Source organism: Adiantum capillus-veneris, chromosome 4 (assembly GCF_014529385.1).
Source record: "Adiantum capillus-veneris isolate H3 chromosome 4, ASM1452938v2, whole genome shotgun sequence".
NCBI lineage: Eukaryota > Viridiplantae > Streptophyta > Polypodiopsida > Polypodiales > Pteridaceae > Adiantum > Adiantum capillus-veneris.
This window is the reverse complement of record NC_140934.1, coordinates 164,868,042-164,940,130: the sequence shown is the minus strand read 5'-3', so window position 1 is coordinate 164,940,130 and position 72,089 is coordinate 164,868,042.

Below are 72,089 nucleotides of genomic sequence, written 5' to 3'. Positions count from 1 at the left end.
CTTTAAACTATTATTTTTCATTTGTTTATATATTTATTGTAGCATTTCACGATCAACAGTGAAACCAAATCTTGGGCATGAGATATACATGTTCCAAAAATTTTGTATCGCCAATAAAGAGAGCATTCTTGCACGTCTCACTCAAGAGGACAGAAAGTGGGCTGAGATAGAGATAGCAGTTGAGAGTAGATTATATCAAGGAGTTCCTCCTTGGTATAATTCTCCTTGTGTGTTGATTTCTCAACTAGTTTGGAAGGTGAATTGTTGAATTGAGTATTAAAAATATATATTTTTCAAGATTGTTTATGATTCATTCAATGAATGTAGTTGTGGTTATGTAGGATGATTTTAATGCATTTATTTCAAAGGAAACTGCAAAATTGAAAGCTCTTGGATTAGATAAGGTGGAGTTTGAAAGGCGATTGCAGAAGGCAACTAAACAAGAAGAAGCTTCATTGAAGGATAGAGGTTATAAGTTTTTGACAATTGCCAACCCAGTTCATGGAGAGGAATTTTTTGAGTTGCTCTTTGATGTGAAGTGGGATGATCCATCCATGGTAAAAATCACACGAGACAAGTTAAATGCTTTGTGCTCCTCAAAACTACCTTCTGAAAGGTATCACACTTTTTCAATACTTTTTTACTAGTTGTTTGTTTATGTTTTTCAATTCTACATGAATGGTATATGAATATACTTATATAAGATGGTGTTTAAGTTTTTGATATATTTTTGGTCTATAATGAAGGAAAAAATTTATATTGGAGATGATGAGTCTTACAAAGGCCAAAGATCCAGTCTTTTCCCACTTTGGTGATGTGAAGCACTTTAGGGCTTACATTAGAAAAGAAGTTTATTGGGCTCACATGCATGATGAAGCTTTGTTGATAATAAGAAGGTTGGAGGTTGAAGAGTTCAAATTGCCAGATGGATTTGAAGCTTTTTTCAAGGTTGTTTTCTAAACCGGTCACTTTTTCTTAATAAATGTGGATTTTATTGCATTGTTTTATAATTTGAATGACTACCATAGGTGCAATTAAGAAATCATGGCTTGCAAGCTTTTCCTCAACTTTTAGGAGATATTAAAAGTGCCGGGGACTCTTCCAAAATGCCTGAGCTACAAGAGTCTTGTAAAAGGATTTTATACAGGTGAAATTACATGAACCAACAAAGTCTTTGGCTCTTATTGAAGTTATTTTTCTCAAGAGATTAAATGTTGTTATGGTGTAGATGGATGTGTGAATGTGTTTTAATTGGTACACTTGCTACTATGCCTATGGTTACTGAAGATTGGTCAAAGCTAGAGGATGAAAATACCATGTATCCCGGTTCTATGGTAGAGAAGGGTATTTCTATGTGGGAGTGCAGAATTTGCCCATGGTGGTTGGACTACCCTTTGGGGGTGATCCCAAAGCAAGAACTAGACTTACATCCAAGTAAGTATAACACTTTTTCTTTTTACATCAAGTTAATTCTCATATTCAATTTCTTTATTCTCATATTCAATTTCTTTATTCTCATATTATTATTATTATATTCTTCTATTATGATATTCAATTTTTCTATTATCATTCAAGTCCACCAGCCTTGAACTCGTTAGAATTTGATATCTCTCTCTCTCTCTCTCTCTCTCTCTCTCTCTCTCATGCATGAAAAAATGCATAAGAAAGTATGTTCTAGTTTTTTATAAATGACTTGAGTTTGTAAATGCTAAATTAATTTTCATTTTATATCATTCAAATTTTCTCGTGGTAGAGTTTTTGGAAGAGAATAAAGACAAAGATAAAAACCAATCTGCTTCTTTAGAGCACTTAGAAGACATGGATCACAATCATGACTTGACCATGGATGGGGGCTCACAAAGAACACAAGAAAGAAATCACTCACTACCTCTTCAAAGAGAGCACCAAAATCATGCGAGTGGGTCAAACATGGGTGACCACAACAAAACAACCTATCCATTAGGAGGGCTTGTAGGAAAGGTAGGGAGGGAAGGTGTGTGTGTTGAGAAGAAGGATTTTGTTTTGCTATTGTGTATTTCTTTGTTAATGATGTTTTGAAAGGTACTGTGTTTTCTGTGTTATAAGGTGTTAGTACCAAAATCATGCGAGTGGGTCAAACATGGGTGACCACAACAAAACAACCTATCCATTAGGAGGGCTTGTAGGAAAGCTAGGGAGGGAAGGTGTGTGTGTTGAGAAGAAGGATTTTGTTTTGCTATTGTGTATTTCTTTGTTAATGACGTTTTGAAAGGTACTGTGTTTTCTGTGTTATAAGGTGTTAGTATTAAGGTTGTTAGTTCTGTGCAATGTAAAGTACAGTAAGTAGGAAGTAGATCTGTTAGAGCTAATGAAGTGTGTTAGTGTGTAACAATAGGTGTATTAGTCGTAAGTAGGTAGGTAGAGTGTGTGTGTGCTCGCGCGCAGACCGCGACGACCTTATCCAAAAAAATAAAAAATAAAAAAAATTAAAGGTAGGACCGGGGTCGCGAATATCTCCGAGATCCAAGCCCAAGCTCACGCTCAGGCTCAGGCCTCAGTCGCCTTTTAAAATTACGTATTTTAGCCTCACACGTAGCTAAAAATTGACTTTTTTGAGGACCAACGAAGCTTTAGGCGATTGAACTTTGTGTTGTAAAGCACACCACCGCCCCTTGAGCGATACGCTCGTTTTGAGCTATCGTACACTCTAATCCAAAAACCGACCGTTAAAAAACATTAAAAAAACGTGTGAAAACGAACGCCTAAAAGAGTAAGCGGTTAACCTTCGCAGTTATTTGCCGACGCTTGTAGGGTGCCAAAGGTACATGCATCTGCGCTTAGGTCGTGTGCTAGAGATGGAGCAACTAGAGAGAATTTCAACTTACACGAGTTCTCAATATCCACCTACCTTAGGTTCCAAGCCCCTCGGCGGGGACCCAAGGAACATAGCGGTTAGTGACTCTTTCTCTCACTACAACATCATGGAGGGTTTCCCAATGCCTAATCGTGATAGCTCAAGCCAAGACATGCATCCATGGGCCTGCGGTATGGGCCGAGTGTGCTTAGCCGCTTGAAGGAAACCTTTAGTAGAGCCACTCACTCCGAACATGGAGCTAATGATGTAAATTAGGGGGGTGGGGAAGTAAATTCTCCATTCATGACCAACGTAGACCCTATGCCCTTAGAGAATGTGCACGTGAATACTCCATTCACTGCACCCCCTGACTCTTCAGAACTATTACCCTCTAAGGTTCTATTAGTTGATGGTAGAAGCCTTGCCGAAGTGCAAGAGGTTGAGCGGTATATCCTTGCAGCAAGGGAAAAGGAAATCGACAGCTTACGCAAGGCGAGCAACGAAGAGAGTTAAAAGCGAAAGCCCCTATGTCAATATCCTTGCTAGAAGAGCAATCGAGTGCTCCTGACTTAGCAACCACTAAGGGCCAACCCCTTGAAAGCAACATTGCATCTAGTTCAAAGGAAACCCCTAGCACCTCAAGCTTAGATGGAGCGTTCCTAAATGAGAATTGGGAGTACGAACTACAAAGGGAAAATCTAACCGACCTGTAAACAGGCCACACATATCACGTGGGTTGGTTAGATGACCTACAATCCACAATGGGTGCTACTAGTTTGGAGGATCAACAACAAAGAGTTTGTGAGGTCATCCATAGGGTCATTGAGTTAGAGAGACACAACAAGGGGATCAACATGCCTTCAACGGGTCTCATGAGATTCTTGGATACAGGAAAGGCTAAACAACCGACCTTATTGCAAATGGAGACTCCCTCGGTAAGTCTTATGGATCCCCCATATGTTGTTTCTCTAGGGGTCTTGGTGCAATTTGAGCCCACAAGTGATAGCTTTACCTTTTTAAGTGTAGCTCATCTTTCCCTTGATGACACCACAGCTACCATGCCTACCACAATGATGGGCATGCTGAGAAACACGCTATGGATCTCATTTGTTAGTAAAGCACCACTACATGGTAGCTCAATGCCTGCAATAGTACCTACAAGCGTGTACCAATCGTATGCACCTATGGGTCATGGCACTCATGTAGCCCCTACCCCTGCCATTGTTTCAACTACCTATGCTCCACAACCACAACACCCAAGGTCTTATTTCCATGGGACCATACCGGCTAGCATTAGCATGTCACATTCTACTTCTCCTATGCCTAGGGCCACACATATGAAGTTTGGACCGCCACATGGAACAACACCGTACCAAACATGGAACCCAAGGGCTTCCTATGCACCAATCTCAATGCCAATACCTACTCCACATGTAGTCTCTGGAGCACCTCCACCCACGGTTCCTGCTAACTTAGGTGACTTGGCAACATTTGCTGAAGCTATCGGTCGATCTATTGCTGAGAATATGCCTAACACTCCTGATAGAGAACCGAGAAGTAAAGCAGTACAAGTAGCCAATATCACACAAAAATTTAGTGGAGACGGGGATGTGAGAAAGCATATCGAAGTGTTTGAACACATATACAATTCTCTAGGAGAACACAATGACCTGCATAAGAGTAATGCTTTAAGCCTAACCTTAAGTGGGAAGGCAAGGGATTGGTAAAGAACCCTAAGGGCGGAAGAAAAAACGATTTACCTACTCTTAGGAGACTATTCTTGAAAGAATACATACGAGTGGGAGTGCTTTGGGATGTAGCCTCTCAGCTCCTGAAATCCCAACAAGAGGAAGTAGAGTCAGTGAGAGACTTTATTAGTCGCTCGAAGCATTTGACTTCTCATTGTAATCCAAATGAGCGCTTCAATAATAATCAATTGCTTGATATATTCATTATGGGATTACGACATGAGGATATCTACAATGGTCTAGTCATTAGAGGTATCACCACTTGGGAAGCAGCCACCACCAATGCAATCCAATTGGAGGATGATTTAATGGTGTAAGGAGAAAGAGTGTCTGTTGAGTCTAAATCTACTAGCTCGCAAGCATCGGGGCATCAGCCAATGACCCTACAGCCTATTGCTAAGGAGCCAAAGATATCTGAGATGACTTTAGCAGATCTCAGCAAGGCCATTCAAGAGAGTCTTAGAGACAACCGTTCTCCGCAAAAAAATCATATGTATCCAAGAAGGGAGCAACAATGGTGCTCAGTATGCGATGGACCACATAGTACCAGTGAATGCCCTTGTTTTAGAGTAAAATTCAATGGGAACTGCAATGCATGTGGGAGGTATGGTCATCAAGCTAAGGATTGCATAGTATTTAAGCACGCAATGGCCAATAGACCAACCTTAGCATGGACAGACACACCTCGAGTGCTTGCATTGATGCCGGCCCCACCTCTTGAACAAACATCACAACACATGGTCCCTAGGGCCCAAAATGTTGTTCAAACAACACCCTTACCACCTCCAGTGCTAGGACTACAACCACCACATCCGAGAATCACTTTTGTGAATCAAGTGGATTTTGCGTCATCTATTGCGTGTTTGGAAGGCTATGAGGAGGATATAGACCCTAATATTGCCTATGGATGGATGCGCTTGAAGAAATTCCACAATACAACATGGAGGACTGTTGGGGATAAGTCAAACCTGTCTATCAAGTAGCTTCTCCTGCTGCAAGAGGCCAAAATATCAATTACACTTCTAAGAGACCACCTCTTCAATGCTATGAGTGTGGAGGTCCACATCGTGTGGCCGAGTGTCCTATTAGGCTACAAAAGAATGCCACACTAATGCAAACCAATCAAGCGAGCACATCTACAATGCCGATACTCATGTGTAATCGATGTGGTATAGATTATTTGATTGCCCAATGTCCAAATAATCCAAATGCACCCAAGATCACGCCATTAAACTTGATTGAGGTTACGGAGGAGCCATCACAAAGTACACCTGTGGTACCGGTAAACGTACTCACACGATCGATGCTCCAAAAACAAAATTATATTCTTGAGGAAAGAGACACGGCATCAATATCCCAATCTCAAAAAAAGAAGAAACACGAAGGAATAGATCGCAAAAAGCAGCGAAGTCAGACCCTAGTTCAAAGACCAACATAGGGACTGGTGACGACCCCGTATATATGAACGACGCTGAAGAGGATTCCGATTCAGGTGAAACCATGAGACTAAAAGGACCACTAAGATAGAAACCAACAAGGAAGATCTTCATGAGCCACAATGGCCAGGATCCAAGAAGAAGATAGGAACTTATCCAAACCCTACAGAGGAGATCGAGCGAGTTAAGCAATTAAGGAGTTTGGTAGAAGATACCCAAAGGGATCTAGAACCAGCACCTAGGCAAATCCAGATTACTGACACCGTGTTCCCTACGCAACAACAACCTCACCAAGTCCATAGAACCCTTAGCCATACCTAGTGTCATCCAAGAAGAAAGTGACTTAAAGTCATGGGAAAGTGGGCGTACTCACTTCTTAATGGAAAGAATGTTTAGAGAGGGACTACCTATCCTATCAAAGAAATGTAGATCCCATCTTCCCCACGTCAACGGACTGAAGCCCAAAAGGTGCCGTTAAACATTGCCAAATTGATGGATTTCATGTCTTCAGAAGTTAGAACCACCATCATGTCCAAACTATATAAAGACCCTGAGCTAGTCTCAGCTCTTCGACCTTTCCTCAATGGAGAACTAAAGTTTGGGCTACCACAATTTGCACAGATGGATGGAGCTGGGGAGATGCCAATAGAGGAGGAACACTTAGATCCACAACCCAACCTAGATGAGAACCTTGTGGTAGAAATACCTGTTAGCAAGTTGGGACAATACTTTGAGGGTGATGAATCCAATGCAACCATACCAGTCACTACTAAGGGATTAACTGTGAAGGGAATCCTTGATGGTGGCGCTGGGGTTAGCATTGTGACTAGAAATTGCTGGGAAACTATGGGAAGACCTCACCTTGCGACCACAACCATAGTGGTGAAGATGGCCAATGGGTCTATTGTTAAACCTATTGGGATGTTAAAAGATCTCAAGATCAAGGTCTTTGGACATAAAATAAGAATTACCTTCATTGTTGGGGATTTATCCAAGCACACTATGGCATCGGAGATGATCTTAGGACGTCCTTTTATGAGGGAAGCAAAAATGGTGCATGACTGGTCCCCGGGGCGGTCACTTTTTAGAATGTGTAAAAGACCAAAACTATAAAAATGTATACATACAGAGGGGGGTGGGGTTTTTTTTAAAAGGCTCATAGTGTAAGTATAGTATGTATATTGGGGTTGTTTTAGGGCAAAACTACTCCCCTGTTCATACTCACGAGCACGCCACAGACAACATACTTATCATCCGATGACACGACTAACCCGTAGGTGCACGTAGGCAATCTCGTTAGCTTGTCAGGCTGAGACCAATCTACACATACACACTTTTATGATGCATCAATCACTAACCCTGGTAGAATGCAACCCACTCTATCCCTAAACGCTCACAACATCGTTTACACGTCCAATGAACTCGGAATCGCATCAAACTTACTAGGCATCATCCTCTCACTAGGACATACTTACCTATAAGTCTAATCTCACCAGATTTGAACCCTAGCTATCTCGAATACTGTCGTGATAGACCAATAGGTCATAATCCAAAAGTGGGCGAAACTTAAGTTTATCAGTATCTGTGTGTAGCTAATCTCTTTCTCATTCCATGAAGCACTTGATTATTGAAAACAGACACCGTTTGTGCTACTTACAAGCAAAACAAGCTCAAGGAAGAATCGATCGCGATCAACTCGAAACGGTGAATGCCTGGCGTGGGTGCGTAGCTTTCGGAGAGACTACCGCGATGGTGTGGTCGCGTCGTGAATCCGGTGAGGGAGAAGCGCGTAGCGAAGAGGATAAGACACACTCACTCTCTCTCTCTCTCCCTCTCAGACTCGTACGACACAGGATTAATATTCAAAAAAATATTGTCCAAAAAATGGTTCTAAGGTGACTTTTATACTTTAGTCACCTTAGCTCAAAAATGTACATGGGGTTCTCTTGCTCATGATTACAAAGTGGGAATAAATTTGAGTCCTGACTAACTGACTAATATTTACATAATCGAGACTAATGGATCAAAATGATAAGACGTCTTTGACATAAAAAATGGAATTTGATATGCTTTACAAGATGGGCTCATTACAACAGTTGGACCAATGGGGATCCAACACTCCCCCCCTCCTAATTCATGTCTACCACGACATGATCGTCTTTGTCTTCATTGTCGTTGTTGCCTTTATTGGGTGATATGATGTAGAAACGCATCATAGCGCATAGACTCACTTGCCATTAATGGGCCAAAAGTTTTTGACTTGTACATGAAGAAGCCCGTGTAAAATGCTTCTTCAAAGGTTTGGAGATGGTAGCTTGGCAGAAACATCAGCCGTTTGAAATAGGCATGCAATACTTGCTCTGTCGGTGGCCCACTTAGATCATATGACAACTCTGAGATGCTTCTTTCAGTATTCATATACTCTGATGTCCAGCTTTCTGAGAAGACTGTGAGACAGGACAAAAATGTTCGAGCTATCTTACATAGCATCTTGCAGGATAGGTCAGGAGAGCCTCCAAATTCTGCTATGGCGTCCTGCAGGGTTTTCACCATGTAAGAACCGGATATTCTCTCTCCCTCTGCTGGCCCTGGCATTACTCGATAATTCAGCCATGTCGGATTTCTGCTCTGTAGTGCTTTATGTTGGCTGTAGGTGTATGTTCGGGGAGTGGGGCAAAATGTTCTGTCATTCCTCAGCTCAGGCGGTGTGTTGACTAAGTGGATCAGGTTATTATGGTGATCCAATAGCCATTGACGCCTCCACTTTGGCTGGATGTCCACTATTCTGTTTTGTTGTTCCCTATCCTGTACTTCTCCTTCAAACACTAGCACTTGTTCTTCTTTTTCGAGCTGCCGTTGATGTGTTAGAGTTTCGTACTTCAGCAGAGCATAGGGTAACATAGGTGCATTCCATTCCTTCTGTAGCTCTGCTGCTGTTTTGCCCGATCTGGAAAGCCCTTGTAGCAACTCCTTTTCGAGTTGCATAGCCTTGTACCATATCATTTCTATTTGTTTTTCCATCTACTCGGCTAGCCTCTGCTCTTCCAATTTCGTGACTGAATCTTCTTCTGTCTCTTGGTCTTTGGAGCCGGTTTGATCCGTCTGCGTATCTAGTGCCTCCTGTTCATCTGAATCATCCTCTTACTCATCTTGACCCCCATATACTTCGGCGAGTCCAGCCAAATTCGTTGTTGCTGGCTCCATGTGCACTCGTACCTGTCCTTGGTGCTGCCCTGCACTTTGTAGACTTGCGATTTGTGCGGCCATTATTCTACTATTAATTTGTAGAGCTTGAAATTCCATTTCTTTTTTAGCGGAAGATTCCTCTAACTGTTTTAACCTGATGTGCAAGTTTTCATTTTCTTCTCTGAGTGATTTGGAAACAATGCTTTCCATTTCACTGTCAGGAGCTGGTCCTTGTTGTTGTTCACTTTGCAAGTCTAAAATTTGTCTTTGTAGTTGATCTTCTGCCCTAAGCGCACTTTCAGCAATCATTAAACGCAGCTTTCTTTCCAACTCCAGCTCCCTCTTTAGCGCAGCCACTTCTTCTTCTGGGTGGACTACTGGTGTTGTTGGTAGCGACGTTTTTTGCTTCTTAGCGCGTTCGATTTCTCTTGCTTGGATATCTGTTACTGCTCTCAAATCTTTGACTTCAATTTGTAAGTCATCGATGACGACTTGCAAACTTATGATGGTCTCTAGCGCATCTTGCTTTTCCTTTTCCAGCTTTTGGATGTGTTCGTCTCTGTCACTGACATCTTCAAGGAATACGTTTATTGTATCTTCACATATGGCATTGAAGTCTTCCGACTCCTGTAAATTGTCTTTGAGAAGATTTACTGTGCCTTTGCCCCCAATATTTCAGCATCTTTGATGCTGATTAGCTTTAGAGTGTCCTCCCTTTGCTCTTGCAGTCTCAGAACTTCCTCATCAATTTTTTGTAGCTTCATTTTGTTGGACCGGTTCTGATCAGCTAACCATTGACTGTGCAGTCTTGTTTGGTCTAGTATTGTCGCCATTGACTGCAAATCTTCATCTATAGTAGCTTCCAGCTCAATTTCTTGAGAGGAAGAAGCTTTATCTTTAGTCTGATCCACCTCCTTTTTCTTGCCTTTATCACTTTGTGATATGGCTCCAGTGTTTGGGTGTCTATCTGTTCCTTCTTCTTCTTCTTCCTCTTCTTCCTGTTCACTGGGCGGTGTGTGAACTCTGTCATCATGATGTGAGTTTTTTGAATGCGAAGTAGATTCAGCAAATGAGCTAGATTGCCTTTCACTTGTATCTAGCCTTGGAGATGGCGGCGGTGTTTCTTGATCACACGAAGTTGGCCTTAGCTGATCTTTCAAAGTTTGGAGATCCTCCACTTCTAGTAGCAATTATGGTTCATCCCTAACATTTCTTTCTTGGATGTACCTCTCGAACCAGTCCAGCTCAAAAGTTGGGCTGTTTCTATTCTTCGTTCTCAGTGTGAAAGTGCTACTAGAAGGTTTCCAAGTGGCGCCTACATCGCCTCGTAGATATCTTTCTAGAGAAAACCCTTCTAGAATCCTTTCCATTTTTGCTATCTTTTGCAACCTGGTGTTGTTTTCCATTTCCGCTTTCCGCTTCTTTAGTCGGGCATCTTCCTCTTCAGTTCTTTTTTCTTCTTCCATATTTTCTTGTGTACTTCTTGTCACTCTTTCCAGCTTGTGTCCTCCAATGGTGTTAATAGATGCCGGTACTTTCCTTTGTGATCTGTCTTCGCTATTTTCCCTTAATACCAGCTAGTCATTCTGATGAGGGGCAGGTGGCAAATGATCTGCCGCGCCTATGGCATGGTATATTACTCTGGTTTGGACTTCTCCTCCTGCAATGTAATTGGGTCTGTCCTGCCTTAGCTTTGTCATTTCTTCAAACAGATATGACGCGTGATCTATATAGAACTCACGGGTCATTCCCATAGCCCATGTCAGTGTGATTGAGATGCTCCCGTGCGGTGTAGTGTATCTTGGCGGCCTTTTGCTATAGCTCAACAAACACTGAATGTAGATCTGTGTCAGTTCTCTTACTTCCAGGTTTGCTATGAGTTCGAAAGAAGGTAGTTTGGACTTTTGCAAGTAAACTGTGAGGTTTTTCCTTCTTTCTCTCATGTTTTCTCCTTGATCTGACAATTTCAATGCCTCTTTGATGATCTCTTTGGTGATCTGGATCTCCATCACTTCATTATCCATGCCTGCCACTCTGCAAGTTCCATCTTCTTGGATAGTCTCTATTAGATGCTGTACCCTCTTGAAATCTATCCCTACTGGTGGTAGTGATACGAAGTTCCACAAGCCGACTTTTTTGAGCCATGACCTTTGCAGTGATCTTTTCAAGTAATTCTCCGCCTCCTTGGGAATCATCACTGTATCCACTAAGTTTCTTTTGTCATCCACATATGAACCTTGATATATCTGAAAGGCTGCTGCCTGTTGCACATCTGCAGGTATCCAGGTGGCTGCTGGCTTTAAAGAATTGGGTAGAAGTGCATAGGGTACTGCCCCTTCCGTTGCCAGGTTTCTGCCTTTTCTTTTTCCCGGAGAAGCCTCCATTGATCCTGTCATCACAATTATCAGTTAATGCACAAACATAGTACTAATCTCCTAAATTGATTACCACTTAATCATGCATCTAGATGAGCCTTCTTAATCCCAAGATTAGTTAAGATAAAATGTTAGCAGATAGACAAGCTCTTCCATTGTGCGACTTTGGCGGCTTCAAATTGATGTTGTTGGTGAAGGAGAACAAGTCCAAATGCCTTGAAATTTTGTGTGGTGTATGCTCTCATGGCATGTAAGGTCACTCCATAAGCCAAAGCTCAAAATCTGTCCATTTGCTACTTTTTCTCAGTCTATCGCGATAGACTAGCATTTTTTTGATCTGGGTCCTTTTTTGCAGTTGTGACTCCACCAATTGGTTTCCCATACCTTGCACATGATCTGACCCCATTTCTACCTCAAATGAATGTCAAGTGACCCCTTTTTGGATCAACTCCCATTTTTCCAGATTCCCTTCAAGGAGATGTTGGTCTATCTCCTTCATTTTGTGTTGTTTTGGGCTCAAACTTAGTGGGTGGTCATCCTGCATCATGTTGAAGACAACTGCTAATTCAAATTTTTGATAAGATGGTCCAGTATCCCTCTGCTTGGTCTATCGCGATAGACTGGGACTTAGTGCCAGTTTGTCATTTTTTGGCTTTGTGACCATCTGTCTGCTTTCTCCCAGTTGATGCAAGGTTTCTTGACCCCTCACATGTAAATTTTACCTGTCTGCCCTTGAGATGTCCTGTTCTGACTCTAAGTTGTCTGCATGTCTTTCTCACCTTGCCATATGAGTCCATCTTGGCACCAAATTTGGTGTACTGCCTTCATTTGCTTCCCCAAGTCTAGCTTGTAAAAATTTTAAAAGTCTTTCCCCCCAATAATTGTTGTAGCAAGTCTATCGCAATAGACTGAGTTTTTGGCCAAAAAAGATTTTTCTTGCACTTTGACTTGATATTGGTGGTTAACATTCCTTGTTAGCACCCCTCATGAAGCCAAAGTCAAAGTTTCCCTTGTCTAAGTGTAAGTTCAAGTTTATCGCGATAGACTGGGCACTTTGTCATTTTTACCAGTTTTTTGATGTTAGCTGACAATCATGGTTTTAATAGGCCCTCCTAGACGCACACATCAAGTTTTAATCAATTTAACAGAATGTACTCCCTGTTTGTAGCACTTAGCTGGTCCTGAAGTCGAAGTAGACCACTTAGGTGATGGTCGCGGTTCCTTTTGGTCTTTGTATGATTCCGGCTATCTTTTACTTCCTTTTGACCTTCCATCCAAGCAGTCAGTTGTTGTTTTGGTGTTTGAAACACCAAGAACGACCATTTGGATGTCTTTCTGGCCTATTGCCGGCATTTGCCCTAGTGGAAGAACTTTTTTACTGAGTGGACACATTCCATCTCGTAGTTGACCTCCTTTGGATGTTCCTTGTTGAATTTGGTGTAATTTTGTCACTTGGTCGGCCCGTTAGAGTATCGTGACGCTTTGTGCGGTTTTTGTCAGATAGGGACTTTAGGCTCCGTTTTGACGAACTTTTTCATAGTCTAACCCTTCAGTCGGTTTGTCGAGGTTATTGGCTTGCTGTCTATGAATTTTGGCTCATTTCCGATCACCTTGGTTTTGTCGCCCTTTTGCAGGTCCTGCTAGATTAGGGTTTTCTGAACGGCGTCCTTCACGCTTTCCGAGGTCATAGGCTTGATCCCTAAGCTATAAGCATTGTGCCTTTCACTTTTGGTCCCATTTGGTGGCCTCTGGGTCTCCCTAACAACCATTCTACTGTATGTGTGCACAGGTTGTGATTGTGATGCCGGCGAGGTTTTGCGACTAACTGAAGTAAACAACACTTAGAATCAGTGTTGACGAGCATACCTCTCATATCTGATGTCGATCTGGTGACCGTGCGCGATGGATGAGCTCCTGGAAGTCTCAACTGCTGTAGGGAGCTCTCTCTCTCTCACTATGGAAAATGACTCAAATGAGGGATTTCTAGCCTAGCCTCTCTATATGTAATCGAGACTCCGACACCAAATTTTCCCATCTTTTACTTGTGGCCATAACTTTTTGCGAGATGCGGTTTAGGCTCAAAAATTTCCTGATTTGGATTTCGGTTGCTTCAGTTTTACCACTTTTTCAGATTTCTCGAGTTGGAGGTCTCTTCATGACGGTGGTCATTTTGCCCTGTCACCTTTGCAGTCCTTATTTTTTCTGTGTCTTCTTTACCTTGCTCTGATTAGGCATCTCTTCTTTTGTGTTTCCATCTGGATTACGGATTTTTTCTATAATTTTTGCTAGAAAATGGTTAAAATAAAGCAAATAAATCCCAAAACAACCCGAAAATAGCAATTCTAACCTAGAAAAATACCAAAGAAAAGAAAAACACTTTGTAGCTCACTTTTCTCTCGTCTATGTACAAACTCGCTCATTATCGTCAACCTTGGCCTATTTTTTGTTGTTTTTAGACAGTTTTTGGCCAGATTTGACTCTCTTTATAGTCTATACACATCCCTAGGGGCTCATGAATGATGATTTGGTCCCCAATTCTGATTAATTACGAGGGCATATTCTTTTTCCCAAAATCACACAATAAAACGCAAAAATGGTTGAAAAATTGCTCACAAACATTGCCCTCTAATATATGACATGAGTCCGCATTGGAATGCCTCCCCCCCTCCTAATTGGAGTCCTCCCGGACGACAGGGTATCGTCAAGGGTATGTGTTGTGCATGGGTTTGAACTCGTGCTAATGCAGGCCTTGTAATATAGCCCTATATGCATGTGTAGTCAATGCATGTAGAAAGAATTTATGCGGTGCAGGAGGAAGGTATAAGCGATGCGCTTATTGGCATTTGTCGTTGAGGTTTCCTGTGGTATCTTGAATTGGCTGGCAGATTTTCTTTGCAAGTAGTAGTTGTAACTGTGCTGCTCATTGTTTGATTGTTTTCCACTGGTTTTGAATTGGCGTATGTGGTTCCTTTGAAGTTGATATTGTCGTATCTGGTGGAACATTCTTTCTTTCTACCTTGATGACTTGTGTCTGATACATCCTTGTAGTTTTTGTTGTGGATTATGTTTGTTTCCTTGTGCTGTTTGCATGATGTTGCTTCACCTTGACAGTTGTAGATAGCTGCACGATTGTCATCTTTGTCCGCCCTTCTTGTGTTGTTGTTGGCTCGTTTTGAATTGGCAATTTTGGCTGCCATACCAATATAGTCCGTTGCGTATTTGACAGCTTGACTATGTTTCTTTGAAGTTGGGCTTGTTTTCGGTGTTTTGTATGTTCTTCTGACTCTTTTTTTATAGGAATTAGGCTGTCGTGCCTTATCCAAACTTTGTATTTCCTCTTTTGATTTAATTGTGCCTCGGTCAGCTCTGTACGCCGTACCCAAACTTGCTTGGTTCCCTGTATGGTTGTTGATTTTTGATAAGACGTTGCTGGACTTGTAAACTTTGTTTGTTGTTGGGCAAATTTTTGCGGTTGTATTAACTTTTGTTTCCTCCTTGACATGAATTGGTTATATGATAAGAAGGGTTCTAAAAGGTTTTCCTTTCTGAACAGTGCCTCATTTGTATCCAAATCAATGAATACCCTGTTAGCTTTCATCCATGACACTGCTAAGATACACGGAGTTGCTGACCTACTTGGTGGCAGTACAGGGAATTTTGTAGTGTACGGGTGTGCCTGCACTGTGATTGGTATTATAATAGACCACAACGTGGTCACCTCATCACCCGATGCTGCTTTCAATCTGTGTGTCTCTGGGATCGTCTTCATTGGTCCAAGGTTCTGAAAGAGCTCAAAGCTGATGACACTCATTTTTGCCCCAGTGTCAAGTAATTCATAGATTTCAACTTGTTTTGTGCCTGCATAAGCTTTTATGTAAGGACTACACCATGTATCTTCCAGGTCGTTGATGATGCTATCGTCCTGAGAAATAAGGTCTGTCATGGTCTTTTCTAATTCGTCGCTTTGTATATCCGCTTCGATTGTTTGGGATGTTGAAAGAGGATATTCGTCAATCATCACTGGGGCGACCATGTTTATTGTCCTGAGAAAACTACTTTCGTTTAGCAATCCGTTCCTTTACTTCTTGTTGTGCCTGGTCCTGAATTCTTTGTTGTTCCTGTCTATAGGTTTTTCCATAATGCAGTTGAAACAACATTTCCGGTGTTAAAGGTAGATGATATTTTTTTAAACGACACCCACTAATCCAGTTCGGCATTTCTTTTCCATCTAGTGTCGACAGTTTTACTGCTCCGCTGGACGATATTTCTTGGATCAAATAAGTCCCCATGCCCCTTTTCTTTAGCTTTTTGGCATGCTGTTTAAGGGTGTATACTAAGACATAGTCGCCTGTTTTAAAGTTCTTGTTCTTGACATGTTTGTCAAAAAACTCTTTCTGTTGTCTTTTTTTTGCATAGATGGCCGCTACAGCATTGAGTCGTAACTCATCTAATTTTTCAAGGTCCTCTAACCGTTCTGAAAGTTCATGCCCCGTCCAGTCCAATTGTTTTGCTACCCTTAGTGTGGGGATTAAAAAGTCAATAGGCAATATTGCATTTAACCCATATACCATATTAAATGGTGTAGCATTGAGTGTTGTTTTATATGCAACTCTATAGGACCACAATGCCGAATAGAGCATCTGATCCCAATCTGTTCTTGTTTCACTAACCAGTTTCGTAAGAACCGTGCACAATATTTTGTTGGTCGCTTCCGCTTGGCCATTGGCTTGTGGATGATAGGGTGCAGATTTGCAATGAATTACCATAAACTCATTTAAGAGATTTTGGATAACTTCATTTATAAAGTGTGTCCCTCTATCACTCACCAGCTCGATTGGAAGGCCATAACGTGTAAACACATATTCATATAAGAATTGTGCCATGGTTCTAGCGTCTTCTTTCGTTGTGGCTTTTGCTTCCACCCATTTGGTCATGTAGTCCGTGGCCACTATGATATATTGTTCTTGTGAACGATACGCTGGTGGAGTGATAGAACCAACAAAGTCCAATCCTCATTTTGCAAATGCTCGAGCACTCATCATTGGTCTTAAAGGCATTTCGTCTCTTTTAACTGGTACCTTAGTGCGTTGACATTCATCACACCTTTTCACGAATTCTGCTGCATCTTGAATCATGGTTAGCCACCATATACCTGCAACCATAATGATTTTTACGGTTCTCTCTGCCGAAAAATGAGTACCTGCTATGCCTGCATGAGCCTATTCCAATAATGGAAAGTAGTCATTTTCATGAGGAACTAACCTCAACTGGTCATCAGTTCCTCTTTTGTACAATTGGTCACTAATGAGGGTATACCTATTCGCTTCGATTTGTAAAGCCTTTTGTCTGGCTTTAGACCAATCTCCTGGCAGCTCCTTATTAGTCAAATAATCCACAATAGCATGACTCCATGCGGGTGCTACTGTTACTTGGTATAATGTGGCATAATCTGCAGTGGTATTGGATGTGCAAAAGTCGCATTTCTTGATGTAATTTACTACATCGTCTGCCATTCCTGGCCAATACACTCCAAGTCTTCTTAATTGTTCATACATCATTTGATTTCCGATATGGAATCCCCCTGTTTGTGTGTGTGTGGGTCTCCTCTAGATACGCTTCGTACTCCTCTGGGCCTATACACAACCTTAGACTCCCATCGTTTCCACGATGGTACATTCTTCCCGCAAGCATTGTGTAATTTCGTGCTTGTCTAATGTCTTCTACCGTGTGTTTGTCGTCAAGATTCATTCCATATGTCAGCAACGGAATAATTTTCTCTAACCATTTCGGTACCATCTCTATATTAAACAGGTATGCGTCTGGGAGATCATCATCTACTCCGGTAGCTTTTTCACCATGTAGTAATCGAGAAAGGTGGTATGCTCTTTGATGAGTTTTTCCTTTCTTAACTACTACCGTAAAATCAAACTCCAGCAACACAATGAACCATCTTACAATTCGTCCTGTGTTGCAAGTTTTGTTTACTAAGTACAAGAGTGCCTGATGATCCACAAAGAATGTGAATTTGTTCCCGAGTAAGTAAGGCCGAAATTTCTTTACAGCATATATCATACCCAATCCTTCTCTTTCAGTGGTAGTATAATTCTTTTCTGCACTGTTGAGTTGTCTACTAGCATAACTGATTGGAAAATCCGTCTTTCCCTCATCTGGTTGTGCTAATATACAGCCTATTGCAAATGCCAAAGCATCTACATGTACATGGAAGATCTTTGACCAATCTGGTGCTTTTAGAATTGGTGTAGATACCAGTGTATCTTTTAGTTTCTGGAATGACTCCTCACATTCATTTGTCCAAATGAAAAGCGTGATTAGACTATACAAGGGTTTTGCGATTATCGCGTACATGTAGATAAAACGTCAGTAGTATCCACAATGTCCCATAAATGATTGTACCTCTCGTACAGTGTTTGGTCTTGGCAATTCTATGATCACCTTTACCTTGTCTTCATCAGTGGGAATTCCATTAGCCGACACTATGTGGCCTAAAATTTTACCTTGTCGTACCATGAATACACATTTTTCTGGGTTGAGGCAAATCCTATACGTTCTGCATTTTTCGAATACCTTTCTCAGATGATCTATATGGTCTTCTCTCAATAGAGAATAGACACACAAGTCGTCCATGTAAATATCAAAGAATTTTCGCAAATATTCTTTAAAAGCGTGTGTCATTAATCTCTGAAATGTGGCTGGAGCATTGTTAAGCCAAATGGCATTACCCTAAACGCATATATGCCCCATTCTGTTGCAAATGCTGTTTTGTATTGATCTTCTAGTTTGACCCCCAATTGGTTATAACCAGAGAATCCGTCCATAAAGCTATAGGCTTGCTTGCCTACCACTCGTTCCACGACGTGTTCAGTGATAGGAAGAGGGTAGTTGTCTCTTATTGTTGTTGCGTTTACCTTCTTGAGATTCACACACACTCGTAATTTCCCATTTTTCTTGGGTACCACCACTATCGGGGACACCCAGTCCGTGTGTTCTATCTCATAAATAAATTCAGCCTCCATAAGTTTGTCTATCTCCTCTTTTATCCTTTTGGCGAACGTCTCATTATACGTGTAGGGACGTTGTTTGCTTGGCTTTGCATCAGACTTCAGAGGGATTGAATGTTCACAAATGTTAGGATCCACTCCCTTCAAATCTTTGTACGACCATGCAAATACATCTCGAAATTCCTTAAGTGTTTTGATCAGTAAGTCCTCTTCTTCTCAACCTAGATCTGTGGCAATGTAAGCAGGTCGAGGATTTTCTCCTGGCTCTGCTAAGTCTATTTTCTTTGCGTTCTCTGGCCCATCGTAGGACTCGTTTGATTTAGGCTCCCTCATTGGTTGTTGAACCACCAATCTTCTTTCCTGAATGGTGTACTTACAATAGTGAGGAGGTACATCTATCTTTTTACTCCCATCACTAGCGTTTGTTCCATCGCTACTTTCCATTTCAGTTGTCCATACATTTTTAATTTTTTGTTTCAACTCATTGTATCTCGTTTTCCATTCAATTTTCGTCATAATTGGACTACCACAGACATTCAGTTTTTCTGTTGCAACTCTTTTTTTTGGTTTGCTGGTTTTCTTAGGTTTCAACAGTCTGGACTTAAATCCTGAGCCTTCAGCAACCTTAAGAAATCTTCCTGACACTTTATCCTTAGCACAATCAACATCATGAATGTTCATAAGGAAATGTGTCTTACCCTTAAACTCTGGCATGGGTCTCAACCTGGTTGGTGTACTGATGTGGTGTCGTTTACTCTTGTATCTTTTTTGGCGTCTCTCACTTTGGTTTGGGAAATTGTAGAAGACGTCATTGTCTTGATCTTGATTGTCGTCTCCCTCTGTATTTTCCGACTTCTTGTCATCCGCGTTATCCTTGTTTTCACTTTGATCAGAAGAATCATAAAATTCTTCTCCTTCCTGCTTGATTTCTTTAGTGGGGATGTCCACATAGCCCACTATCTTAATCTCAAGTTTCGTTTCTGTTTTATGGATCTTCATATTCTCAGTATCTACCTCGTCCTCGTCCTCCTCCACAATTTTGCTCAACATGTAGTATGGTATGATATCGTAGCCATTCTCATCACAAAATTTGGTGGGAGTGACTTCATTGACGCATACATCCAATGTAGCCAAAATTTGAGACCATTCTAGGGGTTCGAGCTTCTCTTCAGGAAAAGGTTCTCGTATATAGGCATCGTCTTCCAAGACCCTCTCTAGTGTCCTTTCATCGTAGTCAAATTCACTACATTGAGATGCTCCACACATCCATATCTTTTTTTTCTTACAAAGCCACGCTGGGACTTCTGATCCACTAATGGTGACTGAGTCAAATTCTTCCACAGGGGTTCTCGTGACATCATGGTAGCTATGATTTTTCATGTTTACGCGTGTAGTAGTTTCACAATGTCTTAGATACAAATAATCATACCCCCAGTCTTGCACCATTTTGAGTTGCCTCATGAACGGCCTACCAAGGATAATTTCATAGTTGTTCTTCTTGCCGAAATCTACTATGGCAAAGGTATGTTCATACTCTATGCCACAAGAAGATACCACAATTGCCTCAAGCAATCCTATAGGCCTTTCTATGTTCCCATCCACCAGTTGCAATTTCATTCTAGTTGTTCATATTGCTGGTTTTTCCCATTTTTCCCATAGCAATTTGGTCGCAATGGCAATGCCAGCTGCACTATCAAGTATTTCCTTAGTCTCTATGCCATTATACTCAAATGGTAGGGTCGTGTTGCCATCTTCACCCTCACAATACTCTCCTACCTTGTTGAGTGGCACTGGTCTAGTGTTGACTTTCTTCGGTTCTGTGTCATTAAGCTCGGTTTCGAAGAACTTAAGAGGCGTCCTTATGCCAAATTTTTCAAGACATTTGCCCACTTCCGTCCACATGCTTGGCCTAATTTTTAACAATTCTGCCAATGTGATTGTACACTTGACCGGAGTGGTCAACAAGTCTGTCAGGATTTTAGTGTCCAATTGATTCGAACCGCCTATTCTCTGAGAAGGTGCTCTTCGAATTTTTGACCTTGCCTCATAGTCCCCCATATATGATGGCAAAGTTCTGAGAGATTGTGGTCTGCTATCTTCGGATGCAACTGAACCATTATCCCCTTGAAATGATTTAACGTCCAAATCCCATGGAGTCTTATTTAAGTTCAGCTCGGAGAAAGGCGCTGATTCGACTGTTTTTGTCTCATATTTTTCTTGAACTTTTCGCACCATTTCCCATAGCTCTTCAGGCCAATTTTCTTCCACAATAGGGGAATATGGTGGAAAATCTTTCAGTGATTCATCAGTGCTATTAGGTACGTCTTTTGCATCCTCTACATCCGGCAAGGATTTAACGTTTTCTATCTTGTCGGGTATCCTTTGTTCGGTTTTGTGAGGTGTTTCATTGTTTGGTGGTTTGATTACTCTATCTCCTGCTTCCATACGTGGAGGCTCCAGTAAAGCTTGTGCAGTTTCAATCAGTTGTTTGCACATCTCTAATCTGTGTTTTTCTATCTCTGGATATGGATATGTCATCCACCTTTGCTCTAGGGTCTGTCTGTTCTTCAATCTTGCTTCATATGCTTGCAAGATTGCATCTAAGGGTTCATTGATCTAATCTACCAATACCGACCCTCCTGAGATTATACTCTTTGGTCCTTCCGTTGATTTTAGAGAGTCGGACTCTCTTTGCTGTTTAAGTTGCTCTCGAGCTATCGTTAGCTCAACTTCTACATCTTTTTGTTTTCGCTCATGTCTAGCTTTCATTTTCGCTCTTCGTTCTTTCCAAGGATTATCACGACTGACACTACAAGAGGTTGTGTGCTCTTGTGACGCTGTTCGCGACGGAAATACACTGGGTTTTTATAACCCCCGGCGTCGCTAAAACCGTCGCTAATAGCGTCGCTACGAGAGCGTCGCTATATGCGTCGCTATATAGAGACGCTCATAGCGACGGTCATAGCGACGGTTATAGCGACCTTTACATAGAAGTCTATAGCGACGCTTATAGAGACGCTCCAGAGCCATAAATAGCGACGCCCGAGAGAAATGTTTTTTGGTGACAGGGCATTGAATGCCCTGCCACCCATCAACCATATTGTACTTGATTCACTTTTTAAAAAAAGTACAAGGGTAGATAATAGACCCAAAATAGTCACCCACAAGACGCATTGTTTGCAAAATTGACAAGCGTAAAATTGACAATTGTACACATCATAGGCAAAATGAATTGATTGGCAAATGTAATAATGACAATTGTACAACATCATAGGCATAAAGAATTGATTGGCAAAATGAACTGCGGTGACAAATGTAATAATATACATGGTTCAAAAAGACGTATAAAATCCGTCTCATGATACATAAGCTATGAGAAACCCTAAATTAATGCTATCTAGCTACGGCTAAACTGACGTCGTCTAGTTAGACGTATCATCGCGTCCAAGCGGCGTATCTGTCGGATTCTGCAAAAAAAGACAATAAGACAGCTTTCAGTAAGTATAAACATATAACGACATTTATAAAACAATACAAAAAATAGAAAAGAGTAAACCCTAATACTAACCATGCCGCCGCGAGAACTGAGAATGTCCATCAGGGAGTTTAAGCCCTTCCTGCCTGCGTACTCGTGCTCGTACGGTGTGGGATCACGTCCTGTCATCGACCACTGCCAAAACATACAAAGATTTCATTATGTTAGAATTAAAAAACTCATAAACCCTAAACTATCGAACATAAAGAGCAATGCAAAAACACTTAAAAAATCGACCTCAAATGATGCCCATCCACCCCTCCCCAAGTGGTGCGAGCTCCCTGCCTCTACTCGCGCTCTGGCTGCATCCTTTTGTTGCTTCCACTTGTCGGGATTCTCGCGCGCTGCTTTCTTCGCATTCTTCCAATCTTCTTTGGCCAGTCAATATGGCCAGTTCCACCCATGCTTGATTGCTTTTTGCACTTCCGAACGCTTGTGTTTGCAGTATTCGCGCATTCGAATCTTCATCAGATCTTCATTGAAGCGCTGATCCTGTGTTGGAATGAAAAACTCATCATGAAGTATGCTGATGACTCTGGCTTTTAAATCACTTGGTACTTCACTCCATTTGTTTAGTATGTAGTGTCTAAACAGCTAAGAGCAAAGACCACGCATGCGCGAGATCGCCTTCTTGCTGTCATCATCCATGATGATGCCGCCGCTGAAGTCGACGGAGTAAGGCAAGCCCTCTGGCCGGTGACGCGTGAACCTGGGTGTCCCGGCATAACTCAGCATAACTTCCTATATCTATATAGAGCTCTCCGTTTAAACACATATCCGCTGTTTCATTTTGTAGCTCCTCTGCATGCACCCCATATAGAGTAGTAGCATCTTGATGCTCGTCTGCCACCACCGCAGCGGCTTCTGATTGAGCATCTTCTTTGATCTCCTCCATTGATGCCGTTGTGATTGGCACATGGTAGCCTTCATACGTCCTTGCACTACGAGGGGCTACCTCTATGACGTACCACCAGTTTGATGTAGACTTTGAAGGATGAAATATTACCTGCCAGAGCCACATAACTTACATGAGAGCTTTCAAGCACATAACTTGTAAAAGGGGGATGTTAACTATTTACATATTTACTTGTTCACAATGCTCGGGTAGTACGAAAGTGTCTCTTAGGTCAGTCCATTTCTTAGTAGAATCCACCTCAAGAAAACCAGACTCTGCTCTACGCACAGTAGCGTTACGACCCTCCATGATTATCTTGAACCATTGCACGTCGAACAAGTCGACAAAAAATCCTCTGTAATCGATCCTCAAAATCTCTTGTAGCGTGCCGAACTAAGTGAGTTCCGCCACCACAGGATCTGCATCAGAGGAACGTCGTCGACTAGACTGTTCAAATTTTTCCATGATTCCACAATCTTGAGTAAAACGCTTTTTGTCGATCCGTTCCACCCTAAAATTTCGACCTTTACACCATGCTACTGTGTATGACTTATACTACAACGAACAAAGATTATGAGTGGCCGTTCAAACGTTTAGAAATAAAGTCACTAGCTAGTCGTACATTGCAAACTTACCTTGGTCGCACAACCCCGAGAGTACTCCCACTCTTCCTCAGTCACTTCGTCACCACATTGTTGTGCGCTTTTCAATTGGTTGTGCAACCATCTTAAGCTCATGAATGTTGGTAGGCTCTCCAGACCCATTGGATAGTGCATCGGTGGTCGTCTTCCCCGTCTCCACTCGATTCGTGCCCTTTGTCGCTCTTGCTTTGCATCCTCATATTGTGAAATCCACTTTTGCATCACTAGATTGTGAAGCATGCAAAATCGGTTGATTTTAGCCTCTAGATCTTCCGTCATCTTCTTCTCAACACCGAGATTGCACATGACAATCCCAGATATGCGCTCATCATCTATGGTTCGCCATAGCATGTCCCGGGATTTATCAAATCCGTCTAGCCACTCTCCAATGTACACTAGGGACTCTGATACCAACCAACCTTCTGCCATGCTACCCTTCGGACGTGCCTTTTGACGCACATATCCCTTAAGCGTTTTCATGAAACGTTCTAAGAAGAACATCCATCTGGAATGAACTGTGCCAGCTATTTCCACCTCATCAACTATGTGAACAAGAAGATGCACTGAATGGTTAGCATGGTAGTAGGAAAATGTTTCTCAAACATGCACACAAGCTCCGCAGCATTTAGTTTGGCGAATGGTATGGAGTCTACGTTGATCTCCTTTTGTGAGATCCATTGCACCAGCTTTGCAAGTTTGTAGATTGTGTTACGGATGTCGAGAGACAAACATCCGTCAATGGCAACCGGTAAAATAAACTGTAAAGTATGTGCAGCAATGATATTAAAGTCCACATTTTATGCAATGATATTAAAGTCCACTATGAACGTACCTAACACATTTTATGCCAATCGTGTGACTTCAAACCGGTAAGCTTTTCTTCTTTAGTAAAACACGTTCGGAGCGAGTGCATTACGCCAGTGGGGGTCCGTAAAGATCGAATGGTCTCTTTTACTTTGCGTTCTTGGGCTCCTGTGAAAATCCATGGTGCTTTAGGGAGTTTTATCGATCCATCAGATGCTGTTTGCGGTCAATATTGCTCCATACGATCCACATTTCTAAGGTCAACTGTGGCTCCCAAAGTATCTTTCTTGACGATCAGATGGTCCCATAGTAGATTACCCACATTCTTGAATATGTGCATTGGATCGAGCAAGTGATTGATCATGAGTCGGGGCCAGTATGGCAACTCATACCATAGAGATAGTCTCTTCATCCCTGGAGGCAATCCGTCATCGCATATCTCCTTCTGCTCTAACCATGCTTGTGCAGACATCCTTGGTGGCTCTCTTCCCAAAAAGCCGTCGCGTAACACATGATTCTCTGGAAGATTTGCTTCTTCAGTGAGGGCGCCCTACGTGCATTCAGTCTAGGTCCACATGTGACACATTCTTTGTATCCGCTTGTTTGAAGCCCTGCATGTATACACATGATAATAGATCAACTCTGGGAAAAAACAAGATTTACAGTGTCTGAGTGAGGAGTGTCAATAGATCACTTGAGCATTCTGTTAGCCGGGGATAGTCATGCATGGTCCACATTAGAATGCCTCTGATCAAAGCATTCCGTCGTCCTGTGTGTCGGCTCATATCCACCACCTCTATGCCAATCCACAATTGTTGTAGCTCTTCCAATAGTGGACGAAGATACACATCCATATTCTCCACTTTATATTGCGCTGGCACAATCAAGCTTAGCCATAGGTGCCCCTTCTTCGTAGTCAACCACGAGGGAATGTTGTAGTTGACGATGACAACGGGCCATACATTGTAAGATGTTGATCTTTGACCAAATGGATTTACACCATCCATAGCCAGGCCTAAGCGCAAATTTCGAGCTTCCCTGGCAAAATCCGACCATGTTCCATCTATATGTTTCCAGGCTGCGCAATCTGCAGGAATTCGTAGCACACCATCTGAAGATTTATTCTCCTCATGCCATGATTCTAGGGCGGCCATGGACTTACATTCGAAGAAATGCTTGATGCGAGGAAGCAGAGGAAAATGTCGCAAAACCTTTTGTGGAATTTTTGTCCCGTGGAGATCTACTCGATATCTTTCGGAATCACATTTCGGACACTTCTCCATGTCTATGTATTCCCCTCTGAAAAGAATGCAGTCATTAGGACAAGCGTGGATAGAATTTTAATCCATCCCCAAGTTTCGCAAAATCTTTCTTGCTTCATCTCGGGAATCTGGCATCACATTGTCAGCTAGTAGTATGTGCTCTTTAAGCAATCTACACAACATAAAAATACGATACAATCGTGTAAAAATCTATCAGATCATTATACATTTAGAGTGCTATTAAAGTAAACTAATTGTAATAGATCACCTGAAAAGCGCTGTGACGCTTGTGTCACTCCATCCAAACTTTGTCTGCATGTTGAGAAGAACCAGGAGTGCTTTCAATCTAGACATACGTGCTCCATTATACAATGGCGTATCGGCTTCACTTTTCATATCATCATAGATAAGCCTTTCTGAATCCATGATCGTCTCAATCATTTCATCAATCTCGGGCTCAAACATTGCCTCGTTGGGAATGTGCTCTGCATGATCATCCCCCGAGCTGTCAGAGGCTACATCTTGTGGCCTCACATATGCTGCTTGACCAAAGCGCCTGCGAACACGTCTATTGGGTTGCAAGATTGCTGCTTGTTGGCCAGCGTCAGAGTCCGACGAGTTATAATTGGCAACAACTAGATCTATAATAGATGGATCGAACTCGCCAAATTCACGAACGTGCTGCAAAGAAACACGTATTGTCCGTCGCACAGCATGCTTGTATTGATTACAAGGACATAAGACCCTCGTTGAGAGATAGGTGTTTCGGCTGGACGGTCCCACATCCTCGTCACTACTCATAATGAGGATAAAAATCTTATAACCTGGACAACAAATTTAATATTCTATTGGGATTCTTCGTCTTATCTCTCTCTCTCTCTCTCTCTCTCTCTCTCTCTCTCTACCTCACATTCTCTAGTCATGTCCAATCCCCGCACACCTCGGTCTAGAGGTGCACGGAGATCAGAACCACCGGGTTATAATCTCATCTTTATTGGTCAATACCTATATTTGTGGGTACAAGAAATCTACAGACCCACGTCTACATGATACTGCATGTAGTGGACAAAACCCCTTTGCCTCTTCTCTAGCTGTAGCACTTCACAGCATCTTAACATCTTTTCACAGTAGATCTTTTCACTGTTCGTCTAACTCTAAACCCTAAACCGTAAGTAATTCTTGCGTGGACTCGATCTAACGTAAATAAGCGTAAATCTAACTAAAATTAAACCTAAATCTAATTTAAGGTAAGTCTACATCTAACCTAATCTTTAACGTCTTTTGGGATAGTTTCCTACGACGTTAAAACTCTCTTCTTCTTGTGTGTGTGTGTGTGTGTGTGGGTAAACCTAAATAAACTTAAGTCTAATCTAATATAACATAAGTCTAAATCTAACGTAAATTATGTTATATTAAAAACAAAGAACTAAACTAACAGGGATTATAAGAACCTTAAAACTGATTTAACACATAATTTTTCACATAACTCGGCAAGAGTTGGCATTCTCATCACTAAAGATATGAGAGTTAACTTCCGGCGGTGACGCTGCCTCATCTCCATCCACATCTGATGACAGCAATTGGCCCTTTGGACTGTTCTTGCTCTTGTTACTAACTTTGAAGTTGCTATTGAATGACTAGAGGTTGTCTAGATGGTCATTGTCGGGGATGTAGTGACTCTTGCCGCCCTGAAGATCCACCTTCTTCCCTATCTTCTGAAGACATTTCACCAGTACTTTTGGATCGACGGAGCCCACCATGAGTGAAGGCAGCAATACCCTATATTCCATTGAGGGCTTTCTTCACCCGCTTCATGCAGGCATCGCACTCTATGGAGACCTAAATCTAATCTAATATAACGTAAATCTAAATCTAGCGTAAATAAACGTAAATCTAACTAAAAATAAACCTAAATCTAATCTAATTTAACTTAAATAAACCTAAATCTAATTTAAGGTAAGTCTACATCTAACCTAATCTTTAACGTCTTTTAGGATAGTTTCCTACGACGTTATAACTCTCTTCTTCTTGTGTGTGTGCGCGTGTGTGGATGTGTGTGCCAATAAAAAGAGATAAATGGTATAACCTTTCTATCACCCATGCCAAGTATGATAGATTGGTTATGCCATTTCCCTCTTGAATAATAGGTCTTGAGTTCAACTCCTCGTCGGCTAGATCTTTAGGTCTTTTAATTTTAATTAGTTTCCTACGACGTTAAATTAGTTTCTCTCTCTTTCTCTCTCAATGTGTGTGCATTTTTTTGTTTATGCATGTTTTCTCTCTCTTTTCCTCTCTCAATGTGTGCGTTTTTTGTTTATGCATGTTCTCTCTCTCTTTTCCTCTCTCAATGTGTGCGTTTTTTGTTTATGCATGCTCTCTCTCTCTTTTCCTCTCTCAATGTGTGTGTGCATTCTTTGTTTATGTATGTGTGTGTGCGTTTTTGTTTATGTTTGTACTCTTTCTCTCTCTCTCTCTCTCTCTCAAAAACATTGTGTGTGTGTGTGTGTGTGTGTGAGAGAGAGAGAGAGAGAGAGGGAGAGAGAAAGAGGGGAAGGGAACATGAGAGTGAGGAGAGGGAAGGAGCATACCTGGCTCTCCTTCCTCTCCTCGTGTGTGTGAGTGTGTGTGTGTGTGTGTGTGGAGAAGAAAGAGAGAGAGAGGGAGGGAGGGAGAGCGTTACCTGCTCCTTGCTTGAGGGCGCCGAAAAACTCAGATCTGAGATCTGAGTTTTTGGGCGCTCTCTGTTATTTCTTTTAGCCCAGCCGACGTCGCTATGAGCGTCGCAAATTTACTTGTAAATTTGCAACGCTCATAGTGACGCCGGGATTTTTTTTTTTGAGCGTCGCTGTGTGAGCGTCGCTAATATGAATAGCCTCTTGTAGTGTGACGCTAGACTTGTCAAACTTGATTTCTTCTTGATTTTGATCGTTACTCTTGGGATGATTGTCATTTTTCCTTTCTTGGGCTCTCGTCAAGACCTTAACAAGAATCGGAGTTTCGTTTTCTGACCCTCCACTGGACGATAGCGCTCCCAGCATATTCAAGGTAGTTTTTGCTCCTTTGCTCTAGTTTTTAGGGCAATCAGGGATCAAGTGAGTAATTTCACACTCCGTGCAATATGCATTGACCCTAATGATTTCGTCATGAGGGTAGTCCCTCAGCCAATGGTCTCCTCCACACTTGTAGCATGGTCCTTTAGGCTGTTGAGGTGCTCCTGGGGCTCCTCTTTGTTGGTGTGAAATTATTTTCCCGCTCATGCCTCCGTTGGCTATGAACAACAGTGTTCTTTCATCCAGGCTATATCGTCCTTCTCCCGCTGCCTGTGCAGCAGTTGGTGGTCCTGTATTTCCTATCATGCTCCATGGTTCTGTTGTAGAGGGTTCGTCCGGTGGATAATAGACAGAGCTCCCCGCATATCCATTGGGCTCGTCATAGTATGCATGCATAGGTACCAAAGCCTTCTCGTCCGACTCAGTTACTGTGGGTGTGTATCTTATGCCGACTGGTCGTCATCCTGGTAGAGGTGGTTGTTGTCCCAACACTGGTTGTGGTCTTTCTATGCCTACAGGTCCTGGTAGGTTGCCTGTTTGATATCTAGGCATCGATGGGACTTGAGGAGATGTCGCCTGATCTTGCGGAGCATATGGTCGTTCTCTCACATATCCCTTGTTATAATAACACTCCTCCGTCCCATGGTTTGTCCATTTTTGTTCAATCACACACCATTTTGGTTGTTTAGCTTGTGGTTTGGAACACAAGTTAATCTTTTTAAGCACTTCCTCTACAAGCTGCTCTTGGCTTACCGCTACTTCCCCCTTCAGTGTTGTCTTAGCAGACTTGCCTCCGCTTTGTTGTGAGGAAGAATCATTGTCAAGATCCTTGAACTCACCCTCTTTGTAGACTGCACAATTGTCCAGAAGGTATAGATCTTCCTTGGTTAAATCATTCAACGTAGTGCTCCTTTTCATATGTAAGTCCTTTTGAAGATCTGCATTCCTTAGTCCTTGGATAAATATAAGCATAAGTCTGGACTGAGTCGGCAGTTCTTCCACGGGACAAAACTTAACATATCTTTTTAATCGGAGGGTGGCCTTACGCACGGACTCTTCATCTTTCTGTTTGAATTTATGGATTTGCAAGACTGTATTATGAGCTATCCCCCTTTGTGAGAATTCCTCGATAAACTCGTCAAACACTTCCTCCATAGACTCAAAGTCTCTTCGCTCCACCGAGTCAAACCATGTAGCCGCATCATCCTCTAAGGTTAAACCGAATCCTGCAAATTGGGTAGGAAAGTCTAGCACCTCTTCAGCTCTAATTACACGCACAAAGGCTGCTACATGATCTCTTGGATCCCTGCTTCCCGTATATTTCTTGTTTACCCATTTTTGCACTTGAGAAGGTCTAATTCTACGATGGTCTCCAAATCTCATCATGGGATCTCCTTGTCCTAGTCGATATACCTCCTCTGGTCTCCTATAGTGGCCAGGTTCCTCTCCCAATGGTGCTCCTAATCCATAATTTCTAGCAGTTCTCGTGAGAGATGGTTCATCTCTCCGAACTCGTTCTTGGGGTGTTCTTCCAAGCTCAGTTGACCCCTGAGTCTTTGGCTTACTCTCTCCTTGATATTATGCATAGAGTGGTGGTTCTTGTAAATCCCTTAACCCTCGTGCGGTTTGATAACCCTCTCGGGTTCGGTCTTGTTCTAATGTAGCAATCTATCGAAGCCATGCCTGCAGTGATGGCTGAGTAGCTGGTTGGTCCTGGTAGTTGGACGTCGGTGGTTGGGTAGAATGTGAGGTAATGTCATACTTTTTTGAAAAGGGATTAGTCGACTTGCTAGCGGTGTAGGTGGCTCTTGGTACCTCTTCGGGGCCATAGGTCCATGCTCCAAGAACTGTTGCCTTTTCAACCTCTTCTGAGAGAATACGTTTGTATTCTCGCCCGTATCTGTCAACAAAAACAATATCCTTCCCCATAGCAGTTTCATAAGAAAATAAGTAAAGAACCTTGTCTTTGCTTAATTCATTTGGGTAGGGTTCCTTGCATCGAAAGTAAGAGAATATTCCCTCGCTTTCATGCTTGTAAATCCCTACATTCTCATTATAGGTTGGGACCCTGGTTGTTTTCTTATCATACGAAAAAGCGCTCCAGGTCAATCAATGTTAGGAGGCGGTTCTTGGGTTTCTGAAACCATTTTCCCTTTTGCCACGTTATCCCCATATCTGTTGTAATCCTCAGGGTTACTCACTATCAGATAGTGGTTTCCCTTTTCGTCTCTGAATCTGTTTCCATCATCGTAGACTCGAATTATCTCTAGTCTCTGAGCCGGTCTTTCTTCAATACAAATACACTTGCGTCCCCGATAGTCAGAATAGACTAGGGCTCCCTTCGAGTTAGTTCCTTCCAAGAAGATTATAGTGAACTGGGTTTCGTTTAAAGGATGTAGGGAGGTGCTCCCTCCTGGCATTGGTCCTTCACCGTTGAAACCTACTGGCTGTTGACTCCCCATCATGAAGAAGGACTTTTCCGACGAAGTGTCAGTATCACTACCCTCTTCAATGATTGGTGCCAATGGGTCTAGTCTCGTCTGAGTTACACTCTCTTTTGTGGACATGGTGCTAATTTGACTTTTGACACTTTTAGCTCCCGACTTAACAAAGGCTCCTGACCTTAAATACATAAGAATGAAAGTTTTGTTGCAAAATTAAAGCTTACCTGGACTCCTTCTTCCTCTATAGCTTTGTGATGACCTCCTTCTGGGATCTACACAAGGATGGTTAGTCTGTTCACAAGTTTTTTCCCTGAATTACATCATTCTGGTAGCTCTCAAAGCTGGTTTTCCCCATTTTTTCTAGATTTCTTTGGTGGCAATAACGACTCCCGCTCCATTGTCAAGAATAGCTTTGGATACTACTCCTCGAAATTCTATTGGTAGTGTGGTATTTCCATCTTCTCCCTCACAATATTCTCCAGCCTTATTTAAAGGTATTGGCCTAGTGTTTAGTTGAGGCTTGACCAATTCTCTGATCCCTTCTTGAAGCTTCGAGGTAGGGTCTTTTACTCCAAATTTTTCTAAGCATTTGCCTATGGTGGTCCACAAGTTTGGTCGTAACCTCAGGATTTCGGCTAACGTGATTGTGCATGCCACAAGGGTGGACAATAACTCAATCAACCCTTTGAATCCATCACTCTGTTGGAAGAAAGTCTTTGAGATAGGATATCTCTCACCTCAAACTTAGCTTCATACTCCCCTAGGTAGGAGGGTAGATTTTTTAGCGAGTCTAGTTGGCTGTGCCCCGAACTTATTGAACCCTGGTCCCCCCTTTGTGAATGCATATCAAAGTTCATTTGTGATCTTGCCTTAAACTCTTCAATGGGAGGTAAGATCTCATTTTTATCCTTTCTGGTGCTATTTATTTGGTGGTTTACCCTGTTAGCTTCATTTGCTTCCCGCATTTGCTTCCACAAGTCATCTAGACTGTTGCAATCCTTACCCATTGCTACCAATGTTTTAGACTGGAAACCATCAATTGTCTCATCTGTTGTATTTAGTACTATGATAGGTTCTCTCCTAGACTCAGAGGCAGTCATGAGTCTCTCCGTCGTGTCTACTTGTTTCTCTAGAATTGGTTTGATAGGGGTTGGAGCTGGTACCTCTTGCCAACTTGCAGGTTTACCAAGCGGATTTTCTATCAAGTATTGGGCTGTTTCAATCATCTTTCAACACATTTCCAACCTCTGTTTTTCTATTTCTGCATATAGATAAATCATAGCGGCTCGTGACACTTCCTCTGACTATGACATCATGGAGGGTTTCCCAATGCCTAATCCCGATAGCTCAAGCCAAGACATGCATGCCATGGGTCCACGGTCCAGGCCAAGCGTGCTTAGCCGCTTGAAAGAAACCTTTAGTAGAGCCACTCCCTCCGAACATGGAGCTAATGATGTAAATGAGGGGGGTGGGAAAGTAAATTCTCCATTCATGACGAACGTAGAGCCTATGCTCTTAGAAAATGTGCACGTGGATACTTCATTCACCGCACCTCCTGACTCTTTAGAGCTATTCCCCTCCGAGGTCATATTACCCGATGGTAGAAGCCTTGCCGAAGTGCAAGAGGTTGAGTGATATATCCTTGCAGCAAGGGAAAAGTAAATTGAGAGCTTAGGCAAGGTGGAGCAACAAAGAGAGTTAAAAACAAAAGCCCCTATGTCAATATCCTTGCTAAGAGAGCAATCGAGTGCTATTGACTTAGAAACCGCTAAGGGCCAACCCCTAGAAATCAACACTGCATCTAGCTCAAAGGACACCCCTAGCACCTCAATTCTAGATGGAGCATTCTTAAATGAGAATTGGAAGTACAAACTACAAATGAAAACTCTATCCGGCTTATACACAAGCCACACCTATCACGTGGTTTAGTTAGATGTCCTGCAATCCACAATGGGTGCTACTAGTGCGGAGGATCAACAATAAAAAGTTTGTGAGGTCATCCATAGGGTCATTGAGTTAGAGAGACAGAACAAGGGAATCAACATGCCTTCAACGGGTCTCATGAGATTCTTGGATACATGGAAGGCTAAAAAACCGACCTTATCGCAAATGGAGACCCCCTCGGTAAAGTCCGATGGATCCTCCATATGTTGTTTTGTTAGGGGTCTCAGTGCAATATGAGCCCACAAGTGATAGCTTTACCTTTCCAAGTCTAGCTCATCTTTCCCTTGATGACACCACGGCTATCATGCCTACCCCAATGATGGGCATGCCGAGAAGCACGCCATGGACCTCATTTGTTAGTAAAGCACCACTACATGGTAGCTCAATGCCTGCAACAGTACCTACAAATGTGTACCAATCGTATCTACCTAATAGGTCCTCGTACTCATGTATCTCCTACACCTCCCATTGTTTCAGCAACCTATGATCCACAACCACAACACCCAAGTTCTTATTTTCATGGGACTATACCGGCCAACATTAACATGTCACATCCGACGTCTGCTATGCCTAGGGCCACACATATGAACTTTGGGCCACCACATGGCACAACACAGTACCAAGCGTGGAATCCAAGGGCTTCCTATACGCCAAGCCCAATGCCAATACCTACTCCATATGTAGTCTATGGAGCGCCTTCACCCACGGTGCCTACTCACTTAGGTGACTTGGCAATATTTGCTCAAGCTATTGGTCGATCTATTGCTGAGAATATGCGTAACACGCCTGATAGAGAGCCTAGAAGTAAGGTAGTACAAATATCCAAGCTCACACAAAAATTTAGTGGAGACGGGGATGTGAGAAATCATATTGAAGTGTTTGAACAAATATGCAATTCTCTAGGGGAACACAATGACCTGCATAAGAGTAATGCTTTAAGCCTAACCTTAAGTGGAAAGGCTGGGGATTGGTATAGAACCCTAAGGGTGGGAGGAAAAACAAATTACCCTACTCTTAGGAGACTGTTCTTGAAAGAATACATACAAGAGGGAGTGCTTTGGGGTGTAGCCTCTCAGCTCTAGAAAGCCCAACGAGAGGAAGGAGAGTCGGTGAGAGACTTTATTTGTCAACATGAGGGGCCACAAGGGCGCGCAAATTGGCCATCCAAAATTTTTGGATGGCCAATTTGCGCACCCTTGTGGCCCCTCATGTTGAGGGTCCCTGGGGACCTAAAATGACAAGTACAAGAGTTTTTTTGATGCATGGCCATAATTCAAGTGTTGAACTTTTAGGCTGTTTTCAAGAGCTTCTAGTGTTCAGTTCGCTCCGAATCTGTCTGGGCTTGTCTCACATAAATTTGTTCATCTTGTCGCGCTCTTCGACCATCGTGTGATGCAAAAAAAATTTATCCTACTCGGATTCTCCAAAAATCAACGTGCAAGTTGGCAATTTCTTAAAAAATGATGTAAAACAGACATTTCTTACTTTTTTCTTAATCTATGGGCTCGAATGAGCATTAAAACCATGGAGTTTGAAAATACTCAAAGAGCCAATGTTTTTTATTGTGTTAAGGACTGTATTTCCTACATACAAAACTTTCTCAAAATCTCACCCTAACACCTTCAAAAGTGGCTTCCGAGGAGTGCCCTCGATCAAAAATTGAAATTGAAGGAAAACAATAAGAATGGACTCCTACACTGTGTACAAACTTTAAAATAACCAAAATTTCCTTTTTTTTAAAGTTATTGCAAAAATTTGAAAATAGACTACCCTTGGACTTCCCACAACAATAGAAATCAAAGGGTTCAAGGACAGGTCTGGTGTCACAAGTGCATTGTAGGAATCTAATCGAGGTTTATTCCGTCAAGATCTCTTATACTTTATCATGTCTTCTCATGTACAATCTTACCAAAAAAAAATAAACTTACACTTTAAATGACTACAAATCTTATTTAACTTATCAAACTATCTAAAATATGGTAGACCTAGAGTGCTCTTACACATCAACAAACAAAAAAGTCCAAATTTCTTCTCATTAACTTTGATAAACATACATCTGTGAACAACTTCCAAGGAGTAGTGCGGTCATAGTTATTACATCCATTCCATGACATGGTATGCTCATGGGGTGACCTATCACATAAAAATATCTTTGGTAGGAGTGCCCTCATGTTAGGAAAGGGTGTGTTGCTGCTGATGAAAAGTTTTTGCATTGTCCTACTAGGGATCTCTCCATGTTCGCATAATGATTTTTGGTGTAGTGGGAGCACATTGCCGCTGAGGAGAGCTTTGTGCCACCGTAAAAGCTTCATATTATGGCAGTTCCTTGAGCCATTCTTGCAAACAACGCCACTCAACTAGCATAGCAAGAGGTCACCTTGTAACAGAAACATGTATGAATTCAACATTTGCAAGTTGTATAATAAAGACACTTGTTAAGTATATGTTGTACAAATTTGCAAGTATTTCTATCTAACTGGAATAACCAATCGTAAAATATACATTAGGATGAGATTACCATCCCTAATAAGCATGGATTTGAAGCAACTACCTGCAAGATGTAGCAAAGAAGACTTTTTTAGAGGAAAAGTGGTGACACTTGGCCTCTCTAACCTACAACCTTTCACTATTTGTGCATAAAATCAACCTTTGTGCCAAGTACTACAAAACAAGTAGAGGCAACACCTTAGACTTCAAAGTTTATGATAAGAAGAACACAATCAAAAGTAAGAAGTATATTGTTACCTTGCATAAAGGGGTGTTTTATTCAAATATGTGATGGTATTGGCAAGATATTGAAGAACCATCAACATTCATCTCACCGATGGTACCACGTTACTGGGATGACCTCTGCTCACCCTCACGTGCGGCCTTCGGTGCAAACGTTGTGAACAAGCAACGTTGCGAACAAGCAAATATGTATGCATATGATTTGTGATGTCCTTGAGCTGTTGCGTGAGGAAGCAAAGGATGAGGAAGCAAAGGATGAAAAGAGAGAGGGAGTATAGCTTCCATGGAGACCTCGGCTCTGCTTTCTCCCCTCAGATATCACGAACTCATGCGCAAGCACCTGGATTTCAATTGGAAAGAGTAGAGATAGATGACAGGAAGTTGCTACCCAGAACATATCCAAAATAAATCGAAATTGGAAACCATGATCGGTTATAACTTTTACATGAGAGAGAGTGAGAGAGAGAGAGAGAGAGAGAGAGAGAGAGAGAGAGAGAGAGAGAGAGAGAGAGAGAGAGAGAGAGAGAGAGAGAGAGAGAGAGGGCGGAAAGAAGAGAAGAGACTCAATAGAAAAATAGACGAAAAGAAGAAGAGGAAGACATCGAGAAAGAGAAGTGATGGAGGAGAAGAAGAAGAAGAAGAGAGAGAGAGAGAGAGAGAGAGAGAGAGAGAGAGAGAGAGAGAGAGAGAGAGAGAGAGAGAGAGAGAGAGAGAGAGAGAGAGAGAGAGAGAGAGAGAGAGAGATGTAAAGCGCATATGAGACCATTCGTTCAGCCATTTGTTCTCAAAAAAGTGCAACAAATGCTATGAACTTTTTGTCAATTCACGCACATGCATTTGTTCGGTCAAAAAAACCACCTATTCTGTCTGGCCACATCCAGTGCACACACGTGGTCGTCTGGCAATGTCCTTTTGCTACTGGAGTTGTCATGCTAACCAACAAACCACGCATTGCTAACATCACAAAGATAGCATTTTCCAACAAAATACGCCTAATAACACTGTATTGAATGCATGAAAAGAAGGTAGATTTTAATGTCCGACAACCACATAAACCAAAGAATGACAACCATAAAAAATTTGTTCTAAGTACATCAGAATGGATCATTGACTATGATACAGAAGTGCATGACATTGCTGCTCATTGGTAGCCATAAAGCCCACAAATGGAAAACCCTATAGGAGTACACAAATAGAATTACTGCTCATTGGTAGAAACAAAGCAAGCTACATGAAAATAATTGCAACCCTGTAGGACATGACTCAATCCTCAAATTCCGAATCATCATCAAGCCTGCAAAACACAACTTAATGAAATTAGAAATAAGATTTATGGATACATATTCAAAACCTTAATTGAAACAAAAGACATGATCACTTTGAAGTGAGAAGAGTCATGCACCCCTCCTGCAACCCTACAGATTGCACTCCAAAAAAGTTTGTTGGACTCAACAATACCTTATATGAGGATGATCGGAAAACCATGCCTACTAATGTATGGTGCTGGATAGAATGCTCGTCCTGGATTCCTTTGTAGAGAGTTGTGAGTCCCATCAAGTGCCCCGGAAATATGTGGCAAACATTAGATAGCCTCAGATCCTGCCATTATCTGCTCAAGACGGTCTCCATGCGGGACACTAAGGCCGACCCTATGGAAGAATTTGGTACTGCTCAATATGCAAGAAATGGAAACCACATATTTGCAAATTGTGATCTCTCCCATGCCAAATAGTTTTCCATGCTTCGAGAGGAGTGTCCATGTGCAAGCCGCCAGAGGACGCAAGAAAGCACAACCTCTGGAGAAAAAGGCTCTCTGACAAACTTGACTCCTTGTGTGGGCAATAGTGGACCAATCATGTTTAGAAGCACAAGAAAGGATCTACAAGACGTGCGATACACAAAACAGTAGGGATCTTTATTTTCTTGGCAAGCCGAAGACCATGGCACATTGCGCACACTGCAAAAGAACATGTGTTGGCGAGGAAAACACCAATATACTCTTGGTGCAAAACGCCATTCCACTAACTCAAGCGCCCCCGCCATCCCACAACACAACCATGCATAAGTAAATAGAAGTATGAAGATGTTTTTATCTTCCAATTCCTCAAAGCGTTGACCATGCGATGCACTAGCAAGACCTAGTGAATGTCATCATCCCAAAGAGATGCACCCACTCTTCCATCCTATGATTTAAAATAAACATACTGATTTGGAATCACAAAATAACGCAAAGCAAAATAAATATCCAAACTACAAAGTAAGTTAAGATATACATGAATATGAGTAAGGGCGCACATGTGATGACACAATGGAATGCAACTGTAGAAACTCACTTGCACAAAAATAAACATGTCTATATATTAATTGCTCTTCAATGAAATGTGGTAGTGCTCAAAGAAAATGTAGATTTTACTACGGTGATGTGTATAACTTACTGCTTTGGCTTCTTGGAGATAAGATTTGTAATCTCCAAGAAGATCTGGTGACGCTTTGTCTCTTCCTACTCTCTGATCTTTGCAAGTCGCTCCTCATGTAGCATTCGGGCAGTATCAAGCTCTCGTAAGGTGTTTGTCTTCTTATCTTCTGCACGCTCATAGGGCTCACCCATCTGTTTCATCCCATCACCCATCGTCTTGGCCACTGTGTCCAAGATTTTTTTTTTTTTGGTTTCTTGACTTTCTTGCCATATATGTCGTCCAAATCCACAGAATCTGGTTGTGCATTTTGACCCAAGGTATCATCGTTCTCAACACCATCCAAGTCTATGGGTGTATCTGCTGTGGAGGATACAAGCATGTGGCTCTGGCTGTCAATTGCACCAGCTATGCCTGAGCACTTTGGAGTCTTCCCCCACAAAGCATCACACTAGTCAAAGAATGGCCAGGTGATGGGGATACTGTCAGTAGAATTTTGTTTTGAAAGCTATTTTTTGTGGACCTTCTTTAGTGTGTTGATTTGGGTTCTTGCATGCTCCGGGTTGAAGCTACCTGAGATCTCTTGATGTAGAGGAAAGAACAAATCTTTCCAATCTTTAGGGTGAAAATTACCCTTCTTGATGTGTGACCACTACTCCTCATAGACTCGCAGGAGAGTATGCATGCTTTTGTCACCCTATATATCTATCATTGCCCTCTTGTGCTTCTTCTCTTTTGTGTTTGTAATGGAAATGGCCTATGAACTTTGAGAATAGCGGAATTAAGAGAATTAGAGTGAGCATTTTTGTGAGATTACTTTGAGAATATGGAGGGTGAACTTAATTGATGGTAGCAACACAAACATAGTACGTAATTAACTTGGCATGAACAATACTTTTGCAAGAGAGAATATTAGAGAACATGACAATAGATGAGGACCGGATTTACTTGGAGCTGGTCCCCCCTCCAAAAGGAGTTTGTATTATAGATTCTCCCATCAAGGGAGACTTTGTTACAATACAACATTTGTGTTCCCTGTGACCTTGGTGATACTATGAAGATGGAAAGCTTCATGCATCACGAGCTTAACATAAACTTTGCAAAAAGCATTAACTATCCCAAGCCTCAGTCCCAAAGCCTCAAACACCTTCGAAGGTGGAGAGAGCTAGCAGGGAATGAGGGTAGGGAAGAGGAAGAAGAAGCATTCCATAGGAGAAAGAAATAGTTCCTCACTTATCATCACACTTCTTGCTTAGCATAGCATAATAGCATAGTAATGAAGATGAAGAAGATGACAAGCTTAAGCATTGAAGCATGAATCTTGGTTGGATTCGCATTCCATAGACAAGAGTTTTGGTGTACGCTCTCCACTTCTCAACAAACTTGGAGAAAGGAGATGGAGCTCTTGCATTTTGCACTCCACACAATGAGAGAATGTGTGTGTGTGTGTGTGTGTGTGTGTGGGAGAGTATACCCCCCCTCTTATGCTTGGTCCACACCTCTCTCTCTCTCTCTTGTATTATTTTATTATTTCCTTTGGACATGTGTCCGATTTTTCCTCTTTGAAAGAAAGAACTTAATTATTTATTTATATGTATTTAAATTCTCATTGGACCCCTTTAAAACCTATCCAATAGCATTCAAACACATCATGAGGCCACATGTGGAGGATCATTTGAACATGTGTCTTTTATGCTTATTAAGTCATTTGGTTGAACAGAATACTTCAAGGACTTATTCAATCAAGCATGGCACGTTCATGTCTCTTGAGAGCTATCTTTGAATTGAATACTTCAAGAACTTTAATATTTTAAGCATGTGAGAAACACCTCAAGCTTTTTGGTAAAGTTCCCACTAAAACTTAGCAAGCCAACAAGCACCTCATGCTTGGGTAGGATTCCCATCTCAAGGTTAGCCCTAGCTTGCCTAAGGTCAAAGGACTTTTGAACGCTAACTTTTGGAGGTCCTTAATGAAGCTAGCCCTACGGTCTTTAAGCTCCATTAGGTAGCATTGCTCTTTGACAGACCATCTCTCATTTGGACCCCTTTACAATTGGCCCCCTGTTGAGATAGATCCGTAAGCTCATGTCTATATTCTAACCCTTGTTCCCATTTATTATCCCACATTAAATGATCAGTTTAATATGAGAAAATAATTTGGGTTGGTTAGATATTATATTTTATGACATTACCTCTCTCTTGAAATCATAGTCCTCCTCGACTATGAGGTAAAAGAGATAAATCCATAGTCATCACATAGCTGCCGCAATCATGTATGCTCTTTAGTCCATTTCAAACTCCCAAGTAGAGTGACAAATTCTACATGGTGTTTGAGAGACGTCGTCCTCACAAACATGATTCTTAGTATACATACTACTTAAATTTGTGCACAATAAAGAGAGAATTAGTCTTATAAGACAAAAACATTGATCATTTAAAAGAAACATGTACATTTTCTTACTTTAATGTATCATTGTAAGTGTTGACAAGGTTCATACTATCCTTAACGTGGATTCCTTGCATCCATCTAGCATCTTCAAAAGAATAATTTTTGAACTTATAAGATACTATTGGATAATCTTACCATGCCGTAATACCTTGTCTTCATGCTGAAGGATAGCTTCGGGTTGTAGCACCTCTTCTTGGTCTTTGATTTCGGGAGGGTCTTTTCAATAAATGGTTCATTTGGAGGATCTCCTTTGTAGGGCTTAAGTAGGCTCACATAAAAAGCATTGTGTATGAGCCAATGGTTAGGTAACTTGAGTTGATAAGCCACCTCATTGATTGGCTTCAAAATTTGAAAAGGACCATAGTATCTTTTTGCTAGTTTAGCATAATACTTTTGATGGCCCGTAGGATTTTTGTCCGTTGTTTGCCTCAATCGAGCCTTAGGAAACTTAAGTAAGACCCAATCATTTTCTTTGTACGTTAAGGCCCTTCTGTGCTTGTTAGCAGGACTTTTTTGCCTTAGTTGACAGATGGATATAGCCTCCTTAATCTTTCGAAAATATGCTTGCAGGTCACGGCTATACTCATCGGCAGCCGCAAGATCTTTCCATGTACTTTAAGTAGCAAGGGACTTTTAGGTCTTTCCCTCTATGATTTCAAAAGGTGCTTTTCTCATAGAAGTATGGATAGTATGATTTTACGCATACCCTACAAGAGGTAAATACTTTTTCCATTGTGAGCGTTGATCTACTTCTATAACATAGGTCTTTAGTAGATAAAAAATCATAAGATTGGCTATCTCACTTTGGCCCTCTGTTTGTGGGTGATAGGCCGAAGAGAAATTTAATCTTGTATCTAGATTTTTAAAGAGACCTTTCCAAAAATTACTAGTCATTCTAGGATCTCTATCTGACACGATGGATGTTGGCAATCCATGGTGTTTGAAAATCTGGGATATGAAGAGAGTTGCCATTTGGTGTGCCTTAATAGTCTTCTTGATAGGGATAAAGTGTGCTTGCTTGCTAAACCTGTCAACTATTGTCCATATTCCCATGTTCCCATGGATAGACTTGGATAATCCAAAGATAAAATACATGGATATACTCTCCCATAGTCAATTAGGGATTGGCAATGGTTGGAGTAATCTAGGTTTCATCCCTCTATTATACTTGGTCTTTTGGCATACAACACATTTTGAAACATACTCTTGTATATCCACTTTCATGGTAGGCCAATAATAGTACGTCTCTACTCCTCAAAGAGTAGGTTGAATGCCTCTATTCCCCGCATAGGGAGGAGCATGGGACTCATATATGATTTTCTCATGAAGGGAGTGTGTAACACATAGCCTATTTCCATGGAGAACATAACCATACTGCAAGGTGAATGGTTCCTCTTTCTTCCCCAAAGCAAGGGCTGACATTATGTATTTAAAGTTAGGGTCAATAGCATTCTCATCTATCATAGAAGATAGATCATTGTGAGTTGCTATAGACACAGTATTAACTTTTGGTCGTCGTGAAAGTGCATCAGCCACTTAATTGTGTTTACCTCCAGCAATGTGAGCAATGTGGAAAATTAAATTGCAAAAGAAAATTTTCCCACCTCATTTGTTTGTAAGAAAGTGTTGTTTGCATCATGAAGTACTTGAGACTTTGATGGTATGTTCGTATTAAAAAAAAATGGAGTCCCCAATAAATAGTGCTTCCATGTGTCTAGGGCATGTAAAACAGCTAAAATCTCTTTCTCATAGATGCCCAAGACCTGTTCATCCGTACTGAGCCTTCGGCTCTCATATGCTATGGCATGCCCTTCTTGAAGCAAGACTGCTCCAAGGAAATCACCACAAGCATCACATTGGACCTCAAATTGCTTTGAGAGATCTGGAAGCGTGATGACTAGTTGAGAGGTAAGCTTCTCTGTGAGCTTGTTAAAAGATTTTTGGTCCTTAGCAGTACATGAATATTTTACATTCTTCTTTGTTAAGTGTTAGAATCTGGACACACCCTATGAAAAATGACTGCTCGACGGATTATTATTTTTTGTAATTATTCATTTATTGAGAAAACCCGACATTTCACCTTTGTAAATATTGGGCCTTACAGAAGTTTCCAGATAGTATCCCAGTTTTGACATTTAGATTGAGTAGATGGTTAAATTGGAACATTAGGGTTTGAGATTGCAAGGTATTTATACCACTTTTTGATCTTAATGAAAAAACCTTTGTCATTTTTAAAAAGTTTTGAAGTCTGTGAATGAGTGTACTGTGTAAGAGAGAGAGTGATAGCTTCATCTTGATGCTACACGCGCACCGATGGTGGTCAAAATTGAGTGCGGAGAAGTGCAGCGTGTTGCCCCCGACGAGAGCTACGCGCCAATACCTACATTGTGCGCGTACGGTCCGGTTTTGAGAGCTCGACCTACGAGCTTCATCTGGTGATTCGGTGAGCATAAGTTATCGGTTTTTTCATTTCAGCATATCCACGCGTTTGCATTGAGTAGAGCTACACATTAGGCACTTTAGTTTTTGGAAACGATGACCTGCAAATTTTGGCCAGACATCCTACGTGATTTTGCATTAGGTGTTTTGGGTTGGGATTTTGGTTCATAGACCTTAGGGAGAGCGACCTATTGGTGTTAGTAGAGTCTCCTTCAAGTTCTCTGGCGTTTCGAGACTGTTTGATGGGTATTCGGCTCTAGAAAGCGTTGTAGGAAATCTCCTCTTATGCACTCTTGAAGGCTATAACTTAGACATTGGGTAGAGATATCTGTAGGAATTAGTCAAGAGTCGGTCGAGTGTAGATTGATACCCTAGTCTTATTTCCACGCGCCTGCTGGTCGAGCTTCATCTTTAGCTGAAAATCTTGTTAGGTGAGTTCTCGTTGTGTTGATGTCCGTCGCGGCGTATTCGTCCAACATTGGCGCCGCTGTCGGGGACGAAAACCCTAGGTAGGTGACCGAGACTAGTCCTTGAGGATAGGGATTCTTTGGCTTGCCAAGAGTCTCGTTTTACATTTAGATAGGATCAGAGGGTGGAGGACTCTTTAGGTCTTAGAGGGAGTCTAGGAAGCGTGTGTCTGGCCTAGATCCTTCAACTCAGGTAGATTTAGGTAGACTTAGGTAGATTTAGGTATTAGTTCACATGATGAGTAGGAGTTGGAGTGGTAGAAGCGATGAAAGGAGAGCTTGAGAGTCCGGAGATGCCAGGAAGCAACCAAACCACCATTATCACCATTTCACATGATGAGTAGGAGTAGGGTAAGTAGGACATCATGATTTATGATCTAGAGCACTTCATGCATGTTATACTTGCTGTTAGGTTCATCACAAGGTTGTAAAAGACGCAAAAGAGTGTTTGAAAGCTGAAGTGAAGTTCAAAAGTCAGACAGACAATATCAAGTTTTATGGTTTTGCCAATCAGCACCCTAGACGCCAGGAACACTATAGGAGAAAACGAGCAAAAAACAAAGCGAGAGAGAACCTGATGCCCAAGATAAAAGATAAAACTCACTATCTAACGCTTGTCAAAGCAGAGGATTGTGTAAAAGACCAAATATCAGGAAGATTCTCGAGAGTTCGAAGAAAAGGAACGCAAGTGGGAATAAAACAAGGATAGAACGCTAAAACAAAAACAAAATCACAAAAGTCAAAACAAGGAACAACAAAAGACCCAGAGTGGACCAAACTGGAGCGTAAAAATAAATACCAAGAACTGAAACGGTCGTTACGAGAGGTATGGACTACTGAGGGAGAAAGTGATGGTAAGGAGGAGTCAAAAAAAGGAAACAAGAATGTAACATCACACTATCGAAAATTCACCATCCAAGACAGAAAAATCATAATAACACCACCAGTCAGGAAAAGAACAAACCAGGAATCTTACGATGGGCCTCAGCCGGTCTATATCGCAACTGATTGAAAGCCTGACGAAGAAGAACGGCTAACACAGCTTCTCAAGAAGTATAAAGATGTGTTTGCATGGTCCTACAAAGACCTCAAAGGAGTTGATCCATCGATATGCCAACATACAATTCCTTTGAAATCAGATGCCAAACCTAGCAAACAGCGTCTTTATACATATAATGACAGAGGAGATTGACAAGATGATGGATGTTGAATTCATCTACGAAATCGAGCAAACAGATTGGGTGTCACCCATTGTGGTTGCCCCCAAAAAGAACGAAAAACTGCGAGTGTGTGTGAACCTCAAAAAGGTAAATGCAGCCACCATAAGGGATAATTATCCCTTGCCGATCACAGAACATGTACTTGAGAGGGTGGCCGGGAAACGGGCTTATTTCTTACTAGATGGGTTTTCATGATATAACCAATTGGCAATTGCAATAGAGGATCAACACAAAACATCGTTTGCCACAGAATGGGGAATATATACGTATATAGTTATGCCTTTTGGCTTAACCAATGCCCCAGCTACCTTTTAGAGATTAATGACTCATGCGTTCAAAGAATACCTGAGAATATTCTTACAAATATACATGGATGATCTTTGTGTACACTCTCTTCTACGAGATGAACATATTGACCATTTACAAAAGGCATTTGAGAAGTGCAAAATATATCGAATCTGTCTTAACCCGAAAAAGTGCATTTTTATGGTTAGGCAAGGCCGTATCTTAGGACACATTGTCTCAAGAAATGTCATAACCACTGACCTAGACAAAATCAAAGTCATAGTAGACCTGCCCAGGCCTACTAATGCGAAACAAATGCAATCCTTCATGGGACACTGCGGATATTATCAAAGATTCATATATATGTATGCAGTCATCGCACAACCTCTGTATCGTTTGTTAGTCAGTTTCGATTGGACTGAGGAGTGTGAAACTTGGTTCCAAAAGCTTAAGGAAAACCTTGTATCAGCACCTGTACTTAAAGCACCAGATTGGGAAAGGATATTCCATGTTCACATTGATGCTTCTGCATATGCCATAGGGAGTATTTTGGCTCAACCTGGAGACGGAAAAATGGATTTTTCAGTTTGTTATGCAAGCCGAGAGTTAAACAGTGTAGAAAAGAACTACACAACCACCGAAAGAGAGGGGTTAGGAATCATTACTGCTGTAAAAAGATTTTGGCATTATTTGCTCGCAAACAAATTTGTGTTCTTCACAGATCATCAAGCTCTTTTGTATGGTAAATAAACCATGCAATATTGGGAGAATCGTATGCTGGTTTATTATAGTGCTAGAGTTTGATTTCACAATGGTGGTCAAAAAGGGTAAAACTCATCTACGCGCGGATCATCTTTCAAAACTGCAAAACGGGAAAGCTCCTGAAGGAGTAGATGATGACATACCTGATGCTTATCTTTTCAATATTGAAATGATACCCAAATGGTCTCAGAAAATTGTTAGCATTCTTTCCTTTGGAGGTAGATTTGATGACAAGGAAGACAGACCCAAACAACAAACAATTCGACAAACAAAAAACTTCCAGTTGATTGCAGGACGACTATATTATCTAGGATCGGACCAAATTCTATGATTATATATAAATCCGGAGGAATTTGAGTGTTATCTTGAAGAAGCACATGTCCAGGATTGTGCATTTCATTGTTCAACAATGTAAACACACCAAAGACTGAAACAATTAGGTGTTTATTGGCCAACTATGTAGTGCCAAACGACCAGTAGATCACGCGACATTGTTTCAGGTAAACATTGCACCTGCATAGAGTCAATATATCATTGATTTTTTAACCACATTAACATTTCTTGGAAACATAACAAGAGCACGAAAAAGGGCTATAGAGCTAGAGGCTCGCGACTTTAGTTTAATTGGGAACCAACTCTATAAGCGAGGAAAGGACAATCAACTTAGAATCTGTGTAAGTGAAAGTGAATACCTGCTGATTCTAGAACACGCACATGGAGGCATAAGTGGAGGCCATTTTTCAGGCGATAAGACGACAAAAATTGTCTTAACCGCAAGAATATGGTGGCCTACATTGCATATAGATGCTGAAGAGTTTGTAAAGCGTTGTGACGCATGTCAGCGCACCAAGGTGCCGATAAAAAGAGATGAGATACCACTACGGCCAATGATGGGAGCAAGGACATTTGCAAAATGAGGCATTAATTTTGTGGGGCCTATTTCACCCCCTGCATATCGCACCCATACCCAATATGTCATTGTGGCTACGGACTATCTCACAAAATGGGTAGAAGCCAAGGCAACACAAAAAGCAGATGCACGAACCACTGCATAATTTCTATATGAGAATGTCTTTGTACGATACGATATACCAATATAAATTGTCAGTGATGATCGAGGAACACATTTTCTTAATGAAGTCATTGAATATCTGCTAGAGGAATTCATGGTCATACATAGAAAATCTTCTCCATATCATCCACATGCAAATGGCCAAGCTGAGGCCACAAATAAAACACTATGTATGGTTTTGACTAAAATTGTATCTGAGTCAAGAATAGACTGGGATCAGCAGCTACACTCAACACTATGGGCATACAAGGTAGCTTACAAAACATCAATAGGAAGGACACCGTACAACATGGTGTTTGGCCTAAATGCTATATTACCCATAGAGTTTTTAATTCCAACTCTACGAGTAGCGAAAAGCTTAGAATGGACAGAGCATGAGTTCTCTTCAAGAATAGATGATCTTGAAAAACTAGATGAAATTCGCTTACGAGATGTAGCTTCAATCTATGCTAAAAAGAGAAGACAAAAAGAGTTTTTTGACAAGCATGTGCGCACAAAAGAGTTCAAAACAGGTGATTATGTACTTGTTTATACCTTGAAGCAATATGCCAAGAAACTTAAAAAGTGAGGGATGGGACCCTTTGTGATTAATGACACAAAGTGGAGCTGTCAAGCTTGCTACATTAGCAGGTGAAGAAATGCCAAATTGGATTAGTGGGTGTCGACGATTAAAGAAATATCATTTACCACTAACACGGGATATGCTTCAACAAATCCATCAAGAAAAACAATGGATGAAGGAGAAACAAAGGGTACGGGAAGAAGCTCAAGCAGAAGCAAAAGAACACATTGCAAAAAGATGGCTTCTACGACGACGACAACAATGTGGATCACCATTGCGAGTAAATGCTATTCAACTAACGAATTTTGATTGAAGGCACAATGGAGCCAATAATTACAGTCAAAGTGGGTAGCAATGAAGTTGAATTGACGGCATTGCTTGATTTTGGAGCTCAAGAAAATTTAATCTCTTACAGATTATTCAAACAACTCAAGCCCACAGGTCAACTACATCCTACTCCACAAGTGCTGGAGAGTAGTACATCACATTTGCTAAAAACATTGGGCTGGACTATATTGCATGTACAAGTACATCAATATATTTATCCACACAAGTTTTATGTGGTCACAGATGAAAGCACACACCACCCCATGTTGTTGGGACAAACTTGGAAAAAAGAGTATAATGTGCAGATAGATTGGAATGTGAATGCAGTGGAAATTCAGCATGCACAAGAACAACATGTGATAGCCTTTGCTCAGCAACCTCTGAAGAATCAGCCGCCAGCAACACAGTCACTGGATAAAGAACCAAAAGGATGGGTTCCACTCAAGAACAACATGGCGAACAAACAGGGAACTACCAACCATGTTCACTACAAGTATAAAAAGTCACCGACCGCAGTGAAGAGATAAGAGTTAGCAACACACGACAAACAAGTATGGGTACGGAAGGATAGAAATGACATGGCAGACAAACCACAAGACACCAGAAGAAGTCAACCAAAGAAGACAGTTCAACCAAAAAGCAAGGGAATAAAATAGATATGGATTCCAAAGAAAATGCTCGGCAACAACTTAAATGCGACTCGCATTTGGATCCCGAAACCGAAGCAACAGGAACTCCCTTCAGTACAAGAAAAATCGGCATGTAGACAGACACAACATATGAAACCGGCAAACCGATCTATGTGGGTGCCAATCAAGCACAAAACACTGAGTACCGCGGAAGTAGCAAGAAACCTACAAAAACCTCCAAAGCAAAGCTACAAATGGAAAGCAAAAGAGACAAAGTCTATGGCCAATTCCGCCATGACAATTCTCTCCAAGGAGATGACTATGGCCATATCGACAATGGCGGCAACAAAACCGACTTTTGCAAAGAAGACTACCAAACAGCGAGTAGTAGAGTTGCAACTTTTACTTGCAAAGAAAATATGCCGACCAAATCAACAACAAACAGGAAACCTTGACGGCGAATGCCAATAAGCATATTGCTTATACCTTCCTCTTGCACAACATTATTTTTTTCATGCATTGACCGAGTATGCATTATATAGGGCCACATTACACGGCCAAGCATTAGCACGAGTTTTCAACCCATGCACGGCATATACTCCGAGGTGATACCTTGTCGTCCGAGAGGACTCCGGCTAGGAGGGGGGGAGGCATTCTCAAATGCGGACCCAATGGCAGAAAGAGCAAAAAGGGCATGTTTTTCGACTATTTTAAAGGGTTGTCGTTTGATTGCAAAATTTTTTGCACTAACCTAAGTACATATGCCCTTATACAGCATGAATCTACAAGTATATGGGGCCAGATGCCAAATAGAGCCCCTAGGTGTGTGTATATAAGTAAAAATAGCCATTTTTCGGACAAAATATTGGTAAAACGGAGAAATCCGGCCATAGAAATTGCATGTGAGTATGTATAGTGTTTTTCGCTGATGTTTTTTATTTATTATGATTTTTGGGAATTTTTTGGGTTTAATTTGCTATTTTCCTTTTATTTTTACTAATTTTTGGTAGAAAACTTCCAAAATACAAAAAGCAGGTGAAAACGGTCGTAATGAAAAACAAAAAATGTCGAGATGATCAGTGACTATAGGAAAACCTATGGTACAGTGGGGGTGCAATTATGAGAAGGGAGCGGAAAGCGTGTTCTTGCCAGATTTTGGCCGAAACATCAAGTTTCTCGTAAACGGGGCAAATGGAGTCCAAATCAAGAAATTTTTGAGCCTAAACCGCATCTCGCAAGAAGTTGGGAGCACGTGTCAAATTTCATGAAAAGTGGTTCGGGGACCCCCATTATAAGAAATTTTCACTTCATTTTAAGCTCATTTCCTCTATTGACCTTTGAGAGTGAGCTTCTGCCACCTAGAGCAAACGGAACTTCCAACAGCTTCTACGACACGCATGACTACCTGACAGGCTCCAGACATGAGAGGTAGGCTCACCAAATTGAGCTTTTCGCGCATGTTTGTTGTTTTGTCGCGAAAACTAGCCAGGGTTCACACAGAAAGCGAGCGATAGAGACCTACAGGTAGTGGCGACCACCTAATAGCTAACCCAAAATCAATGAGGCTTCATCGGCAGCTTACCCTAGCATAGGAGACCAGTCTTGGATGCCCAAAGGCAGTAGAAAACCATCGGGAAAACCCCTAATTCCTGGAGCCCCGCAAGAGGCCACCAAATGGGAAATCAGCGGAAAGGCGCCCAAATGCTACCAAAACTCATGCTCATGGCTATACGGTGACCCGAAGCGGCGCTAAACTTCAAAAACTGCATCAAACACACAAAGCGACAAAAATCTCTCGCGGTCGTATGTCCGTTTGCCACCAAACTTCACGAGCGACTTTCCTAGACCATCAACAACCAATTCCTATGGTGGTAGACCACCACAAGTCATCGAAGATATGTAAACGCAACCACGGGTGCTTCTAGAGCGACAAATTTCCAAACGGAGCTCCGGTCAAGCCAAAGTAGACAAAAACCATACGGCAAGGATCCCCAAGGGATCGGGAATCTATGGATACCGACATCAAGACATTTCATCGCCGAAAAGCACTCCAAAAGTCAGAAAACGGCTCGGAGGCTCTGAAATCCGCAGAGGGAGTTTCTTTCTATCTATTTGACTTTTTTGTTGAAATAGGGCTTGTAATGGAGTTTGCCTATTCAATTTGAGAGTAGCGGAATTTAATGAGAGTACTTTCAAGAAATGATTTTGTGAGCATAGCGGGTAGACATAATTGAATATAGCAACATAATTATAGCAATTAGTTAACTTGGCATAGACAATACTTTTGCAAGAGAGAGAATTTAGAGAACATGACAACAGTTGAGGACCGGATTTATGTGGAGCCGGTCCCCCCTCCAATAGGCATTTGTATTATGATTTCTCCCATAAAAAGATACTTGTTACAATACATTCTTTGTGTTCCTTGTGACCTAGGTGAAGCAATGAAGATGGAAAGCTTCATGCATCACCATCATAGCATAACCTAAACTTGAAGAAAGCTTTAACTATACCAAGCCTCAGTCCCAAGACCTCAAACACCTTCGAAGGTGGAGAGAGCTAGCAGGGAATGAGGGTAGGGAAGAGGAAGAAGAAACATTTCGTAGGAGAAAGAATTAGTTCCTCACTTATCATACTCTTGTTGCTAGCATACATAATAGCATAGTAATGAAGAAGAAATAGATGGCAAGTCAAGCATTGAAGCATGGCTCTTGGATGGATTTGCACTCCATAGCCAAGAGTGTTGGTGTAGGCTCTCAACCTCTACTTGCTTGGAGAAGGAGAGGGAGATCTTGCACTTTGCATAGTACACAATGAGAGTGCTTGTGAGTGTGTGTTGGTGAGTATACCCCCTAAGCACCCCCCTAGCTTGCTTGGGTCGACCCCCCCTTGTAGCTCATGCTTGAAGCTCATTGGACCCCTCCAGGCCTAGCCAATCACAAGCAAAAGCCATTACAAGCAACATGGGTAGCCTTGGGACAAGTGTCCCCCTTTCCCCTTTGAGAGAGAGGACTTGATAAATGCAAAAACAATTAGATAATTCAAGTAATTTATCATTGGACCCCTTTGAAGCCTAGCCAATAGGCTTCAAGCAACACATGAAGGTAACATGGGTAGGGACCTGACATGTGTCCTTGTTGCCTCTTCAAGCTGGGGCTTCCCTTGTGAGTGTGAGTGTGTGTTCTTTCTCTAATACCTAGGAAAAGGGCTCGCCCCCCCTCTTGTAGGGATGCTTTTGAATTTAGGAGCTCAAGCACCTTAGTCATCAAGCATGACAAAGCACTTGGACTAGGGGGTATTCCCACAAGCATCTCAGGCAAGCTTCTCAAGGCACCTCAAGCACCTTAATCATGCACCAAGTCAAGCACCTCAAGCATGGAGCCAGTCAAGCACCTCAAGCATCTTAATCAAGCACCTCAAGCATGACAAGCACCTCAAGCAGGACAAGCACCTCGAGCTTGGGCCGAGTTCCCACCTCAAGCTCAGCCCTAGCTTACCTAAGGTCAAAGGACTTTAACACACATTATTGGAGGTCTTCAATGAAGCTAACCCTAAGGTCTTATGCTCCATTGGTTAGCCTTGCTCTTGATAGACCATCTCCCATTTGGGCCCCTTTACTATTGGCCCCGTGTTGAGATAGATCTATAAGCACATATCTATATCTTAACACTTGTTCCCATTTATTCCCCCACATTAAGTGATCAATTTAATATGAGAAAATCATTTGGGTTGGTTAGATATTAGATTTTATGACATTACCTCTCTCTTGAAATCATAGTCGTCCTCGACTATGAGGTAGAAGAGATAAAGCCTTAGTCATTAGTCAATCGTACTTAGCGGGTAGAGGATCCCTTTTTTACCCTACAACATCTTTCCAAGATGGATGACTAATCCATTTGGTGCTTGGGAGACATAGCTCCCGCAAGCATGTCTGCTCTTTAGTCCATTTCATTCTCCCAAAGTAGAGTGACAAATTCTACTTGGTGTTTGAGAGACGTCGTCATCACAAACATGATTCTAAGCATGCATACTAGTTAAATTTGTGCACAAATAAAAAGAGGATTAGTCTTATAAGACAAAAACATGAGTCATTTAAAAGAGAATTGTACATTTGCTTACTCTAATGTAGCATTGTAAGCATTGACAAGGTTCATACTATCCTTAAGTTGTACTCCTTGCATCCATTTAGCATCTTCAAAAGGATAATTTTTGAACTTAATAAGATACCGTCGAATTATCTTACCATGTCGTAGTACCTTGTCTTCATGCCGAAGGACAGCTTCGGGTTGTAGCACCTCTTCTTGGTCTTCAACTTCGGGAGGGTCTTCAATAATTGGTTCAGTTGGTGGCTCTCCTTTGTAGGGCTTAAGTAGGCTTACATGAAAGGCATTGTGTATAAGGCAATGGTTGGGCAACTTGAGTTGATAAGCCGTCTCATTGATGGGCTTCAAGATTTGGAAAGGACCATAGTATCTTTTTGCTAGTTTAGCATAATACTTTTGATGGCCCGTAGGATTTTTGCCCGTCGTTTGCCTTAATCGAGCCTTAGGAAACTTGAGTAAGACCCAATCATTTTCTTTGAACATTAAGGCTCTTCTGTGCTTATCAGCAGCAGCTTTTTGCCTTTGTTGAGAGATGGCTATAGCCTCCCTAATCTTTTGAAAAGATTCTTGTAGGTCACGGCTATACTCATTGGCGGCGAAGATCTTCCCATGTACTTTGAGTAGCAAGGGACTTTTAGGTCTTCCCTCTATGATCTCAAAAGGTGCTTTCCCCATAGAAGTATGTACAGTATTATTGTAGGCATACTCTACTAGAGGTAAATACTTTTCCCATTGTGAGCGTTGATCTACTTCGGTAACATAAGTCTTGAGTAGATTGAGTATCGTAAGATTGGCTATCTCACTTTGGCCATCCATTTGTGGGTGATAGGCCGAAGAGAAATTCAATATTGTTCCTAGATTTTCAAAGAGACTTTTCCATTCTAGGATCTCTATCTGACACGATGGATGTGGGTAATCCATGGTGTTTGAAAATCTGAGATATGAAGAGAGTTGCCATTTGATGTGCCTTAATAGTCTTTTTGATAGGAATAAAATGTGCTTGCTTGCTAAACCTGTCGACTATTGTCCATATTCCTGTATTCCCATGGATAGACTTGGGTAGTCCAAATATGAAATCCATGGATATACTCTCACATGGTGAATTTGGAATAGGCAATGGCTGGAGTAATCCAGGTTGCTTCCCTCTATCATACTTGGTCTTTTGGCATACTACACATTTTGAAACATACTCTTGTATGTCCACTTTCATGGTAGGCCAATAGAAATACTTCTCTACTCCTCGGAGAGTAGGTTGAATACCTCTATGCCCTGCATATGGATGAGCATGGGATTCATACATAACCTTCTCATGAAGGGAACGGGTAACACATAGCCTATTGCCGTGGAGAAGATAACCATTCTGCAAGGTGAATGGTTCCTCTTTCTTCCCCAAAGCAAGGGCTGACATTATGTCTCTAAAGTCAGGGTCAGTAGCATACTCATCTATCATAGAGGATAGATCATTGTGAGTAGCTATAGACACCGCATTAACTTTTGGTTGTCGTGAAAGTGCATCGGCAACTTGATTGTGCTTACCAGCTATGTGAGCAATATGGAAATTAAATTGCGAAAGAAAATTTTCCCACCTCATTTGTTTGTCGGAAAGTTTGATTTGCGTCATGAAATACTTGAGACTTTGGTGGTCGGTTCGTAGGATAAATGGAGTACCCAATAAGTAGTGCTTCCATGTGTCTAGGGCATGTAGAATAGCTAAAAGCTCTTTCTCATAAATGCCCAAGACTCGTTCATCACTATTGAGCCTTCGGCTCTCATATGCTATGGCATGCCCTTCTTGAAGCAAAACAGCTCCAAGGCAATCACCACACGCATCACATTGGACCTCAAATGGCTTTGAGAGATCCGAAAGCACGAGGACTGGTTGGGAAGTAAGCTTCTCTTTGAGTTTTTCAGAAGCATTTTTCTCCTGAGCAGTCCATACAAACTTAACGTTCTTCTTTGTTAAGTCATGTAGTGGTCCTGCTACTTGAGATAATTTTGCTATGAAGCGTCTATAGTATGCACACATACCAATAAATCTTCTTAGCTCATGTAGATTCCTTGGGTTAGGCCATGATTCTATTACCTCTAACTTTGATGGATCCATACGAATACCATCGTGAGAGATAATATGACCTAGATATTGAATCTCTTGAAGGAAGAATTCACTTTTCTTTTGGTTGAGAAAAAGTTTGCTTTCCCTCAAGGCTTGAAAAATCACTTGGATATGTTGCTTATGTTCCTCCGAAGATTTGGAGTAGATGATGATATCATCAAAGAACACTCCAGTGAATTTACGATATGGTCTAAAAATTTTCTCCATGAGACGATTGAAAGTAGCTGGTGCATTAGTCAAGCCAAAAGGCATGACTAGATATTCATAAAGACCAAATGTTGTCCGAAACGCGGTCTTTAGGATATCTTCATCCACTATCCTTATTTGATGATAGCCACTCTTAAGGTCAATCCTACTGAAGTAGGTAGAGCCTTGTAGCTTATCAAACAGATCTTCTACTCGAGGCACGGGAAATCTGTTTTTGATAGTGATATGGTTTAGTGCTCGATAGTCCACACACATACGGTATGTACCATCTTTCTTTTGCACTAAAAGGACTGGAGAAAAAAAGGGAGAGGAACTAGGCCTCACCATCCCTTTGTCTACCAATTCCTGTACTTGCCTCATAATCTCCTCTTGTTGAGCTTGTGAGACTTGATAAGGAGGTTTGTTAGGCGGTGAGCTTCCTTGAAGGAACTCAATACGATGGTCATCATCCCCTCGTTTTGGAGGTAGGTCCATAGGGATATCATCGATGAACACATCTTGGAATCCTTTTAGAAAAGTAGACAAGCCTAACTCTTCTTGATTCCTATCATTTTCATTTGATGAAACATTATTAGCTTTTAGAGACTCTTTGACATGAATCATGTACGCAGAAACTGAGCTCTTCATTGATTTATCAAAAGAAAGAGGATTTACAAGTGGAATAGTGCGACCACGCTCACTAGCATCTATATACATGTTCTTTCCCCTGTAGGTGAAGTAAATTCTCCTTTCAGGGAACTTCATGTTGGCAGCCATGCGATCAAACCATGGTGCCCCTAGGATAACATCCTGATGTTGGAGAGGAGAGATGAAGAAATCTTCTTTGTCAACATAGCTTTGGACATGAAGCCTCAACTTCCCAATCAAGGGAGTAACGAAGGCTTGTTGTCCCTTGAAAGCTGCATCAGCTGTTACTATATCTCCCATCTCAAAAGCTTGAATGCCCAACTTGGTGGCCAACTCTATTGATATGAAGTTGAGAGTAGATCCAAGGTCAAACAAGATGAAGGCATCATGCTCTCTTACCTTTCCCCAAGCATAGGAGAGTGATGATCCTTTGCAATGAGCATCCTCTTTTGGAGCTTCGATGGTGGAAGCCCTAGGAGTCTCATTGCGAGTATTCTTCTTGGGACAAGAACGATAGCCATGTCCTTGCTCCCCACACTTGAAACATTTATGGTCCTTGCGAAAAGCTTCAAGCTCTTCAGGAGAGAGTTTGTTTTTACCTTTGTAAACTCCCTTCTCCTTGGACCGATTGTTGTTGTTGTTGTTGTTGTTGTTGGAAGTGCCTTGGGAATTATTTTGAGCATTGGATTTCCCCTTTGCATCATTTTTATCTTTGTTTTCCATGGGCTTGACATTACGTCTAGCCCCTTGATGGAAATTGATGCGTGAAGCAACCATGGTGTGGTGGATTACTTCGGTAATAGTACCGGGCTGTTGAGAGTTGATGTATTCGGCCATCTCTTCAGGTAATCCCGCACAGAATTGTTGTCTTTGTTCGGCAAAGTCTATCTTTTGAAAGATAGTAGCTTTGAGATGTAAATCCCAAAACTTGTCTACATACTTGTTGATAGACTCATGAGAGAGAAGCTTCAAGCCGCGCCATTCGGTAAGAACTTTATCTTTAGTATCCCTTGGAAGAAATTGCTTCATGATGGAAAATCGTAGAGTTTTCCATGTCTTTGGGGCTTCTCCATTGCCATGAAGGCTAGCCCACCATTGATGAGCTGATTTTTGGAAGTGCATAGCTACATGGCGTAGCTTGGAGGACTCTGTGAAGCTCTCGTCCCCAAAGGCCGCATCAAATTGCTGGATGAAGGCCAACACTTTGTCGGTAGCACCAAAGGTGCCATCGTAGGTGAGAAAAGAGATACTCTTTCCTCCCTCCTTGAACTTCTTTAGCTTTTGTGACCTTCGCCATGCAGGAAATGATTTACGATTTCCTCCCCTCTTGTATTCTCTAGGAGAATAGCCATAACTTTCATCGGAAGAGGAGGAAGGTGAAGAAGAAGGAGAAGAGGGTGACCTCTTCCTAGCCTTTTTTTTTCTTTGTTTCCTCTCTTGCCTTTCAGATTGATGAGGAGAAGGACTATAGGTTGCTCTTTTCCTCTTGGGAGGAGTAGGCGATCGTCTAGACCACCGTCTTCGTGGAGCCACATCTTCAGAAGAACTTAGACTATCATTGCTTTCTTTCTCTTTGGATTCCTCCTCTCGAATGGGAGAGAGTCTTCTTTTGGGGGTCTCTTCAAGAGGCCTCCTAAGCTCTCTCTCCTCTGGGAGAGGAAGGGAAATTACATAAGCACAAAGTTGTTGAGTAACTTCGGCTTGCAAAATAGGGTTGCCCATAGCTTGTTGCAACCTAGTGACGAGATAATTCACAAACATGGGAGCATCATCATTAGCACCTTCATGTGCAAAATCAAAGCTATCAATGCTCATTCTACTCTCTTGATTATTGGCAGCCATGTTAACAAAATTTATGTTTATACTTAGTGTATGCTTTGGCAATACAAAACCTTAGTTGCCACTCCTCTTAGCCTTTGAAAATCGGCTCTTAAGTATCTACACCCACGGCTCAAAGTGGTTAATTATAGAGAGTAGAGGAGTAGGTCTAACATAGCAGGGTTGCCAAGGGCTAGCTCCTTTCGGACTTCTTATGGCTCAATAATGGTAAAGCCGTAGGCAAGTCTAAAAAGACTCCATTATTAAGTCCAAAGCTCCCAAGGTGTGCACCATCCCCCACATAGTGGGCTTAACAAAACCGATATTAGATCCCAGTTCCACTTACTCTATTATAATTAACAACATCAACCATTTATAGGCTACTTAAGGACCTCTCTTCTTAAGCAAGAAACGAGAAACCAAATGCTCTGATACCAATGTAATGGAATTTGCCTATTCAGTTTGAGAGTAGCGGAATTTAATGAGAGTACTTTCAAGAAATGATTTTGTGAGCATAGTGGGTAGACATAATTGAAGATAGCAACATAATTATAGCAATTAGTTAACTTGGCATAGACAATACTTTTGAAAGAGAGAGAATTTAGAGAACATGACAACATTTGAGGACCGGATTTATGTGGAGCCAGTCCCCCCTCCAATAGGCATTTGTATTATGATTTCTCCCATAAAAAGATACTTGTTACAATACATTCTTTGTGTTCCTTGTGACCTAGGTGAAGCAATGAAGATGGAAAGCTTCATGCATCACCATCATAGCATAACCTAAACTTGAAGAAAGCTTTAACTATACCAAGCCTCAGTCCCAAGACCTCAAACACCTTCGAAGGTGGAGAGAGCTAGCAGGGAATGAGGGTAGGGAAGAGGAAGAAGAAACATTTCGTAGGAGAAAGAATTAGTTCCTCACTTATCATACTCTTGTTGCTAGCATACATAATAGAATAGTAATGAAGAAGAAATAGATGGCAAGCTCAAGCATTGAAGCATGGCTCTTGGATGGATTTGCACTCCATAGCCAAGAGTGTTGGTGTAGGCTCTCAACCTCTACTTGCTTGGAGAAGGAGAGGGAGCTCTTGCACTTTGCATAGTACACAATGAGAGTGCTTGTGAGTGTGTGTTGGTGAGTATACCCCCTAAGCACCCCCCTAGCTTGCTTGGGTCGACCCCCCCTTGTAGCTCATGCTTGAAGCTCATTGGACCCCTCCAAGCCTAGCCAATCACAAGAAAAAGCCATTACAAGCAACATGGGTAGCCTTGGGACAAGTGTCCCCCTTTCCCCTTTGAGAGAGAGGACTTGATAAATGCAAAAACAATTAGATAATTCAAGTAATTTATCATTGGACCCCTTTGAAGCCTAGCCAATAGGCTTCAAGCAACACATGAAGGTAACATGGGTAGGGACCTGACATGTGTCCTTGCTGCCTCTTCAAGCTGGGGCTTCCCTTGTGAGTGTGAGTGTGTGTTCTCTCTCTAATACCTAGGAAAAGGGCTCGCCCCCCCTCTTGTAGGGATGCTTTTGAATTTAGGAGCTCAAGCACCTTAGTCATCAAGCATGACAAAGCACTTGGACTAGGGGGTATTCCCACAAGCATCTCAGGCAAGCTTCTCAAGGCACCTCAAGCACCTTAATCATGCACCAAGTCAAGCACCTCAAGCATGGAGCCAGTCAAGCACCTCAAGCAGGACAAGCACCTCAAGCACGACAAGCACCTCGAGCTTGGGCCGGGTTCCCACCTCAAGCTCAGCCCTAGCTTACCTAAGGTCAAAGGACTTTTACACACATTATTGGAGGTCTTCAATGAAGCTAACCCTAAGGTCTTATGCTCCATTGGTTAGACTTGCTCTTGATAGACCATCTCCCATTTGGGCCCCTTTACTATTGGCCCCGTGTTGAGATAGATCTATAAGCACATATCTATATCTTAACACTTGTTCCCATTTATTCCCCCACATTAAGTGATCAATTTAATATGAGAAAATCATTTGGGTTGGTTAGATATTAGATTTTATGACAGGGCTTAAAGTGGACTCAGGGGGACTAAGGGCAGGCACGAGTAGCAGTCACCATGAAAATTTCATCAGGAGAGATCTTATGCGTAGGATGTCTCAAGGCAGTTTCTGGGCACCAACCCCAACATCTGTCATGACACAAAGTTTCTAAATAGCCGGTACAAGCTCTCCACCAAGTTTCATCACATTTGGACAAAAATTGACCTCATATGCATGAAAAAACGCAAAGGCAGGGCATAGAGGCAATAATGGGTCATGGACCTACCAAAACTTGTCCAAATCACATGAAACTTACACAATACATTCATGAGCACATTGCCAAGCTATCTGTGTGGTCATATGTAAAAAATGATGAAATAGACATCCTACGCGTAGGATGTCTAAATGACATTTTTGGCCCACAGATGGTGTTTTTCAATCCCTGATCTCTTTATATCACCTTCAAGAGCTCATATATCAAGTTTCAAGCCATTTCCATCTCTTTTGGCCCCCAACACCTCCAAGATGAACTTTTTGGGCCTAAAATCACTACACATGCTCTTACCAACACCAAATCTTGTCCAAATCAAAATCCAAGAGCAGAGCCATGTTCCACATGCCAAGAGCTACCCACAAAAAAAATCTCAAGCTATTTTGATGAAAAAGACATCCTACGCGTAGGATGTCTCCAGCATGATTTTGAACTTATGTGCAAGAAATGACCTCATGGGAGTCATTACCATGGTGCAAGGAACCCATATATCAAATTTCAACCCATTTGAATATCATTTGCCACCTGTTGTGGACAACCTACCCAATTTGTGAGCCTAAAGCTTGAATCTCTCCAAAAATGCACTTTTTCATGCCCAAAACCAATTCCAATCATATAGCCATGTTGCAAAGGCCAAGGTCCACCAGCGTGCCAAGTTTCACCAATAGCTAATGAAATAGACATCCTACGCCATTGTGAGCACATGCAGGGTTTCCAAGTTCCTTTTAAGTTTTATTTTCAATTTTCAAGTCATTTGGATAGTTAAAACTCAGTTTCTCAGCTAATATGGAAAAAACGCTAACAAACCCTAAAGTGGAGGTCATGAGCCAGCTTTATAACGAGTACTTCCATATGTGTACAAAGCGGCTGCAGAAGTACAGAATACCGCCTGCAGCCATTGCCACCACCTTCACTTGGGCAATGCAGAAGAGCAAGCCAAAGGTGATCAACTATGCTGCCTATATCCATGACAATCTGCTGAAGATGGGCAACAAGAACCCCACCTACATTGTGCCGGGTGAGCTAATAACGAAAGTGGTTTATGGGGAATTGAACTCCAAGGGAAGATGGCATGACCCTCCATCACAGAATGACTGGCTAAGGCTCAAAGAAGATAAAGAAGAGGAACCGCTCAAAGCACCCAGAGTTGCCACACAATTGAAGTGCCAGTTAGAGACCGTGCAAGAGGAGCAGCCAGAGTTGAAGAAGGGAAAGAAGGAAACTGTACATGTGCCGATCAAAGAGACAAAATCACGGAAAGCTGCACGGCTTGAAAGATTAATGGAAAGATTCAAAGCCGAGAGAGCACTGAAAGGAGATTTGAGCGAGCTGTGGATGCCCTCACTAGAAGCAATGTTGGGGTCAACAGAAGGGTGCACAGAGATAGGTTTGAAGATTACATCAAAAATTTTGAGATCGTGGATGCTATGGTAGAAAACATCCTAACATCCCATTTACAGAAGAAGAAGTGGATGAAGTACGACGGCAACTACTAGAAGAGCAGGAAGGCCAAGAAAGAGAGCGGAAGACCAATTGAGACCGGGAATTCAAGAAGAAGCCACCAACTCCACCGTCAAGCCCGGAGTCCAGCCCACCATCATCACCGCCTCCTCGTAGCCCTCCACAAACCCAAAAAAAGGAGGAGCTAGATAGATCTGATGAACAAGAAGAATCAAAGCAAGAAGAGACCAAAGACCAAGAGCAAAGAGAAGAAGCTAAGCCCAAAGATGAGCAACTAGAGCTAGAGGAAAGAAGGTTTAACACATTTCTTGATCTACTAGCTGCGGGTTACTCAAGAGAAGAGGCAGCCATAGTAGCATTTGACTTGGCAAGCACAAGGCCCAAAGAACAGCTGCACAGCCTGCGGTTAATGGAACTGAAAGATATGGCCACTGATATAGTGGACCTACAGCCACCCACCAATGACTGGGACGTGGTGATGCACAAATTAACCGGGCTCATGGCAAAATCATTGGCCACAGAAAGTGATATTGACAATCTCAAAGCCTATGAATTTTTTATCAAATCCGAAGTAAACACGTTACAAAGACAGAGCCAAGAGCAGATAGAGAAACAAGCAGAGCTGCAAGCCAGTCTGGCCACGACATTGCAAAGATGCCAGGAGACGGAATGAGAAAATCACGCAATAGCTCAAAGACTACAAAGAGCTGAAGAAGAATACAGAAAACTCAGCAAGGCATTGAGAGATGTAAAGAGGGAAAGGGACAACCTAACCCTACAACTTGCTGAAGAATCAAAGGAAGTGGAAACACTGAGAAATGCCAAGGAAAAGGAAGAGCTAGAGAATGATGCGAGCCAAGATGAGCTAATAGAGATTAAAGACCAGATGAAAGTCAAAGATCAAACCATCCAATGGCTATAGGAATCTCCTGCCAGAGTCAGAGCTGCTAGCTCGACTCACACCACTTCAGAGACGGAGCTTTATGAAAAACAAATGAAGGAGATCCAAAAGGACTTAACCCTGGAGAAGCGGCAAAGACTGATGTTGGTTGAGGGGTCAGTGGTTATGAAAAACCACATGGAAGAAGAAAACAAAGCCATGAAGAATGAGCTAGAAGCCATCAAGAGAAAGCTCGAGGAGGCGGAAAAGATAAACGCAGATCTAAAGGACCTCCTTGTGAATATGGGAGAACAAGCTAAAGCAGAAAAGAAGACATTTTAGAAGCAAATAGAAGAGATGAGAGGCCAGTAGCAAACAAAAGAGTAGTTTAGCACAGGGCCAGTAGCCATGGAGGGAATAGACATAGAGAATGTGGCAGATCCAGTGGACACCACCATGCAAGAGGAAATCCTTGTAGGACCCTCACAACAGCCACAAGATCTGACACAAGAAGAAGAAGAGAAGCTGCAAATGGCAATAGAAGCAGCAGTCAAAGACACTGCCAGAGAAGCTTTGGAATGGGAGCAGAGGGTCGTTAAATCAATGACTATTCAGAAGATAGACGCCAGCAACCTTCGGCGTAAATGGCTACAGCCCTCTCTCCCATATCCTCTGTTGAAATATTAAGCTTCCACAATCAACAAGCGGATCAGAGAGGAGCCAACAGTGCCAATGTACAAAGCAGACATCTCCAAGCCTGAAGGGGTAAAGTTGATAGTCGACTCTCAACCCAGGTGGAGAAAAGCATGGCTGACAAAGTATCCACATTATCTAATCCATCTGGTAGAGGCACCTAAAGTCATCAAAGATAACCTAAGTTTTTGCCCCCTACAAAGGATGCAAACGTGGAAGGCCCATGAGCTATTGCAAAGAAGCCAACCCACTTGGCTAAATTACCTGAAGCTGCCAGGCTCGAAGGCAAGTGAGAGAATAAGTGAGCAATACATGGTGAAAACCCTAACGGACGCCATCAAATTGTTCACTGGCTCGCCTGACCTATCTTGCATTATGATGAGAAAGATTTGCAAAACACTTTTGGTAGTCTTCGAGACATTCAAAACCAGGCCAGGTGACAGACATTACCTTCTTCTTTCAAGATACATACAGATGTGCATACGATCTGTCTGGTCATCCTTCCCATGAGGTGATACATGCATTGTATCAAAGGATCATCTTTTTGCCATCCTATCACCTCCAAGCCTTTGAATAAGCCTTCTACACCGGCTTCTTCACAATTAGCACAGTATATTCGGCCCGACGCTACTAGCTCAACAAGCAAGATATGAGTCAGTGCTCAAGATGAGACTGTTAGAAGCTGGACACACCCTACGGAAAATGACTGCTCGGCGGATTTTTTTTAAAAAAAATTATTCATTTATTGAGAAACCTGACATTTCACCTTTGTAAATATTGGGGCTTACAAAAGTTTCCAGATTGTATCTCAGTTTTGACATTTAGATTGAGTAGATGGTTAAATTGGAACATTAGGGTTTGAGATTGTAAGGTATTTATACCACTTTTTGACCTTAATGGAAAAAACTTTGTCATTTTAAAAAAAATTTGAAGTCTGTGAGTGAGCGTACTGTGTACGAGGGAGAGTGAGAGCTTCATCCTGATGCTACGTGCGCACCGCTGGTCAGAATCAAGTGCGGAGAAGTGCAGTGTGTTGCCCCCAATGAGAGCTGCGTGCCAATACCTACATTGCACGCGTACGGTCTGGTTTTGCGAGCTTCATCTGGTGATTCAGTGAGCATACGTTATCCATTTTTTCATTTTAGCATATCCACACGTTTGCATTGAGTAGAGCTACACATTAGGCACTTTAGTTTTCGAAAACGACGACCTGCAAATTTTGGCCAGAGATCCTACGTGATTTTGCACCGGGTGTTTTGGGTTGGGGTTTTGGTTCATAGACCTTAGGGAGAGCGACCTATTGGTGTTAGTAGGGTCTCCTTCAAGTTCTGTGGCGTTTCGAGATTGTTTGATGGGTATTCGGCTCTAGAAAGCGTTGCAGGAAGTTTCCTCTTATGCACTCCTGAAGGCTGTAGCTTAGACATTGGGTAGAGACGTCTGCAATAATTAGTCGAGAGCCGGTCGAGTGTAGATTGACACCCTATGCTTGCTTCCACGTGCCTACGGGTCGAGCTTTGTCCTTAGCTGACAAATCTTGTTAGGTGAGTTCTCGCTGTGCTGACGTCCGTCGCGGCGTATCCGTCTAACATTGGAGCCACTGTCGGGGACGAAAACCATAGGTAGGTGATTGAGACTAGGCCTTGAGGATAGGGATTGTTTGGCTTGCCAGAGTCTCGTTTTACATTTAGATAGGATCAGAGGGTGGAGGAATCTCTAGGTCTTAGAGGGAGTCTAGGGAGCGTGTGTCTGGCCTAGATCCTTCGACTTAGGTAGACTTAGATAGTTTTAGGTCTTAGTTCAGTGGATGAGTAGGAGTTTGAGTGGTAGAAGCGGTGAAAGGAGAGCTTGAGATTCCGGAGAGGCTAGGAAGCAACCGAAACACCATTATCATCATTTCACATAATGAGTAGGAGTAGGGTAAGTAGGACATCATGATTAATGATCTAGAGCACTTCATGCATGTATACTTGCTTGTTAGGTTCATCACAAGGTTGTAAAAGACGTAAAAGAGCTGAAGTGAAGTTCAAAAGTTACTGTGAGTGTTTCTGATAGAGCTGTAGAGCATCAGGAGAATTTTTGTCAGGAAAAAATTAAATTTTAATCCAGGAGACATCCTACGTGTAGGATGTCTACAGGCTGATCTGGTGGAAATTTTGGAATTTTGAGTTGACCAGTGTGTTCAAAAGGTAGGTCTTATCCTATTTTCACCTGGAAAGTGGAAATTTGACCATATCTTGACAGGATAAGGCTAGATAGACATTAAATTGCCAGACATCCTACCCAAATTGTGCCTAGGTATTATTTTAAGACCAAAACCATAAGACGGCTACATGAGCATGATCTGCATGATATATTGAGTGACAATTGGGTGAGAAAATTGGGTTCTAAGCAGACTTTAGCACTTTTGACTGAAAAAGGCTAGAACAGCTAAAATTTGGGACTTTTGAAATCCAAACCAAAATTTAAGCATAGCACTGGGTTGCTGACATCAAGGGGAAGCTATGGGTCAAGTCTGGAGTCAAACAGGTCAAAACGACAACCTACGCGTAGGATGTGTTTTGAGTGATCTGGCACTCCAAATCCAGATTTGAGCATACCAAAGTGATCAGCACCTCAAGAGGAGTCTATGCTTTGCATTTGAAGCCATTTTGAGCAAAAAGACATCCTATGCGTAGAATGTTCAATGCATGAAATTGAAACCAAAAACTGAATGTGGGCATAGCAGGGTGTTGTATAGCCTAAGGCAAGCCTCCTAGCCAATTTTGGTCCAAATTGGGGTCGATTTGACTGATCAGACCAACATCAGGCTGTCGAAACAGATTTTTGATCCATTGACCAGCTTATAGGTGTCCAAATCAAAAAGTAAAAACAATTGTGGACTCAGCAAATCAAGGGGAGTGCATAGTGCAAAAATCCAGGCAAAACAGAGCACGAGACATCCTACGCGTAGGATGTCTACTGGGGCTTAGAGCAGAGAAAATTTGACTGAGGACATATAGTGAGGTTCCATTTGACTTGAGGATTCCAAAACTTCTTTCAGAAGTGAATTGGACCTTGTTTGACCTTTTGACGGAGCAAAGACGGAATTCAGACTTTTCAGGTAAATTCACCAACATCCGAGGGAAGTACAGTTCCAGATTAGCAGACCTAATCCAGAACATCAAAAGTGTATAAAATGCAGTAGTGGTTGAGGCTAACTCTCCAATTACACCAATCATTATTAAAATCACCTCTAGCGGTTAGATGCTTTGATTCGATTGTCGAAATTAAACGCTTGTGTACATGTAAAGTCAATGGCAAAGCAAGAAGTTGTGCGAAAACTGATCCGTTGCCAGGTGAGTGGTTGGATTTGTGTAAGTTGCATTGCTAAGTTTGATGAATTTAAGATCAGGAAGATACATTTTTAGAGACCAAAAGGTGGTAGGTGATCAAGGTAGCTTAGTGTCCACCGAAGAGAGTGTAACTCAGCGAGGCTAGATCCATTAGCACCGATTATTAAGGAGGGTAGTGATAATGACACTTGATCAGAAAAATCCTTCTTCATGATGGGTAGTCAACAGCCAAGAGGTTTCACCTATGGAGGACCAATGCCAGGAGGAAGCACCTCCCTAAATCCTTTGAACGATTCCAAGTTCACTACGATCTTCTTAGAAGGAACAAACTCGAGGGGAGCCCTAGTTTATTCTTACTATCGAGGACGCAACTGTATTTGTATTGAAGAAAGACCGTCTCAGAGACTGGAGATAATTCGAGTCTATGATGATGGAGATAGATTCCGAGATGAAAAGGGGAACCACTATCTGATAGTTAGCCTACCCTGAGGATTACAATAGATATGGAGATAACGTGGTGAAAGGGAAAATGGTTTCAGAAACTCAAGAACCGCCACCAAACATTGATCGACCTGGAGCACTTTTTATGTATGATAAGAAAACCACCAGGGTCTCAACCTATAATGAGAATGTGGGAATTTACAAGCATGAGAGTGAGGGAATAATCTCTTACTTTCGATGCAAAGAACCCTACCCAAACGAATTAAGCAAAGACAAGACTCTTTACTTATTCTCTTATGAAATTGCTATGGGGAAGGATATTGTTTTCGTTGATAGGTACGGGCGAGAATACAAACGTATTCTCCCAGAGGAGGTAGAAAAGGCAACAGTTCCAGAAGCATCAACATATGCCCCCGATGAAGTGCCAAGAGCCACCTACACCCCTAGCAAGTTGAAAAATCCATTTTCAGAGGAGTATGACGCAACTTCACATTCTACCGGAGATCAGACATTCAACAACCAAAATCAACCACCAACTCAGCCATCATTGTAGGCATGGCTTCGACAAAGTGCAACATTGGAACAAGAACTAAACCGAGATGGTTATCAAGCCGTACGAGGGCTAAGGGATTTACAAGAACCACCACTCTATTCACGGTATCAAGGAGAGAGTAAGCCAAAAACTCAAGTGTCAACAGAGCCTAGAAGACCACCTATAGAGCGAGTTCGAAGAGATGAACCATCTCTTGCAAGAACCGTTAGAAATTATGGCTTAGGAGCACCACTGAGAGAGGAACCCGCATACTACAGAAGACCAGAGGAGGTATATAGATTGGGACGAGGAGATCCAATGATGAGATTTGTAGACCATCGTAGAATTAGACTGTCTCAAGTGCAAAAATGGATAAACAAGAAATACACGGGAAACAGAGATCCTAGAGATCATGTAGCAGCCTTTGTGCATGTAATCAGAGCTGAAGAGGTGTTAGACTTCCCTACCCAATTTGCAGGGTTTGGACTAACCCTAGAGGATGCTGCTGCTACTTGTTCTGACTCTGTGGAGTGTAGAGACTTTGAGTCTATGGAGGAGGTGTTTGACGAGTTAATTGAGGAATTCTCACAAAGGGGGATAGCTCATAATACAGTCTCACAAATCCATAAATTCAAACAGAAAGATGGAGAATCTGTGCGAAAGGCCACCCTACAACTAAAAAGATATGTTAAGTTCTGCCCTGTGGAAGAACTGTCATCTCAGTCCAGACTTATGCTTATATTTATCCAAGGACTAAGGAATGCATATCTCCAGAAGGACTTACATATGAAGAGAAGCACGACGTTAAACGAGTTAACTAAGAAGGCTCTTTACTTTGTAGACAATTGTGCGGTCTACAAAGAGGGTGAGTTCAAGGATCTTGACGACGATTCATCCTCACAACAAAGTGGAAGCAAGTCTTCTAAGACAGCACCAAAAGGAGAAGTAGCTGTAAACCAGGAGCAGCTTGTAGAGAAAGTGCTAAAAAAGATTAACTTGTACGCCAAACCTTAGGCTAAACAGACCAAGTGGTGTGCTATTGAACAAAAATGGACAAACCATGGGACGGAGGAATGTTATTATAACAAGGGATATGTGAGAGAGAGACCTTATGCTCCCCAAGCTCAGGTAGCATCTCCTCAACTTCCACCAATGCCTAACTATCAAGCGGGAAACCTACCAGGACCTGTAGGTGTAGAAAGACCACAACCAGTGTTGGGGAAACAACCACCCCTACGAGGATTACGAACAGTCGGCATAAGATACACACCAACCATAACTGAACCAGAAGAGAAGGCTTTGGTGCCTATGCATGCAGATTACGAAGATCCCAATGGATATGCTGCAAATCCTGTCTATTATCCATCGGAAGAACCCTCAACGCCAGAACCATGGAGCATGATGGGAGGTGCAGAACCACTAACAGCTGCACAGGCAAGAGGAGAAGGAAGATATATCTTGGATGAACGAACATTTTTGTTCATAGCCAACGGAGGCATGGGCGGGCAAAGACATGCATACCAACAACGAGGAGCTCAAGGAGCACCTCAATAGCCTAAGGGACCATGCTACAAGTGTGGTGGAGACCATTGGCTAAGAGATTTTTCTCATGATGAAATCATTAGAGTGTGGAGTTACTCATTTGATTTTGGATTGCCCTAAGAAGTCGAGCAAAGGAGCAAAAACTACCTTGAACATGCTGGAAGCAGTGCCTTCCAGTGGAGGGTCAGAAAACGAGACAATAATACCTATTAAAGGAGTGACACGAGCCCAAGCTCAAAGAATGACGAACGAACCCATAATTGAGGAGCCAAAAACCGATGCCCCAAGTTCAGAAACGAAAAATCAAAGAAGCACTTGGAAAGCTAGAAAGGTGCGTATGAAAGCCAGGAAAGAACGAGAGCAAACGGTTCTATCCGAGGAGTTAAAACACACGAAGGATAGATTAGAGCGGTTAGAGGATCTAGCTAGCCTAAGCTCACACACTGCGACAACCATAGCACCCAAGGAAATAGTAGAACCCAAAAGTGCAGGATCAGGAGGATCAGTGTTGGGAGAAAAGTTAAATGAGCAGTTAGATGCACTTCTAAAAGCTTACGAAGCCAGACTCAAAAAGAACCAAACCCAAGAGCAAAGATGGTTGACTTATCCATATGCTGAAGTAGAAAAACAGAGGTTGGAAATGTGTAGAAAGATGATTGAAACAACTCAATCTTGATAGAAAACCATCTTGGTAAACTTGCAAGTTGGCATGAAGTACCAACTCCAACCCTATCAAACCAACTTTAGAGAAACAAGTAGAAACGAAGGAGAGACTCACGAATGCCTCTGAGTCTGGGGGAGAGCCTATCATAGTGCCAAATACAACAAATGAAGCAAGTGAGGGGCTCCAACCTAAAACATTGGTAGAAATGGATAAGGATTGTAACAGTCTAGATGACCAGTGGAAGCAAATCTGTGAGGCCAACGAAGCTAACAGGGTGAGTTACCACATGAATAGCACGAGAAAAGAGAAAAATGAGATCTTACCTCCTATTGAAGAATTTGAGGCAAGATCACAAATGAACTTTGATATGCATTCACAAAGGGGAGACCAGGGATCAATTAGTTCGTGGCATAACCATCCAGACTCACTAAAAACTCTACCCTCTTACCTAGGAGAGTATGAAGCCAAGTGTGAGGTGAGAGCAATTCCATCTCAAAGACATTCTTCTAACAGAGTGATGGATTCACAAGGGTTGATTGAGTTATTGTCCACCTCCATGGCATGCACAATCACATTAGCAGAACTCCTAAGGTTACGACCAAACATGTGGACCACTGTATGCAAATGCTTAGAAAAATTTGGAGTGAAAGATCCCACCTCGAAGCTTCAGGAAGGGATCAGAGAATTGGACAGGCCTTAACTAAACACTATGCCTGTACCTTTAAACAAGGTTGGAGAATATTCTGAGGGAGAAGATGGAAACACCACGCTACCAGTAGAATTTCAAGGAGTAGTTTCCAAAGCTATTCTAGACCAAGTGGAGCAGGAGTCGCTATTGCCACTAAGGAAATCTGGAAAAAATGGGAAAAACTATTCTTGAGAGCTACCAGAATGAAATTGAAATTGGCAGATGGGTTCATGGAGAAGCCTTTAGCACTCTTAGAAAAAGTAATTTGTCACCTCGTGCGGAATCGAGTATGAGCTTTTTGCAAAAGGATGCGATGAATGCGAACGTTACAAGATCACACAACAAAAGGATAAAGTGCCCTTATATTCCGGAACCTTTTCGTGAAGATGCCTTGGAACCTTTGCAATGGGAACCCATACTAGCAACATTGGATGTCTATACCATTACAGATAGCCCAATGACAAAATTTTGCGATAAGGATGGCTATGATGTGCTACCCTATTACATGGTAAGCGTTATACCAGGAGGAGATGAGATTGTAGAACCACCAGAAGAAGAAGAGTTTTATAACTCCTCTGAGCATCTGGAGATGAATAACGATGCAGATAATGAGTGTTCAGACAGTTCAAGCGAGCGTGGGGAAAAGACAGACAATATCAAGTTTTATGGTTTTGCCAATCAGCACCCTAGACGCCAGGAACGCTATAGGAGAAAACGAGCAAAAAACAAAGCGAGAGAGAACCTGATGCCCAGGATAAAAGATAAAACTCACTATCTAATGCTTGTCAAAGCAAAGGATTGTGTAAAAGATCAAATATCAGGAAGATTCTCAAGAGTGCGAAGGGAAAGAACACAAGAGGAAATAAAAAAATCACGGAAAGCTAAAACAGAAACAAAATCAAACAAATCTCAAAAATCAAAACAAGAAACAACAAAAGACCCAGAGTGGACCAAATTAGAGCGTAAAAAGAAATACCAAGAACTAAAACGGTCTTTACGAGAGGTATGGACTACTGAGGGAGATAGTGATGGTAAGGAGGAGTTAGAAAAAGGAAACATGAATGTACCATCACACTATCGGAAATTCACCATCCAGGACAGAAAAATCATAATGAAACCACTAGTCAAGGAAAGAACAAACCAGGAATCTTACGATGGGCCGGAAAATGCAAAACGGATAGACCTTGCTGAACCAGGTGAAAAGCCTCAACCGGTCTATATCGCAACCGATTTAGAGCTTGAAGAAGAAGAACGGCTAACACAACTTCTCAAGAAGTATAAAGATGTGTTTGCATGGTCCTACAAAGACCTCAAAGGGGTTGATCCATCGATATGCCAACATACAATTCCTTTGAAATCAAATGCCAAACCTAGCAAACACAGCGTCCTTATACATATAATGACACATTTTCTAAACAAATCAAAGAGGAGATTGACAAGCTGATGGATGCTCAATTCATCGAGATCGAGCATACAGATTGGGTGTCACCCATTGTGGTTGTCCCCAAAAAGAACGGAAAGTTACGAGTGTGTGTGAACCTCAAAAAGGTAAATGCAGTCACCATAAGGGATATTTATCCCTTGCGAATCACAGAACATATGCTTGAGAGGGTGGCCGGGAAACTTATTCCTTTCTAGATGGATTTTCAGGGTATAACCAACTAGCAATTGCAATAGAGGATCAACACATAACAACATTTGCCACAGAATGGGGAATTTATGCGTATCGAGTTATGCCTTTTGGCTTAACTAATGTTCCAGCTACCTTTCAAAGCTTAATGACGCATGCGTTCAAAGAATACCTGAGAATATCTTAAAAATATATATGGATGATCTTTGTGTACACTCTCTTCTACGAGATGAACATTTGACCATTTACAAAAGGTATTCGAGAAGTGCAGAACATATCAAATCTGTCTTAACCCGAAAAAGTGCATTTTTATGGTTAGGCAAGGCCGCATCTTAGGATATATTGTCTCAAGAAATGGCATAACCACTGACCTAGATAAAATCAAAGTCATAGTAGACCTGCCCAGACCTACTAATGCGAAACAAGTGCAATCCTTCATGGGACATTGTGGATATTATCGAAGATTCATATATATGTATGCAGTCATTGCACAACCTCTGTATCGTTTGTTAGTCAGTTTCGACTGGACTAAGGAGTGTGAAACTTCATTTCAAA